The 72089-nt window shown below is 35.5% G+C and overlaps 1 long non-coding RNA gene across 1 annotated transcript; it reads left to right on the top strand.

Annotated features, from left to right (window-relative positions):
- Window positions 1-61779: 61779 nt before the first annotated feature.
- On the top strand, window positions 61780-62713 carry LOC145004853 (uncharacterized). The gene is made up of 3 exons (XR_013662459.1): window positions 61780-61917; window positions 62010-62160; window positions 62578-62713. It is a non-coding gene; the product is annotated as an uncharacterized LOC145004853 (long non-coding RNA).
- The last annotated feature ends 9376 nt before the right edge of the window (window positions 62714-72089 follow it).

Raw genomic sequence — 72089 nt, 5'->3', positions numbered from 1 at the left:
TTGTGTCTGGAAATGGTGGCCATGAGTGAGGCCATCATGTCCTTTAAATAGGGGGCTTGTACACAATTAGGGTTTCATCATGGGCCAAGTACGCTTAACGTACACACTAGTATGCCCAGCGTACTAGGCAGCCTCCGTGTCACCCGCACACATTCGAGTATGTTGAGCGTATACTCTACTACGCCCCGCGTACTCTCTTATCACATTTTCTATACGTGAGAAATTGTACAAGAACTCAATAGATCATGGATTTATAAGATACACCTAAACTTGGGATGTTACAATTCTTCCCCACTAGAATCAGACTTCGTCCCCGAACTCATGCTCCGCAAATAATTCTGGATGCTTCTCCCACATCTCCGACTCTGGCTCCCAAGTCAGCTCGGACTCCCTCCGATGTTCCCATTGGGCCTAACCAAAGGCACTTCCTTGTTCCTTAGAACCTTAACTTTTCGATCTACAATTGTGATTGGCCTCTCGATGGAATTCAGGCTCGCATCCACCTGAATGTCATCTAGTTGTACCACTGCAGCCTCATCGGCTACACACTTCCTTAACTAAGATACATGGAAGGTGTTATGGATCTATCTTAACTCTGTAGGTAGCTCCAACCGATATGCCACCCTGCCCAGTCTAGTTTTCACTTTGAAAGGATCGATATACCGGGGCCCCAACTTGCCCTGTTTCCTGAAACGAATTACCCCTTTCCCATGGGATACCTTCAGGAGTACGAAGTCTCCGACCTGAAACTCTAGCTCAGATCGTCGTCTGTCCGAATAACTCTTCTGGTGACTCTGTGCTGTCAATAATCTCTGTCTGACTTGTTGAATCTGCTCGTTCGTCTTCAAAACTATCTCAGTGCGACCCATCACTCTCTATCCCACTTCCCCCCAATAAATAGGAATTCGAAACCTTCTCCTGTAAAGAAGCTCATAGGAGGCATACCAATACTCGAATGGTGGCAATTGTTGTAGGAAAAACTTAGCCATTTGTATGTAGGTGTCCCAACTTCCTACGAAGTCCATGACACATGCACAAAACACGTCCTCGAGTGTCTGTATCGTCCGCTCACTCTGCCCGTATGTCTGTGGGTGATCCACAGTGCTGAGATTTAGACACATGCCCAACTCCTCATAAAATTTCTTCCAAAATCTGGAAGTAAATGACACGTCTCGATCTGACACTATCGAGACCAGCACTCTGTGCCATGCTACCACCTCTCTCACAAAAATCTCAGCCAACCGCTCTGCAGAAGATCTCTTACTAATAGCAAGGAAGTGAGCACTCTTCGTTAGTCAATCCACAATCATCCAGATCGCATCAACATCACACGCCATCCTCAGTAGTTTAGTGATAAGATCCATGGAAATCTGTCCCCACTTCCACTGGGGAATCTCTAACAGCTGCAAAGGACAATCCAGTCGCTAATGTTCTGCCTTTACTCGGTGGCAGGACAAGCACCTCTCGACTACCCACGCAACATCCCTCTTCATACAGGGCCACCAGTAGCCTCTCTTCAAGTCCAAGTACATCTTAGTGGCCCCGGGGTGGATCGAGAATATCGATCTGTGCGCCTCCTCCATCAGTATACCCCAAGATCCGCTCGTATAAGGCACCCAAATACGTCCTTGAAAAGTCATAAGCCCTTGACTATCCATTAAAAACTCTGAAACCTGTTCAATCACCCGCTCCCTCTTGTGGTTCTCCAGTTTACGGCCTCCGCCTGGGCCTCTGGGATGGTATCCAAAATCGTAGTCAGCATTGTCATCCTCATACACATGTGTCGAATCGGGGCACTCTCTGCCCGACGGCTCAGAGCATCGGCTACCACATTGGCCTTGCCCGAATGATACATGATCTCGCAGTCATAGTCCTTCACCACATCCAACCACCTCCTATGGCGCATATTCAGGTTGGGCTGGTCCATAAGATACTTCAGGCTCTTGTGTTCCGTGTATATGGTACTCCGAACCCCATATAAGTAGTGGCACCAAATCTTGAGGGTGAACACCACCGCCCCCAGGTGTCAATCATGGGTGGGATACCTCGTCTCATGAGGCTTCAGCTGCCTCGATGCATATGATATCATGTGCCCTCTCTGCATAAGCACCGCACCCAACCCAGATATAGATGCATCATAGTAAACCACAAAGTCGTCCATTCCATCAGGAAGGGCTACCACCAGGGTTCGCACAATTTCTGGCAAAGAGTCTCATACGAGGTCTGCTGCTCGGGACCCCAGGTAAAAGTAATGCCCTTCCGGGTTAACCTGGTGAGAGGAACGACAATTTTGTAGAAATCCCTGATAAGTCTATGATAGTAGCCGACCAATCCTAGAAAACTCCTAATCTTGGTAGGGGACCTCGGCACCTCCCATCTCATGACTGCCTCTATCTTGGCCGGGTCAACCAAAATCCCATTCTGGTTAACGAGGTGCCCCAAGAACTGAACCTCTCGTAACCAGAAATCACATTTAGTGAACTTGGCATAAAGCCTCTTCGATCTCAATACACCCATAATCTCTCTCAAATGCTCCTCCTGCTGCTCTCTGGATCTCGAATACACCAAAATATCTTCATTGAACATGATCACCGATCGATCCAACATAGGCATGCACACCCGATTCATGAGATCCATGAACGTTGCCGGTGGGTTGGTGAGCCCAAAAGGCATCACCACAAACTTGCAATGCCCGTAACGAGTCCTAAAGGACGTCTTCTGGATATCCTCCTCGCGGACCCTCATTTGATGATATCCAGACCTCAAGTCAATCTTGGAAAACCAAGACACGCCCTGCAACTTATCGAACAGATCGTCGATCCTCGGAAATGGATAAAGGTTCTTGATTGTTAGTTTGTTCAATTCTCGGTAATCAATGTACATCCGGTGTGAACCATCTAATTTTTTGACAAAAAAGATTGGTGCTCCCCTCGGCGAGATATTCGGTCGGATAAACCCTTCCCCAACATCTCCTGAAGCTGCGAGGATAACTCCTGCATCTCGGGCGGTGCAAGGAGATAAGGTGCCTTGGCAATAGGCGCCACTCCTGGAACTAAATCGATCCGGAACTCCACCTGCCTCTTGGGAGGCACACCCGGTAACACCTCGAGAAAAACATCCGAAAATTCAGTCACTATCCGAACCTCCGCAATAGAACTCGATCTCTTGGTAGTCACTCGCATATCCATCACATATGCTAAAAAACCCCTGCAACCTTGTTGAAGACTCTGACTCGCTCTGGAACCGGAACAAAATGCCGACGCAGATCTGGTACCCTCTCCATATACAATAAGCATTCCCCCACTGGAGTCTTGTATCGTCACCATCTGACGCTCGCAATCGATCATAGCTCCGAATTGACTCAACCAGTCCATGCCTACAATAACACACACATCACCCATCGTGATTGGTACCATATCTATAGGAAAATCAACTCCAAAAATCTCAAGCACACATCATCAAATCACATTAGTTGCAAACATTGCATGATCATGGGCTATGGAGACTCTCAGAGGTCGACTTAACGCCTCTCCTTGGATACTAATGTGACGACTAAATGCTAAAGATACGAAGGATCGACTCATGCCCGAATCAAAAAACACCAAGGCATTTACAGAATTCACAAGAAAAGTACCTACGTATATCAAAGTATAAGCACAAAATAACACAAATAAAATAAGTAAGAGATCACATACTAGCCACTACATCAGGTGCTACGTGGACCTCCTCCTTTGTCAGCTGAAAGGCTCTCCCGCGTGCCTTCGGTGCCTCGGCCTTCGCTGGTCAACTCTCCGTAGCACGAATAGAAGCAGGTCCAGATCCCTGCACTGACCCCTGTAACAATTGCAGGTACTCGGCCTTCTGATGGCCGGTCTAGTTACAATGAGAATAGACTATGAACCACGTGGGGTAATCCTTTGCTACATGCCCGTCCTTGCCACACTTGTAGCAAGCGCCTACTCGACAGACCCTCTCATGACCCTTCCCGTACTTCCCATAAGTGTGGCCCTTCTAGCCTCCAGATCTCGAATCAGCGGGCTTCGCTCGCTTGGCTACCGGCTGAGATTATGATGGTCACCTATCCCTCCTATCAGACTCCGCCTCCTCCCTGGCCTGAGTCTCTAGCTGAATCTCCCTCTTCCGGGGATTTTCCTGGAGCTAGCAAATATCTGGTATGTCGAGTTCGCCACAAACTCACATATATCTCTCCTCAGTATGCTCAAATATCGGCTCATACGTGCCTATTCAGAAGACACGTGCTCAGGGAAAAATAATGCCCTTTCATGAAACATCCTCGTAATCACTGTCACAGACTTTGTTCCCTGCTTAAGGGACAAGAACTCGTGGACCAACCGTTCCCTTCCATAGGAGGAACATACTCATCACGAAGCATAGAAGTAAACCTCTCCCAAGTCAGTGAAGTGAGATCCGCATAAGTGAAGATGGCTGTCACAAACTCCCACCAGTCCTTCGCCCCCAAGCGAAGCTGGTTCAACGTGAACCGCACCCTAAGCCTTCTGGAAAGGAACAAGTGTATAAACATCCCTCAATGCCAGAGATCCATATCATCACTGTAATTGGATCATGGGTCCCATCAAATACTAGTAGCTTCATGTTGTTGAACTCTTGGTACAACAACGAGTCACCCCTACGGCCTAGTAGCAACGACAGCTGCAATGGCTGCAACAGCAACTGCTTTAGTAACAGCAGCGTATCGCTCATCAAAAGCCTCATTCAGTGTGCTCTTGATAGACCCAAACATCTTTGAGATAGCCTCTCGGATAGCTGTGGCCACCTCCTCATAAATCATCCTGTGAATCTTCTCATTGCTAGCCCCACTGCTCTCAGGGTGATGGCACGTACTCACCATGATGTCTCTGAAACACAACATAAAATATTAAGAGACTTGATCAAGAATACTCACACTCTATCACTCACTCCTACTTGTTCCTTAGCACCCTAAGGATTCTTACTTGGATTGTTCACCGATCCGGTGTTTCCAGTAGTACGGGCCCAATACTACCTTCCACACCGCATCCGTGCTCATCCCAAGTCTCCCTCCTAGGATCCTATGTCACAATTACTCTATATCTCCTCAAACATCGACTACTCTCATAGTAGACCTCTCATAAGCTCATCTTTGCTACATACTCGCACTCAAACTCACTATTAGCAGTAACTCCTAGGCTAAGGCATCACAAATAAGGCCACTTTAGTCCTAAAATATGAAATTCCTATCTTATCTCTAACATGCACAATATATCTCATAATATCTCATGGATATCTCATCACACATAAATAAGGGTATTTTATGAAATCACCGTTCAGGCTCTGGCTGATTGTACACACTACTCCTTTCCTCTTTCTCTCAAAATCTCTTACTTATCATTATTATTATTATTATTATTATTATTATTATTATTATTATTATTATTATTATTATTATTGTTATTATTATTATTATTATTATTATTAGTTATTAATATTATTATTATTATTATCATTATTATTATTATTATTATTATTATTATTATTATTAAACCATTGCTTTTTAAAAACTTTTCTCAAATCCTCAAATTTGAGTCCAAACATACCCGAAGGTGTATCCGCATCCCTCAAACCGAAGCTCTGATACCAACTTGTAACGGCGTAAATTTTCAAACAAGATTTTTCATTTTAAATTACCAACAACACATATCAGATTTTTCCAAATCTCAAGTGTCAATATCACAACATATTTCAAAGTAGTTTTCAAAAATGTTTATCATAATCCAGGATCCATAAAACATATAACTCCAGCTCTGTGTGTGTGTACAATCAAGCTAGTGCCTTCCCGAGATCCTCGGAAGTACCTGAAACACATAAACACATAACACGGTAAGCACGAATGCTTAGTGAGTTCCCCAAAATACCACATACAACACGTAAGCCACTCGAGACTACAACTCAATAAGACCTTCTGGTCAATGTGTCTCAGTGGGACCTTCCGGTCCCACAACTCTAATGGACCTTCTGGTCCTAGCTCCATAGACCTTCCGTTTATAACCCTATTGACCTTCCGGTCCTAGCTTTGTAGACCTTCCAGTCCTTACCATGTTGACCTTTTCGGTCCCAACTCTGTAAGCTCAGGATATAACATTTAAAAATCACATACATAGAAACATAATATCACGTAACTCATGTAAGCACGTAAGACCTTCCGGTCACACATAGTTACCACTGTAGGTAAGGTATACTGAGAAGACTCACCTCGAAAGAGCTCGGAATAATATTGAACTCAAATCACCTGTCTTGCCTCCGCCTAACACATACAATGATTATCTCTAATTAATATTGGCTCTCTCTCTCTCTTTCTCTCGCTCTCTTGCTCTCTCTCTCTCTCTCTCTCTCTCTCTCTCGGCTAGACTAACCTTCCCTTACACTCACAGAATGGGTAAAGGACTATTTTACCCCTCCATGGGCTTAATAGACCATATGTTGACCAAACCCTAAAAGTCAACCAAAATTCAACGGTCAGCGAGTATGTTGCACGTAACAACCATCTACGCTAGGCGTACTCGTCTGCCATGCAAGCATCAGAGATGCTTGACCTCTACGCTGTGCGTACTGGGATTACATCCAACGTACATTCCATTTTCACTCTTTTCACATTTTTGGCCTTAATCCGTTAATACATAGGCTCATATCTCAGATCTGGACTCCCTAATGTCTCTGAATCCATAAAGTTAGTCACTTTAAGCCTTTGCATGGCTGATTAGGTCAAAACCACTCAAAACATCTATCCCCCTTCCTTATGAAGCTCATAACTCATGAATGGTTCATTCCTAACGTCTAATATTGTATTTTTATGACTCTACTCCACATAATACAATGAAAAAGGGTATATCAAGGTCTCTGGAGTTCATCATTGCATACAGTCTCCACTTTTTAGGACCAACACCCTAACATACTCCATATGAATGAAACTAATCAAAGAATGAGAAAGCTTGAAGCTTTATACCTTTTTGTGAAGCTTTCCTCACAGCTAAGCTCAAATCCAAACTCCTGGGGCTCTCACTTTTCTTCTCCAAACTCCTTCTCTTCTTCAAGAACACGCAATCACACTAACAAACTCCCAAATGCACTCTCTAGCTATAAAGATGAAGATTTAGGGTTAGGTGGGTATTGTGTCTGGAAATAGTGGCCAAGAGTGAGGCCATCATGTCCTTTAAATAGGAGGCTTTCACACAATTAGGGTTTCATCCTGGGCCAAGTACGTCCAGTGTACAAACTAGTACTCCCAACGTACTAGGCTGCCTTCACGTCGCCCGCATGCATTCGAGTACGCTGAGCGTACACTCTAGCATGCCCTGTGTACTCGCTTATCACATTTTCTATAATAAGGGGCAAATTTTAAATGAACTCAAAAGATCAAGGATTTATAAGATATACCAGAACTTGGGATGTTAAATGTTGGGCCTGGATTATACATTACACGCTTACTGGGCCTTAGTTGTCCTTTTGTATGCTTATTGGTCCGGGAATATACCTTACAAGCTTAGTGGGCCTTAGTGGACCTTTTACATGCTTGTTGGGTCTCATACATTCACATACATACACGTTGGCTTTGTAAACCTAAAACATACACTGAAACAATATACACTGTGCAACTCCATATTCACATAAATTCAGTTAAGGATCTTGTGAAGCACTTCGTTTGACAACTAGCGAGTATACAACCATAGCCTGTAGTTATAACCAGATACTACTGGAGGGAGAGCAGGAATTTGTGTATAGATTTATATGGGGGTGACACCCAACACCTGAGTTGTTCGCTACAGTTAGACTTGGCCAGTCTAGGGTTAAAAACCTTACCTTAGACAAGTCGGTGTCTCAAAAACATCATGACAGGAAGATCAGTCATCATCAAGGATGGTTATAACAACTCACTTAGAGAAATTAACTTCATTATAAAATTTATGGAATACAATTTCAGTTGGTAACACTGTAACATACATGCACTAGTACTCAGTCTTAGGGAGTTAAGAACACAACGTTTTATAAACAGACAATATCGGATTGTCTGGGATCCTTCACTTCATACATTTTCAAACATTAACACACATGCATTAATACAAGATCAGAAACAAATATTTCAAACCATTTTTCAGAAAATATCAAATTTTCTGGTGTTTACAAAGTAATACAAAGCATTTTAGTCAAACATGCTTATGAACTCACCAACATTATATGTGTTGATGTTTTCAATTTAACTTATATTCTCAGGAAATCGTTTAGCGGGTTGGTCAACAAGAATACCTGAAAATTATGTTATCACCATACTTTGGATATTTTGGCATGTAATTTGAATCACACCACTTGATGTAAACAATGACAGTTGCAATATTGTATGTGTGATGATGATGATGTTTTGTTTCAATTATATACACTGTGATGATACTACAAGAATGAAGTCACCCAACCCCCAAACTTTTCCACCGTTTCTCCAGTTCGCGGGTGTGATGCCGGGCCCGACCACTGACAACCTCTATTGTGCGGTTTCCCGCACATGGCACACCGGTCATGGCCCTATTGGCCCCTACCTGAAGAATCAGAGATCTTAGGCTTTTTAGCTTGACCCCCAACCGTCTGAACCTGCTACGATTTCCGCTTGGTGCGGAAGTCAACTCCATCTCCTGTTTACGGGAGTTCTCTACCATCTCATTCAGGGTTTTGCACCCTGTGAAGCTCACAAACTTCTAGATATCATCCCTTAGCATGGAATGATACCTCTTCTTCCTCGTGTCCTTATATGTAGCATACTGTGGGATCAATAATGCTCATTTCCGAAACTTGGCAGATCTCCACCACAGTCTTGGGGTTCTGATGTAGGTCATGAAACTCACTCACTAGTCATTACACCTCGAGAGGTGGTTCGAACTCCAGATCAAATTTTCGAACAAACTTGGCCCATGTCATCTCAGTCACACCGACTTCTCCCACATGGCTAGTCACCTCTCCCCACCAGTCTCAGGCTATGTCTGTTAGCATACATGAAGCAAACCCATCTTTTCCGCATCTAGGAAAGAACTCGTGCACTGGGAATTCTCTATATCCGCCACCTAGCATTGGCTGACAATGGGGTCCCTGACCCTGAAAAACTTCGGCGCCCCACATGCCTTGAACTCCCCGAAGGAAGGATTTTGAGCCCAGACCTGCCCTGTAGCAATCTCAGCTCTGAATGCCCTGAGCCTCTGCTCCATAATGTCCATCATACCCTCCTTGGACATCCCAAAGATAACTGGGGTGGCGTCAAGGATGCCCCTAGCAACCTCAGCTGTGATGAGCTCACGTAGCCTCTCGTCAATGGGCTCAGTAGTGTCACCCGACCGAGCTCCGGACCCTGATCCTGATCCAGATCCCCCTGCCCTAAACCGCGTCACCACCATACTATACTACAATACCACAAAACATAATGATCAGGATGTCAATAAAGGGAATCCACCCACACCAATCCTCCTTAGGGCTTCCAGGTCTAACATTAGTTCGGGTATAGGTCATGTGCTTTCAATTGTACGGGCCCAATACTACCTTCCACACCTACCTGTACCTTCCCCAAGGCTCTACATGATAACTCCAATTCGTCCCAAAATAATTCATATCCCACAGACTATGACATATCTCAAATCCTAGGCGACCATAAGATTTACTCTACCCACACCAATCATACCAATCATAACAGGTTACCTTTATGCTTGCAAATTATACATAGAAAAGGATCAAATAGACTTTCGAATAATAGACTCTACCCTAGAAACACAACCATACGAGGAACAGGAAAATAAGTCAGAATCAATCATTCTAAGGCTATAACTCCTAACCGTATACAATTTTTGAAGCATACACATAGAAAGATCCATACGGTTATCATAGCTCAAATATCAGTATAACATGGCTAGCATATTGAGGAACTACTTACTTGGCTCCGCTGATCATGCACATTGCACTCTCTCTTTTCCATTCTTTAAAAGTTTTAACTTTTATTTTATTTTTGAAAACCATTTTACCATTTCCTTAGTTTGAGTCCCGACACACCCGAGGGTGTGCGTGAATCCCTCAAACTAAGGCTCTGATACCAACTTGTAACGACCCAAATTTTCAAAATAAAATTTTCATTTTAATTAACCAAACATTTCAATAAAGTATGAAGTAACATTAACCACTGTTTTCAAAATTCATAACATTAACATTTTATTAAAAACATCAGAGGGTCCCATCAGAACAAATGCTAGAGAATGCAAACCGCGCCATCAAGCCTTGCCCTTCCAAGGTCTTACACCAAGTACCACATGAAACCCCCACATGGTCTTTACCAGCCGCCACTAGAACCCCCACATGGTCTTGGCTAATTGCCACAGGAACCTCCACACGGTCTTCACTAATCATGGAATTATCATACGAGCTAAACAAATATACATACTAGATATGGAAACACTCCAGGGACTTATACTAAATACCATGGGAACCTCCTCATGGTCTTAATATACTGCCTCGGGAACCCCCTAGGACTTACATACATATGTCCTAGCAACATATCACATAACCAACTATCGATCCATATAACATTAAATAGGTCGGCCTTGTTGTATTCGACCCATTAGTATGGTGAGAAGACTCACCTCTATCTGTTGAATTCAATAGTTGCTCTCCCAACAGTCTGTAACCACCTGTGTTGAACAATCATATCATTACTCAAGGTTAGGACTAAACATTATCCAATTTCAAACTCCAAACCCACGTCCTTTTGATAATAGCCCAAAGAGTCTTCGTTTGCTAATGGGCCCAAAGTCCATGTTCAAAATCATTAATGGGCCTCATGGCCCAATAAGTCCCAAATAAATATTCATGGACGAAAACAGATCAGGTGGCCTACTAACTCCAAAACATCACCATGCCCAATGACTAGTTAAGGCCCAAAAGCTTGCAAGCCCAAAATAAGTCTGAGTCCATTTGATGTGCGTACGCTTTGTGTACCACCCTAGTATGCGCGATGTACTGAGTTCCTGCGGCGTTCGCGCTGCGTACTCTAAGCTTTGCTTTCTGTACTAACAAATTAAGCACTTTATTCCATTAAGTGCTTAATACTTGATGTTCTAACGTTCAATATCAGATCTAAGCTCATTAAGATGTTCTAGGGCATAAAGTTGGCAACTTTATGCCCCTGCATGCTATATAGAACATAAAACTTTATTCTTCACATTAGGACTTAATATAAGGCTTCAAACTCATGCATGGAGTCTAGATACTCCCCAAGCTAGCACCTTTATGCATCTAGTGTGCTTACAAAGCTCAGATCTAACCATTTCAGCCTCTGGAGTTGCTCAACTCTCAAGAGGAGGTCCAAAACCAACTAAAGGGACCAAAATAGGAATCCCTAGCTAGATCTAATAAATAATATGACAAGATCAAGGCTTTATACCTCCAAAATCTCTTCAAGACGAACTAGATGCAGATTCTTGAAGCCTAATACCACTCCAAGCTTGCTTAGCAACTGCTTCTTCTTGAATGGACACTAAAATGGCCACAAATGCACTCTTTAAGCTCAAAACACACTCTCTAATGATCTTAGGGTTTTCACGAATGTTTGAAGGTGAAAGAGGTTGATTAGGGTGAAGTATGAATGAGATAAGGATGCTTATATAGGTCTCAAGTCCGGAAAATTAGGGTTTCAACATTTGTCACGTATGCCCTGCGTACTCTTAGGTACGCCCAATGTACGTGTTGGCCCTTCGCGATCATCCATGCATGGTACACTAAGCATACTCATGAAGTACGCCCAACGTACTCAAGGGACTTATTATGCAATAATTAAAATTTCAAGCGCTTGGACAGTATTACCTGATTTGGAGTGTTTCAAAATTTATATTTTAGTTGACCCTGTAATGTTATATTCAAATTAATAATTTAAGTATTTTATACAAATTGTTCCAAAATTTTATCTTTAAAATGACAATGGTTTACATCCAACAATATATTAAAACTAATAAATTAAGTGTTAAAAAAAGAATCACTTAATATTACACTTTAGGTTTGATATTTATTTAACGTTATTAACCAACTCATAATTATTATTAAAAAGAAATTGAAAAGTCATGGGAGAGTTTCAAATGAATGTGGTGAAAGGAAAAATGTTTCATTTATAATTTAGTACTAGGTGAATCACGCGCGTTGTGCGAGAATACAATTATAAAGTTAAAATAATAACTTTTACCAAATTATTATTTAATATTTCTACTTGGAAACAAAATGTTAGTAGTAAAGTAAACATATAGTTAACATATTAGTTTTGTTAAACATTATAGTTTTAATTTTTAAGTCATTGTGATATATACAATTACTTGATAATTTTATAAATCGTTTAAAATTGTGTAAATTATATATCAAACATATGATAATCTATATATAACGGGTAACAAAATGTACTAACAAAAATATAAGATACAACTTTTAGTAACATAAAAATACAAAAACATCTATTATAACTTTTGTATTAAAAAAGATATATATACAACGAATAATAAAGATTATGAAAAATAAACACAACTTTTAATAACATAAAAACACTAAACATCTATTATAACATTTATATTACCTCTTCGTATTTAAATCACAAATCTCTTTAAATACATTAATGTTTTTAATGAGCAAAAATTTAGAACCTTATAAAAGAAAATAAAATAAAAAGTTGTTAGTGATTACTAATTAGTAATCATAAGTTAAAAACTCTTGAGTTGTAACTAATAAATATACATAAATTAGAGATTTCTTCGGTTGTAGTGTGAGCTTCAAATAAGCCTGACAATCGTGTCATGTATGGGTTGGCGGGTTGGTGTGAGAAAATATACAGGTCACGGTTAGCGGGTATGGAACATAAACTCATATATGACCCATCAACGCATTTATTTATACAGGTTCACAGATTGGTGGGTTCGTGGGTCAGATTTGGGTTCGTAAGTCAGATTTCATAAATAAAATTGATAATTAAACATGAATAAATTCTTGATGTAAACATATCCAAATTTTAGAAACTTAAGTCTTAAACATCCAAATGAAATTATAAACATTCATTGAAAGATGTTCAAACTAAAACAGTAATACAAACATAAATAAATTCAATCGTAGGCATCCACGTCATTCAATAATGATTCAATCATTCATGACGTCGTTTTTGTGGGATATTTAGATTATTTGGGGCAAACACCAAATGGGTTGCAATGCAAATCAACAGATCGTTACTCACGGGTCAAATGGTTAATGATATTCGGTGTCCTATCCTAGTATAAATTATAAAATGTATAATGTATAATACTTAATACATTTAAAATATATGTAATTTTTTTAACTAAAATTCTAAACAGGTTGGCGGGTCAACCCATATATTTTTTGAGAAACCCATATATGACATGTTTAATAAACGGATTGACGGGTTAAAAAACTCAACTCAAACTCATTTATTTCGTGTTGTGTCGCGAGTCGTGTCAAGAATTGTCAAGCCTAATTTCAAATGAATGTGATACTTGGAAACGTTTATTTATTATTATTACTATTATTATTATTATTATTATTATTATTATTATTATTATTATTATTATATTCGTCTAAATAATTGGTTTCGATACATCAAAATATTTTTCTTGAGAAAGAAGAACCGGAAAGATATTCCAAACAAAACATTGATGTTTGTAGTGTCACATTCAAGATTGAGTAATACACACAAATCACATATAAAGATCAAATGAGAAATTGAATATAAAGAAAGAATAGAAAAACTTCATTTGTTTGACTAAAAAAAATCATATTACAAGTACCTTCGATGCAACATAACCCGTTTTTTCAAATCAACATATTTTGATCGTGAATGCTTCAACTATATGAAAACTTTTAAATCACAATATCTTCAACCTAATGATGAATTTTTGTAAGAAAATATACTAATATAGCTACATATATAATAATAGAATGCAAAAAATTATTGGAAATTTCTAAATATTATAAATGTTATTACTTAAGGAATATAAAAACTTATGTGGGTTTCAAATCAATATGGTTTGAGAAAACAAAATATCTCTAAACATATGATTTTGAATGATCTCATTTATACTACTGGAAAATATATATATATATATATATATATATATATATATATATATATATATATATATATATATATATATATATATATATATATATATATATATATATATATATAACCCTATCAAACTATGAGTAAAAATGATACATTCATCCACAACCTTGACTTGTAGAGCTCTTTAAGGGACTCTATCACTGCAAATACGTTCTAAAAGAATTGTGCCTATTGAAATTTTTTCTTTTCGTTTTCTTATGAGATCCTTCTAACGTGTAAGAGTTTCTATAGCATGTTTGGTGTTTAATGTTAAATCAATTACTTAGAAGACTTTTGAAAAGTAATTTGAGAATATAAAAAGATAAAGGAGTTTCAAATCAATGTGGTGCTTAGGAATATAGTCATTTGAAAATATGAAAAGAGAAAGGAGTTTCAAATCAATGTGGTGCTTAGAAAAATGCTTATGTTATGAGATATATAGATAGATATAGACTAGATGAATGCCCATGCGTTGCGCAGTGGAATAATTATGTTGTTTAATTTGGTTATATATATTATGATAAAATAAATAGTTAACATTCTTTTTAAGCATATAGTTAACGGAGAAGTTATCATTTTTAAAAAAAAAAACTAAGATGCTAACACAACACAATTAACAAAATTATTACATTATAATTGATATGGTTTAATCTATTATGAATAGGCTATTCATAAAGGTTGTATGCGATTAAATAGTATGTATATTTTTGATTTACAAATAATTTATACGAATAAATAATGCAAAATTATTACTAGTTTAAAATTTTAAATGTAATGTTTATGTACACATTAGTATCTAATGTAATTATTCAATAATTAATTAAATACATATTATCATTTGTGGTCATATACGTTTAGTTTCTTAACTAAACCCCACATGTGTTTAATCATATTTTTTGAAATTTATTGAAAAGGATTAGAGAACTTACTTATTGACTTCAATGTTTGGTAATTTAAGACATCTAATTTTGCATTTTTCATTGTAGATTTTGTAGAACTTGTGAATTTCCACCATTAAATCTCTATGCTCGAGTTTCTGATTCATATTTAATGGTTTTAAATCTTGTTTCATTCTTGGAGTTTTGGATTCTTCAAGAATTGTGGGTAAACCTATTCTCGCATTCTTTAGTATGATTGGAACAGATATAGTTCTAGAAACCTATCTGAAATGCAAAGGTTTTGATATTCTATCTTGAGACTTTAACTTCAGTACAAAATATTTCCTTCACCGACCAATATTCATAATCCGTTTAGAGTATTTGAAATTGTACAAACTAAATGAGTGGAAGCTATGAAATGAATGATAGAAAGGGAATTAATTACCATGCAGCAGGAGCAAACTAAAGGACTGGAATGTATGAAATGAATGACATAAAAGATTTAATTACCATGCAGGAGCAGGTTTTGTTTCATCATTCTTGCCAAATTTTCATTTGGGAACATATTTATAAGCACGTAGGAGCAAAATCAGTTGTTTCTTCATGTCATGCTCTAAATTCACCATCCATAGTTCCATTCATAGCTTCAAAATTTCAATTATATAAAGTGTGTGATATGTTATTAATTACTTTGAAGGTGAAAATGTGTGGGGGTTTCAAATGCATGAGGTGTTTTGAAATTTGTGTGGGGGTTTAAAATGCATGAGGTGATTGAAAAAATGCATCCTTTATAAGTATAAACTGATGATATGATGATATGGTGATTTCTATTTTCCTCTATATTAACGTTTTTACTTTTATTACTCCTAATTTTATATATCGCACAACATTTAATCTAAAATCCACTCTTTGCCAAACTAATTTACGTTTATACTTTTATATGATAATATTATAATATACAAGACATTTTATCTAGAATATATTTTAAAATTCGTATTATACCAAAAAAGAAAAAACAACGTATAACAAATATTTCATATGAAAATTACTTTGTGAAAATATTCCAAAGATCTTGCTGATATGTTCCTGATTTAAAAAATCTTGGGATGTAAGTAAGCCCAACTACTTGTGAGATACTTAGGATTGACTCGTTAAAAGCTCGACTTGCAATTGAAATCGACGAACCTGAGCCAAGCTCGAGCCTAAATATGAGGCTTGTTTGTTTAACGACCTCGAGTCAAACTTCAATCAATGAGGTTGCAAGCCTAAACAAGCTTAAATGAGTCTCTACAAATCGAATCATTAAAAGCTCGACTCGAGATCGAATACAATGAGCCTGCGCCAAGCTTGAGCCTAAATATGAGGCTCGTTTGTTAAACAACCTCAAGTCAAACTTCAATCAATAAGGTCGCGAGCCTAAACAAGCTTAAACAAGTCTATATATAATAGGGTTAATGTCATAAAAACCCTCAAGTTTTCAAGCTTTTTTAGGTTTTACCCAAAGTTGAATTTTATGTTCGTGTTATCCTTGTATTTTCAAAAAATGTTTGGTTTTACCCTTTTACATGTGATAACAGGGTTTTCACGTTACTATTATATTAACTTTGCAAAAAAAAAAAAAAAAAAAAAAAAAAAAAAAAAAAAAAAAAAAAAAAAACTCTTAAGTTTATGGTTTTTTTATGTCTTTACCCTAAGTATTTTTTTTTTTTTTTCATATTATACGTATTCATGGAAAAAAAATCATATTTATATACGAAAAAACTGTTTAATTAAATATTGTATTTACATTCTTTTTAAATGTTATATATATATTGTCACACCCCCAAACCAGAACGACGGAAACATTCGGGGGGGGGGGGGGGGGGGGGGAGGATGTCATGTATATTATCACAACAATGCATAATAGTAATCAAAGTACTACAACAACCATTGTATTTAAAAAGTTATAAGTATTACATCTGTAATCAAAACATAAAGTATATTAACTAAAAAGTATAAGTTTAAAAGACACGAGTTTATAGATCTCCGTCTTCTCAAAAGCTGTGGTTGTACCTGTATTTATGTTTCCCTGAGAATACAAGTAGTTTTTGAAAAAGTGTCAACAATTAAGTTTTTGAGTTCATAAGTATTCCTGCAACTGAAATCTGTTTTCTTATCCATTGATAATGTAAACATGATTTTCCCTAGAAAATCCTATATTTTCTAGTATGTTATTTTGTAACCGAAATGTGTCATGGTTTGTGTACTAACAACCTGGAAAATGTAGTTTAGTTCTCATCAAACCATGAAAAGTATGTTTTCTCTGAATTGAAATAGTATTCGATGTTTCAACTTGTAACATACTGTATTATAGTTTTATAATTAAATAAAACTATGTGAAGTGTTACTTATTCATACAATAATCATTTTGTTCAATACCAAATTTTGAGTTATCATAACCATGCTTGATGACCGATGATCGCCTGAATATGACATTCTTCAGGCGTCAGAATTGGTATGACATTTGTCACCCCAGGCATGCCTACCTAACTGTAGCTAGCAATTTAGGTGTGAGATTGTCAGTCCCATATAGATCTATATACAAGTGTCACGTTCTCCCCGAAGGAGACTCTGGTTATAATTTCAGGACTTGGTTGGTACTTAGAAAAGTACATAAAGGTAGTCTCACAAGTGCTATATTGATGATTACATGTAGAATAATGAAAAGTTTCTTTGTAATAACTACACTGAAAGTAAGTTTCATAAACTATATAAAATATAGTTTTATATGTTTGTTTTTCAGTAAAGTATTCTGTTTGTTTTCTGATAATGTTCTCTGCTTGTTTTCCATCATGTACTCTGTTTGTTTTCTGTCATGTACTTTAAACCATGAAACCAATGAATGAGTCTTCTAAACTATACCGATTGTAGTTTAACTATTTGTTGTACTGTAAGAATCTGTAATACTATTATTTCATGAAATTCTTTGTTTGTACTCAAGTAGTACCAAATAGTTTGAAAATCAATTTATATTTATATAAATGTAATATTTATATAAATGTGATTAATTAGACCTTCGATTAAGTAATTCTACCCCAAGCCCACAACCAAAGAAGGAAAAGGAAATGGGGTCAAATCACATATTCTAAATCTTCTGAATCCAAATTATATAATTTTGCACATATATAAATATGTAATTTTTAACAATTATAACAATTTAAAAGTACTAAAAACATTTAAAAACTTTTGAGATATTAAGACAATTTTATTGTGTTTCACTTGTGTTCCCCCCTTAAAATTGTTAAAAATCATAAAAATGTAGGGGTATGAACTCACCTTTTGTGAGTGATTCAATTGGAGATTTGATTTAGGATGTTATTTCCACGAGTTAGATTCCGAGTCCTATAAGCATTTCATGCAATATATGTATATTTTTAGTGAATATACTCATACATATGATAAGAAATCGAACTAATTTGCAAGTTTAACTTACAAACACGAGTGTTAAAAGCAAAGTTTGAAAGTTGTTAGTTGTTCACGGCCCAAAAACACTTGATGCTCTTGAGTTCACGACCATAAAGTGAGGATGTTCTTGGGTCTTCGACTAATGCTCTTGATGTATTGAAGAACAATTGCAGATTCAAGTGTTTTTGGCACAAGGATATGAAGATTGGTAGGTGATTGTTTGATAAAGATGAAGAATACTTGATGTTCTTGAGGAGAAAGGAGGTTTTCGGCCCTTGATACTTGAGAGAGAATGAAAGTGTTTGTCGTTAGAGTGTATGCAATGAGGGAAAAATCAGTAACATTTGTATATATACTTGCGAGTCTTCGGCAATAAACATATCCCGAGAAGATAAGATCCTCGGGTTCACGGCCGAGAAGGGTTCACTACCATGTGAAGTTTGCAGCCAGCGAAGGGTTCATGGCCTGAAGCATGATCACGGCCCGAAGGCAGTTTGTGGCCGAGAACAAGGCCCAAAATGATAATATACGAGATTATGGATGTACACCCTTCCCAAGGAGATACAATCCAAAGGTTTGAGGTCCGAGGTTGTTTATGGCCTATAGGTCGTTTGCAGGCCGAAGAGGTTTGTGGTCCGAGGCTAAGAATGAAGAAAAATGAATAATGAAGGCTTACAACTAAGAGGGTCATTGGATTTTTGATGCTTTTACTTCTTAAATTATACAACACTATTACCAAGTGGTTTTACTAAAATTATTTTAACTTTTGACAAATAATAAATCTCAAAGTTTAACTTTTATTTGACAATAATTGACTTGAGTTGACTTTTACAATACAGAAATAACGGGATGTTACATATATATATATATATATATATATATATATATATATATATATATATATATATATATATATATATATGTATGTATAGGGCTACGTTATAATGTGCATGAATAGCTATTACGCAGACTTGTGGACAATACTATTCTATGAGAATTACTAATAGAATAAGTTGTTTAGTGAAAACGTTCAACCTCACATAATTATGGTCATTTTCATGCATTCTCACTAATTCTTATTCATTTTTATTCTCACCCAACGTTTTCACTTATTTTCATTCTTACAGAATAAGACTCAATAAGTATTCTGACAACATTCTGATAGAATGAGAATAATAATAAAATGTCTATAACAACCTTATAGATGATTTAGCTAATGAAAATGTGTGATGATGACAATAGTTATGTAAGATTGAACGTATTCATATTATCAACCAACATATTTTCTTTATCATTCTCACAAAATAACAATGTCCACATGTCTTCACAGTAAATGTCAATCCACATATATATATATATATATATATATATATATATATATATATGTGTGTGTGTGTGTGTGTATGTGTGTGTGTGTGTTTTAGAAGTACAAATGTAATTTTAAGAAATTATTATATGTATTTTAGAAGTAAAAATAATTATTTTTATGTTTTTATAAGAATATACATATATCTTTAGAGGTATGGATACATATTAATATTTCTAAAAAATGTAAAAATATGTATTTATAGTTCTAAAAAAAGTATATCTATAAAATATTTATTCATAATTCTAAAAATATTTTTATACGTTTTAAATTGTATAACCACACAAAAAAGCATATATATATATATATATATATATATATATATATATATATATATATATATATATATATATATATATATATATATATACATTCAAAAAAATCATAGATACATTATTTAATTTAACATTTTTTCGTTTATTAATACGATTTTTCTGCATGAATATGTATAATATGAAAAAGAAAATCTAGGGTAAAACCGTAAAAAAATTTATAAACTTAAGGGTAAAAACATAGAAAAACTATAAACCTAAGGGTTTTTTTTGCAAAGTTAGTATAATGGTAACTTGGAAAACCTGTTATCACTGTAAAAGGGTAAAATCAAACGTTTTTGGAATATGAAGATAAAAATGGATATAAAATTCAATTTTGGGTAAACCCAACAAAAACCCGAAAAGTTGAGGGTTTTTATGACATTAATCCTATATAATATACATTATTGTTAGAATCGAGCCAAGCTCGATCCCCTCATAACTTAAACAAGCCCGAGCCTAGCCTTGCCAACTCATGCTTGGCTCGACTCGTTTACACCCTTATCCAGATCTACTATTATCTTAGAAGATTCAATACATACAATTCAATGATTTGATTTAAATGAAGATTTGGTGTATCTACATAATTCTTATCTCCTAGGTTTAGACTAGTATTTATACCAGCATCTCTTTATACTTGAGAGTTGCTTGGAAGGAGATTCGGATGACAAATGAAGTTCAAGCGAATGATCAGGATTGTTGGAGGTTATCAAAGAGAGTTGGATTAAATATTGTATTGGATTAGGTGTCTAAGCTAATAACTAAATTAGTATAAGATTAAATTATTATAAAACTCTTTTTCGGTTGCCCTCAAACCTAGTAATTGACTAGATTGCTTTTAGGAGAGAGATAGAGAGAGAGAGAGAGGGAGAGAGAGAGAGAGAGAGATTGATTTACTAACTTATTATATGGATGATAAATTAATTAGAAATCAAAATAAATAGTTTATTAATATATTGTGAGAATAATATATTAATTATAAATAGTATTATTTCAATAAAAATTAATCATAAATTAATTGGAGTTAAGTTTAAGACTAATTGGATTAATTAAAAGTAGAATGACTAAAGCTGACAATGTTCAGAAGTTGAGCATTGACCGATTCTAGAATCCCCCCCCCCCTCCCCCATAAGGGGGACGGTTCTAGAGGGTTTCTAGAGCTATTCTTGGGGCCTAAGGAAGCTTGGGGTGCCTTAGGGAAGAAGTAATGAGAAAAAGGGTTATCTAAAAGCAAACTTGCCAATTCTAGAACCTCCTATATAAACCCCCTTGGAGTGCCTTAGGGAAGAAGTAATGAGAAAAAGGGTTATCTAAAAGAAAACTTGCCAATTCTAAAACCTCCTATATAAACCCCCTTGGGTTATGATTTTCGAAATTCACCTTATCCCAAAAAGAATTTTGAAAATTCTCTTCCTACTCCTATCTCCTCTTTAGCCTCCAATTTGCTAGGGTTTAGGTGTGAAACATTAGAGGGACGGGACTTATGGTGCTTGCTCTCTGAAAACCTAAAAGGAAGGATCATTAGTTATTTGCAATAATAAACTAAGGTAATTATTTTCTAATAACTCTTTAGTGATTTCGAAGATAGAAATGTACTTTTACGGTTCTTGATATTCAATAGTTTTTTCCAAATCATAGTGAGAACAAAGATCCTTTAGGGTGAATGCGACTTTAGGTATTATGTTTTTTTTGCCAAAAATAGTTTTTTGAACATTTAAAACTTATTGGTGGTATCATAGCCATTGTTCTCATTGATCTTACACAATGTTAAATAGATATAAATTAGGGTTTATAAAAACTAAACCTTAAGGAGGTATTTTCGAAAATTCCATAGGATAATGATATAAAGTAATTAACTATTTTTAGAATCTCACTATTAGTTTCTTTAGGAAAAATATGAAAAGTATGTTAATCCATGAAAACACACATCATGTTTTGTATGTCGTTAGTTGAGCATGTGTAGTTAACCAGATACTAATAGGGACTATAAAGGGATATGATGGACATCTCAACAATTATCTTTATTGATGGAGCATGTGTGGTTAACTGACACATTAATCTGAGATGGTAAATGACATCAAGGTTGTCATGCGGGTTTGCATTGTTATTCACACCTCGTTTGTGATCCTCGGCTTCCCAGTCACAAAAATGAGAGCATAATCTGAGATTAAACATGCCATTCATAAGAAGCAATGAATCTTAAAAGATCTAGGAGATTCATAAGATTGGAATTGGTAAATGCCTTACGTAGCTAAAATAGATTTGAATTTGATTACGACATCCCTCTTTAAAGTTCGAATCGAAAATATGGATCCTAGCTTTAATTTAACATTATCGGTTAATAATTAAGGATTAAAATCAACTAACTTGAATTCTCGTTTTTTTCCCCATTTTAAAAATATCTTATAAAAATGGACTTCCGTATTCTCAAGGAAATAGTTTTCCTCAATATTCTAGAGATGGTCTTCCAATTTTGAGTCAAGTTGAATTTTTTTCCCTTCCTTAGGAAATGATGGAACTAGACATCATCTTTCTTCCACCTCCTCCTCATGTGACTCTCCTAACGTCAGTTTTTACTCAAGTTGAAAGATACAAGGCTACTAAATCCCTATTGGCATACAAACATCAAGATAAAAACTTTGTGTGTACACATGTTCCGAAAGGAAATCATACATTGACAAGTTGGATAGAATGGGTGTCACTTTCCCAAGGAAGCAAGCCATTGTTTTGGTTCTTTTTTCACATCCAAAATCATATGATCCGTTCATTGAAAACTTTTATATGAGGAATATCAACATGACCCTAATTGATATGAACCAAACGTTGATTGTTGTTGAAGCAGAAATGCTTAAGATCGCAACTAAAGCAGAGATGCTTATAGGGTCTAATTCTAAAGTTTCTATGGACATTAACAGTGGTGACAATGGTGGTCCATAAAAGATTTTTCTTCCCAATAGAAAGGTGTCGTCCAAGATCAAACTGTTTGATCACATGGTAAAGAGAAATGGCTAGTTATGGCATTGTTTTGTATGTTGAACCCAAAGAGTCCATTTGTTTTTACTACCAATTTAAGGGATATTGGAAACAAAGCTTCCCAAAATACCTGAAAGACCTTAGAGATAATAAAGTAAAGTTGTATGACTCTACTTCACGTACACCCATTATTTATCTCCATTTTTTTGTAAGTTCTTATTCATAAATTCTTAATACATGATGTGATGATCATATTTGATGATACTAAACGAGCTAAGAGAAATAAGAAATCTTGAGCACAGTGAGCTAAATATAATCATGAGAAATGGACTTTGGTCACATGCTATGATGATCAGAATTTGGAGCTACTACAAAGGACTTGGGATAATTTAATAGATTGCTATTACATGGTTTTCATTTTATGCGTTGTAAGAACAAGTTCCAAATTTTGTTTATTTTCAATAAAGTAAAATTTTGGTTTATCTGGTTTCGTTATTTATATTTCCTTGCATTGGAATTTATGAAAGTGTTGGTTACATTTATAATATTAACAATATTAGTTATTCATTTGATTCTTATGATATCATTAGTCGTATTAATATAATTGACCAAGTGAAAAGAAATCTCATCACCAACTGAACATATACTTGGTGTTGTACAAGTTGTATTGTATAGTATATGAGAATCTTGTTCATTGGAAAATTATGATTAGTTCATTGATCACATGTTTTTGTGAGTCAAGTGAAAGACTAATGGATCTAGTACATGTTGATATGAACTCTTCAGAACCACCACATAGGAGGATAACTCTATTCATTATGATTTACTAATGTTTTAGTAAATAAGGTTGTGTTTATAAGATTAAGCATAATTCTGATACTTTGAAAAGATTCAAATAGTAGTAGAATGAATAAGAAGAATCTATTAGGCAGAAAGATAAAAGTTTCTTCAATCTGAAAGGAAATGTGATTACTTTAGTTTCGCCAAGAGGCACCATTCTCATAATTGGGATACATCAAAGATAACCGAAGTTATCATTCCTAATTCACTTCCCTGATAACCTTAAGCAATCACCTAGCACCTTTCCTAAATATATTCAAAGAAAGCAGACCCATGATATCTTCTCAAGGCAATCAAACCACAAGCATCCTCTTATGTATTCCCACACTGCCATAAAAGCTACAAAAAACCGCAACTACCTAGCACTGTTTTGGGTGTACCCCCAACTCTCAATATCATATGTCTACTTTGTCCTTCCTTCGAGCACAACAAGCTAAAAGAACATAACTCCTCCTTAGATAGAGACATTCCAATCCATTTGTCAACCGCTCAGCTTCTAGTTGCAATCCTCGAGCTGATCATAGAAATTACTTCCTTCTTGAGTGCGCAAAATAACTGGCACAACCTCGAGTAAGGCCCTCATGACCTCAAAACCAACTAACTTGACCAATGAGGCCCAAACAATCACCGGACACATTCTCTAGCCTGAACAACCATAACCAAAGACCGACATGTATGGAAACACATGCCACGAGTTATGGTATCAACCATGCTATCTTCCCCAGTAGTCATCTTAGCAATCCTTTCCCCCTTCACAGTTTGCAAAGCTGAAGTTTGCTCCTTGAACTTGGAAATTACGCTGCCAGTGATATGATCCACGACACTAGACAATTCTTTCAGTAATATTTGTGAAGCCTCAATGGTAATCATCTCCCGCATCTGATCAATAATCAACCCTGGCCTATCCTAGCCCTTAACTCCATATCGTAAATCAGATCCCCTTATGAGCTCCATGCTAAGCCGAACCGAAGTGCATCAGAATGCCACAATACATATTACTACAACCACAATAATCAACCTGTATTTGTTTCAAGGATCATTACTGTGACATCCCCAAAATCACGGCCAGAAAAGACCGGTTTTGTTTATACTTTATTTCAAAATCAGAGTTATCTTTTAATAAAAGGGTTGCGGAATTTGTCCCAAAACAATAATATGATAAAGATTTATCAAAAGCATTTCCATAGAAATGTATTTCATTAAAAGACTCGGGATGTCATGTTCGTACAGATCAAAAGTATAAATAGTACAATATAAGCCTTACTACATTATTTCATATCTACAAGCCTATATCCGTAATCCCTCGTCCAAAACATCACACCTATGCTCATGCGCCACTACCTGTAATGCATAAAACTGAGTGGGTCAGGCTTGGGAGCCTGGTGAGCACATAGGGTTTTCAACCCACAATAAATAAGTTTATTAATTTCATCAATCAACAATAACCCGATTACCCGTTCCCGTTATCCTCACTTTACGTCCCTAAACACCTATCATAAGGGACCTAGCCTAAGGATCATCATCGGAACGAACACTACTGCTAAGGGGATTCCTCAGCAATAAATGTCCTAATAGGCAACCATGTGGGGGATGGAGTACACCGGTGAACACATCGTTCACAACACCTACAGGTTGCGAGCCTGCTAGTGTTCCACTGGACTGTCTAGAAGAGTCTGTGGTCGTCATCTATACTCCGCTAGATGACTGGATCAACAATAACAACATCGAGGCCTCTCATCATTTTATCACACATCACCTATTACATCTACCCATGTTTTACCCCAACATTTTCGTAGATATAAAATACATATACAGTTTAAATCATTGAAAACATGTATAACAACGTTCATCTAATGTAGATAGCAAGTATTCAGATAATATGCACACATATCACGTAATTTATATAAAATACTTCATATTTATGTGTAAGCTGAAAGTAACTATGCACTCACCGGAAAAGGTGGTGATTCCGAACTCAGACAGCGCTTCGCTTCTTAAAAAGAATTTTTCTTCGATGAAACCTAGTATTATTACCACTAGAGTTTAGTTTATTATTCGTCGAGACTAACTAATAGTCTAGCTATTATTATTATTATTATATAAGCGTCAAAAAAAAATACTTATATAACCCATAATAATAGCCCAAGTATTTTTTATAAGTTCCTAATAACGTTACTATAATTAAATAAAAGTTATATTAAAAATAGCGTAGGCGTAGCTCACTTACAGCGGGTTTTATAGAAAACCGGGCTTTGCTTGGAGCAGCATTCCCGAGCCGAAAAGCTCTTCTTCTCAGAGCCTTCGAGCACTCCGGGGCTTCCGCCTCGTGCTAGGGAGGTTCCCTAGGCTTTTCGGGGGATTTCGGGGCTAGAGAGAGGTTCTAGAGAGAGAGAGAGAGTAAAGAGAAGAAAGAATGGGAAAGGTGTGAAGAAAATGAGGGTGGGAGAGGTGGTATTTATAGGGTGAAATGTGGCTGAACTTGGTGCCACATGTCACCATCTGGTGGCAAGCCTTGGGGAGAAAGCAATGGCCAAGATTGTGCCACATCACCCATTTTCGCACAGCACACTTCCGACTTCTAAAATCCGTAACTTTCACATACGACCTCCGTTTTTGACGTTCTTTATATCCACGCGTAGGTAATAATAAGATCTACAACTTTCATTTTGACACCGTCAGCTAATTCTCGACCGATTTTAAATTTAACAGTACAAGGAGATTATACTGTTAAACGTTTGTGTAAAATTAATAACTTCTACATACGGACTCTGTTTTTGTCTGTCTTTTTACCGTTGATTTTCTATTAATGAGATCTTCAACTCTCATTTACGTTGCGTAAGCCAAAAACCGCTCGAACTAAAATTCGAGTTTCAGGCCGTGCACTGCTAAGCCGAATCTTAGAAAAATCATAACTTCTTCATACGAAGTCAGATTTGGGCGTTCTTTTTATCGATGTTCTTAGTTTAACATATTCTACGACTTTTGTTTAGATTGCTAAGGCTAAAAAGTCTTCTATCGTAAATTCACTATTTACGTCTCCCAGTGTCGTGCCGGTTTTGCCGTAAAACTTCGGCGGGCCATAACTCCTTCGTTATAGCTCGGATTTCGGCATTCTTTATATGTACGGAAACCTTGAGACATATTCTACAACTTTATGTAGAGATATCGGGATTATCTCAAACTTTAATTTTTGACGCTCATTTTTATTCTTTATTAATTATACATTTATAATTAAATAATAAACACATAAACACACATAATTCACATAATACTCAAATATTTCATATTTATTACTTCAAAAAGAGTTACAATAGTTGACCTAGACTATTACATTGAAAAAAATGCGTAGCCCTGAAAACCCGGGCGTTACAATTACAACCACCCAAATTCAATACAACAACTAGGATACACATACATCCTATCCTCACTATCTTGATAGTGGCTAATCACGCCTCATATGGCCAACGGCTTACATACCTACTCACTCATGGAACTTCCAACACTTCTAAAATCGCATCACGAGTACTACATACTCCCTAGGCTACCTAGGATCCACACCTCACCCTGCCATCAATTGACAACCGGCCCCCATTGGTTCCAGTTAGCTACTTCATGAGTAAAATCACATGCAACATAACTTAAATAATATTAGGTTAAGGGATTTAACCATACAACGGTTGGACTTAGACAAGAGCTACGTAATAGTACCAAATCCTTTACTCTAAATTTATTTAACCCATGAAACATACTTAACATATTAAATTAATACTTAATTCACACGTGAAAGAGTCCTACAACAATAAGAAAGAAAACTCTATAGGAAATAAGGCATCATGTATCAACCAGTTCTATCATGCAATTCTTGAAGATCCCTATCCTACAACTAGCATGTTGTTCTACTATGTCATAACAAATAATAGTGTGGATAACTTGGGGTATACTTTCATGCTCTAACTGATCGTACACATCACATCCTTCCTTGGTTACTTTTGAAAATCATTTAAAACTTTTTGCAATTGCTTAGTTTGAGTCTAGATTCACACGAATGTTCATCCAATGCTTTCAAACCAAGACTCTGATATCAACTTGTAACACTCCAAAAATCACAATAAATTTAAAATTTTCAAATCAACCATTAATCAACATTGTTTACAAAAAGAGTCATTGCTTAAAAAATATTATTTCAAATCAGAATTTTCCTAAGACCTAGTGACACAAAATAGGAAGATGTGCACGATGACGCCTTCACCTTTCCGCAATCATCTAAATCACCTGAAACCATAAACTAAAAATGTAAGCTAAAGCTTAGTGAGTTCCCCTAAAGTACCAACACATACATAGATATAATAGCAAATATCGGGTCCACATCCTATGCTAGAATACCCCTACAAGGCAGTATAAGTCTGCATTACCCCCAAGCCCTTAGTACGAGTCTGGCATCCCATTCGGGCCTCCAGCTCATATCTGGAATGCTTCCGAGCCTGCATCCTATGTCTAGAATATCCCTACAAGGTCCTCAACATAGGTCTGGATTGCTCCAGGTTTGTTCGCTACCACACAAAGCAGTACAACCTCAACCCAACATAATATGTCGACGTATGTAATAGATAAACATAACACATAACCAAAAAATATAGATAATCATGCGTATCTACTAATCAGCTACAAGCTAGCATAATATTATCCTAACCAGGATAAATAATCTAGTGGGTCGGGATTGATGTCTTCAACCCACCGGTATAGTGAGGAAAACTCACCTTTCAGTCTGACGAATTGTTGAACACCACACTGCTTATAATACCAGCTCTATATATTACCTATTCAAACAGATAGAGAACAAGGCTTAACTATAGCTCGAAATACCTAAAATACCCTTAAGTCACACTTTTTCAATGTTGTTCAAAGTCATAGTCTACGTTCAAGGTCCAAAAGTCAAAAACCCTTCCCAGTGGTGTATGCCTTGTGTACCAAGAGAGTATGTCCAATGTACTCTGATGTTCACCAAGAACATGGCGTTGACCATTTCCGCACAACGTAGCACCAAGTATGACCAACATATGCCACTCAGTCCCAAAACTCCATTAAGAGCTTATTCCATTAAACCCTTACATCCAAAACATAGATCCAAGCTGAAAATGATGTCCTAAGTCATAAAGTTTCCAACTTTATGACTTTCCATGGCTATAAAGTGCTTAATATCCAAAACCGTAAGTTCTTAACCCAATAAGACCATCTAAATCTAACACATGAATGGGTTACATATAACACTCAAGATCATATTTTTATGCATCACAACACTATGAAATGTCTATAAGGATGACTCAAATGCCTTAGAGTAACCCATACTCATAATGCCTAGCTAGTGGGACCAAAATGTTTACAACTTCAAGGCTAACAAGATCTTAATCAAATCATCATCAAGTTCCGAGGTTTTTACCTTAAAATTATGCCAAATGGTTATGATATTCTAGATCTAAGGTGCCTTGTACTTTTAAGGTGGTCCTATCTTCTCCCTTCCTTCCTCCTTAAGCACCAAAAGTACACACAAATTTTCAACATAACTCTCATGGAGGATTAGGGTTCTAGATGGACGAAATGGCAGTGGAGGCTAAAGAGTGAATGAGAAATGAGGATTTAATGATTTTTATATATGGACCAAACCCTAAAAAAGGGTTTGAGGGTCTACTACATACGCCTTACGTACTATGGTCCACCCAACTATACCCAACATACATAACTTGTTCCCAGCGTACCAAGCCTTTGGCTAAAATCATCAAAATGCCACTAAGGGCCAAAATGAAGACAATTCTCATACTAAAGGGTTAAAAGGTAAATACTTGAAAATCTAGATGTTACACACACATACACACACACACACACACACACACACATATATATATATATATATATATATATATATATATATATATATATATATATAAACACTTCAGAATGCTTACATACTAATTCATGTACAGATGTTGTTTCATAACATGCATAAACACCTTATTCTTAAAATTTTATATTATGAAAAGGAATGAAAGATAATTTAAAGAGAATTTAATTAGTCTTTTTTTGGACTGGAAGGAAAAGAAAAGAAAAATATTGTTTTATGCCTAATCAACCCAAAATTGAACAACACATGATTTTGAAGGGAGAAAACATATGTTTAGCATTCTCTTCGTTTCTTTTTCTTCCTTTAAAGCTTAGTAGAGGTTTTACCCATTTAATAACTATTAATTTGCTCATTTTTTCTATTTTTTTTATTAAAAAAGAAAAAGAAAAAAACTCAAGAGCAAGGTGAAAATGACTTCCATACACATAGAAAGAATTGTTCACTTGAAAAAAAAAAAGCAAAAAGATCACAATGAATGTTTGTTTCATTCTCGATTTGTAATGAATATAATAGAAAAATCAATGTGTCGTGGGCATGTAAGTTTTTGTCTATGTATTGTTATTTTTTAATTTTCTTGACATTATAGAGAAAATGTTAACTCATAGGCTCCTTTAAGATGTAAGTTTAGTTTTGTATCTATAGATTTTAATACCAAAATGAATGTTGTTGACTTTTTAAATTAAGCCATCATTAATTTTTGTATTTGCAACAAATTGTTTGAAGATATTTGAATGTATAACCTAAGCCTTATAGGTTATCCATGTCTCAAATATATATATATATATATATATATATATATATATATATATATATATATCATAGAACGAAGGAGGAGTTGATCACTTATCTAAGGGTTGAATCCTAATTAAATCATATTTCGATAGTTACATTGGATAACTAACTCTCTGTTGATTATTGGTGAAGTATTGGACATTCTATAGTTGATGACTTGTCTAAGTGGGAGACTCCAAGGTCATTAACCATTGATAATATCTCTAATAATATCATGGTCCTTTTATGTTTCCCTCAAGGCCTAAGTTGAGTAGAATAAATAAAGGAGAAATTAGTTATTGGCTATTATGGTTTAATAGTTAATCAAATACTAATTGGAAAAATATTTGGGGAATTAATTAAACAGTTTAATTAATTAAAAGTTTGAATAGTCACTAATAGTTGATTAATCAAGAATGTTCCATAACCCTTATTGGATTAATTTTTAGACGAAATTCCTCTTGGATTAGAGGGAATTTCAAAATTTACATCCCATACCACATGGAAAGGAGTACAAAACCTATGAAGCAATCCAAGGCTATAAATAGGTCCTTAGGGAACTCCTTCTTCCTTACACATTGGCTTGATATTTTTCCCAACCCTTCACTCCCCTCTCCATAGGGAAGATTTCTAACCCTTTTAGAGTTTGTTAAATTGACCATTCTCTTAGTTTGTAACATCCGTTTTCCACGTATGATTCTTTCAACTTTGAATAATTTAAACTATTTTTTGTAAGATTTTGGGTTGGTCACAACATGGTAGTGGAGGGACCAAGACATGGCATTTCCAATTTAATAGCCGCGCATTCACGTGACACGACAATATGGTGAGCTTCTTGCCACGACGTGGTGGCAGTTAGGGTTTAAAAACTTATATATCAGGATTAGTGCCATATTTAAAGGAACTAACTCCTAGGGTTGACTTATTTGGCAGCCTCCACCCTATGAGATCGTATCCCAACCAAACCTTAGCGTCCTTGTATTTGTTTTGAGTGTGTGAGCCTATTTTATGAAGGTTAAGGAAGAAGGAGCATTTCTTCTTTCTTTTATGTTTTGCTCCAACTTAGATCTAATATCTTCATCACCTTTTTAACCATTTGGAGGTATAAAGTTGTTATCTTGCTCATTACTTCTCTAGATCTATTGTTATGTCATTTTATGAGATTTTCATCTAAATCTCCTTGTTCTTGGAGTTTAAGTGAACTATAGGACCATTGAGTACATTATATGGCTTCTGGACCATGGTGGTGGTTAAAAAGAAGGATTGAATAACTTAGTTAGGTGTTCATGCTTTTGGTGCATCCATTAAGAACTTACGTTTAAAGATTTTAACTTACTGGGATGACTTAATGGATGAAGTTAGAAACTTTATCCCTCAAGACCTTTAGAAGGATCATATCTAGGCTTATGACCTATAGAGATCTAAGGTTAAGAGCTTAATCTATCAAGTAGTTGGAACCATTTCCCACGACGTGACGAGTTACTTGCCATGATGTAGTGGCCAGTGTCATCTCAACTGTTTTGACGTGTAGCCACCACAACATGGCCATAGTGTTGACCATGGTGTGATGACTCGATCGTTAACGTTTTGACCAAGTTGAATTTTTTGGTCAAACAAGCAGGTTCCAGGATGTAGACTGAGGATTCGCCTCCAATTGATGCATATGTGGTTCGTAGTGCCAGTATTTACTTCTGCATGAGCCGCGGTTTTGTGTACTCGTCTGTGATGTGAGTTTTCTCAGTTTGTTATGATTGGTAGATCTGTTATGATTACCCGTATTTTCTTGTTATGGTATTTGCAAATATTGACATATTGTGGTTGGGTTGAGGCGGTCCTACTTTGTGTTGTAGGCCAACATACTTGGGCCGTCCAGTTATTACTGTAGACCCAAAGAGAGCGATCCAGCTACATGATATAGGCTCAGGAGAGTGGTCCAGTTGATATTGTAGGCTTAGAAGAGTGAGGTCCAGCCATAGGTTGTAGGCTCAGGAGACGGTCCAACCATGTATTGTAGGCGTGGTGTGCATGTATAGTATATGTATTGTTGGGTGGGGTATTTTGGAGAACTCGCTAAGCTTTGACCGACAATTGTGGATTTAAACGTTTTAGGTACTTTTGAGGATCGGTTCATGGCGAATCATGACAATACGCATCCTCCAGTGTTTGTTATGTTTCGAGATATACTATGATTTTGATACTCTGATTTTATGATATGATTGTGGAACAATGTTTTTGGTGACTTTTGTTTTATGCAAAAATGGTTTATTCTGCTTTAAAAAAATAGAAATTTTTTACTATGATTTTGGGGATGTTGCATAATTATTTTATCCCACTTTTTGGTGTCATTAGGTGTGATACCATTAGAGAGATTCTGGTTTGGGTCTTCTCATCCAAGAAACTTCGAGGAGGAAAAGACCTCAAGCATAGAGATCAAGGGCTACATAAGAGGTATATTATATTCTTCCTTATGTTTTATGTTTTCATAGGGTAGCACTATTAGTATGAAATTTAGATCCTAGCATGAATGTACACTAAGATAAATCTTTGATTGTTTCCTTTATCTAGATAGATTGTATTGATGCATAGAAAACCCAACAATTGTAGTCCTGAATCCTGATGTGGCATTGTTAGGCCAAATCATGAAAAGTATTTGTTTCAAGTTGGTTAAAAGATGTCAAAACCCAATATAGCTATTTCTGACAAAGATATATAACAATGTGAATGATTGCAAAAGATGTTTGATCAAAATAATTTTTTTAATTTGCACATAAACTATTGCACAACACCTGTGATTAAAAGAAATTTCTATGTAAACAATACAATGTCAAATTTATATGTCAACATTCATGATGTCTATGATATATAACTCATTTATATGGTCATATATTTAATGTGTTTCAATCATTAAAGTTATATCACTACATTGAATATAGGTTGCAACAATAAAACAATCATATGCCACATAAAGGATAAAACATTAGTTCGTTTATGCACAAATACATATATAAATAAGATTCAAGTTGCATAAATCAAAAACTTCATATTAATCATTAAATTTTGTTTTTCCACTCGATATTTGTATTTTGACATTATTTGGATACAATTTTATTAAATTGCATATGCGGGGGTACAGACTTTTTTCCAACCCTACCTATACAAACACAATGATGACGGAGGCAAAAAGGAGTCCCAAATATTCCACAATCATGATGAATGCAATCGAAGAAACTATTACATTCTGGAACCGCATCTTGTGAATAGGAAGTCACATCATTCAAACCTGTAACACAAATTCAAAAAAAGATAAATCTTAAGTCTCTCTATCAAATACACACACACACACACATATATATATATATATATATATACACACACACACACACACACACATATATATATATATATATATATATATATGTATATGTATGTATGTATATATATATATATATATATATAAACACTTCAAATTGTTTGCATACTAATTCATGTACAAGTGTTGTTTCATGACATTCATAAACATATTTGAATTTTAAATTTACGAAAAGGGAAAGGAAGAGAAGGTAAAAAGAAATTAATTAGTCTTTTGCAGTTTGGAATGAAAAGAGAAGACAAGAAACTGATTTTTTTTCTAGACGTGATTTTTAGGGTAGAAAACATATGTTTAGATTCCCTTTTTTTTCATTCCTTTAAAAGCTTAGTACGTGTTTTCTCCCATTTAATCACTCTTACTTCTCTCATTTTTCTATTAAAAACAAACAAACAAACAAACAAACAAACTCAAGAGAAAGGTGAAGGTGACCTAAAACAAAAAGCAGAAAGATCATAATGAATGTTTGTTTCATTCTCGAGTATGATGAATTGGATGAAAAAATCAATGTGTTGTGGGTGTGTAATTGTTTGTCTATATATTGTTAGTTTTTCATTTTCTTGATGTTATATAGACAATGTTAATTCATAGGATCCTATAACATTTAAGAATAATTTCATTTCTATAGATTTTAATGCAATAATAAATGTTGTTGACTTTTTAAATTAGGTCATCATTAATTTTTATAATTGCAACAAATTAATTAAAGATATTCGAATTTACAACCTCAGCCTTATATATTTATGATTTAATTAATATCATTAAAACAATTAGAATTAATTAATTCTTTTCTCTCTAGTTGGTATAAAAGAAATTTTGATTTAAGCTTTTACAAATATTATAAATTATTATACATTTAACTAAAATTGTAAAATAATTTTCAAAAACTATGTCATTACAAAAATCTCATCAAGTTTGTCATAATGTGACCAAATATTGTATATGATATACATTTTATATGTATTACTTTTATCCTTATGTATGAGTGTTGTAATTAATAATTCTCTTTGAATACTTAAAACGAAAAAGATAAATTAGAATACAAGAAGCCTAAATTTTAAAAAATAACAAATTTAATATTTTTACTTGTTAATCATAAGATTCGTCAACATTAATGATAAATAAATATACCGAATAAGTAAAATAGTGTATTTAATGTTTATTATATTACTGATAATTAAATAGAAAATAAGTAAAATAGTGTATTTAATGTTTAGTTCATTTCAAAAATATCAAAGATATATTTGTAATTATATGTTTTATGTAATCTGATATTTTATTAAATGTTTACTAACTATCAATAAATAGAAATTTAATGTGGATATATGATACTCTAAATACTTTATAAGGAAAAAGTATAATATCTATTGCCATTTCAAGCGGAAAATAATTATTTATTTAAAATTTTGATTCATCAATGTGGCTAGACACGTTCTTTCTTAGTACCTATTCTCCAACTTTGAAGTTTTTGGCCTGGACTTGGTGAATCAAAATTTTAAATAAATAATACATATTCTCGTTGAGCATGCCTAGGTTTGGGCGTCTCCCTTCTTTGTTGGCCACCTCCTCAATGTTGGATTAGGTGTCTAAGTCCATAACTATATTTGGTATGTACTTGACCGGCTGTAGCATTTTCCTTTTGGGTCCCTCCACTGAAGCAACTTGAATGGATGAACAATGGAGAAAGAGGTTATTGTGGTTTATTAATATATTGAGTAAATTAAAGAAATTGTCCCTATGGTTTGGTCAAAATTGCACGTTTGGTCCCTAACTTATTTTTTGCACTCAGAGTGTTCCTATGGTTTGATTTTGTTGTATTTTTTGTCCTTTACATACATAAAGTTAGGGACCAAATGTGCAATTTTAACCAAATTATAGGGGCGAAAAACACAACAAAATCAAACTGAGTGCAAAAAAAAAGTTAGGGACCAAACGTGAAATTTTGACCAAACCATAGGGACGATTTTATTAATTTATTCTAATATATTATATGAATAATATATTAAAAGAGAAATCATATTGGTTAATTAATATTAGTCAATAATTAATTAAGAAATTAATTTTGTGATCAAAAGATATTTTTTGAACCTAGGTGACTAGAATTGTAATTATAAGATAATTGGATTTTAGGCTGAGGATCCCTTAGAAAGGGGTGGACGAAATCAACGACGGAAGCCCACCTTGAATTCGTCCAAGGCCTTGTTCTGGATGGTTCCTTTGGACTACTTAAGGCCTAAGAAATCTAATTAGGGTTTTGACTGAAAACCTAGCATCTCACCTATATAAAGGACCCCAGGGATTCATAAATCGACTACACCTTGAACAGTAGAGATATAGAGCCGATTTTGCGCCTCCTTCCCTTCTCTCCAAAGATCATCCAACTTGCCTTGGTGTTTGTGATCGATTAGAGGTATTACACTTGTTATACTAAAGCTCTTAATGGTTGAAGATTCTTTCTACAATTGAAAGGTAATCATCTAAACTTGTTTTAGTTATTGATTTCGTTTTTGTATGCTACTATTAGGCTTACAAGCTTGGGATGATTTGCATGTACAATTAGACAAACCTAGATCCAAAGCTTTAGGGTTTTCATGTGCACCATAGGATTGATGTAATGCTCAAAACCCATCAGTGGTATCAGAGCCTAGGATGTTTTCTATTTTATTTGATGCTTTGTTTGATCATTCATTGCTTGCAAAATTGAACTTTTTGGCCTCCGACAGCTGAACTCTTCGAGTCACCAAATGAACTCGACGAGTAAGATGAACTCGACAAGTCCAGTCAGTGACTCGGCGAGTTGGAGAGTTGTAGAGCAAATCTTTCAGGATTTTGGCCTATTTTGGACTTGGATAATTACCAAAAAATGTTTTTGATATGATTATCCTTATCAAAATAGAAGATAATTGTCAATTGATTTGATAATTAATGCCTTATATGATCAATTTAATTATTTGAATTATTTGATTGAATTATCTTGTCATGAAATTGAATTAGGTCAATATTTAGATAATCACCAATTAATTATTTAATTAAATTATTTGTAATTTGATCTAGAAAGTTTTGGAATTTAAATTTTTGATTAAAAGCTTAATTTTGAAATATCTAAATTCTAAACCCTATAATTTTATAAGTTTAAAATTCAGCCCTTATACTATTATAATATTATAAGATTAATAATATATATGTATAAGATTAAGCTTGCCTTACAGTTAGTAGGCCTCATTCATGAAGCGGATCTATAAGGAGGTATAAGGCTGCTGCCTGTAAAATGACAGTTTAATGGGTGTCCACTCTCACCCACTGCTTCCTTTATTGGAGGAGGGTCGTTAGCTGAACGGGTAGGATATGGCAACTAATTACTCATTAAGAAGTATAATGATTATAAAAAGTAACTAAATTTTTTAAAAAATTCTCAATCTTAGTTACTTTAGGAAAAATGTGAAATGATGCTATTCTGTGAAGTTACACTTTACAACCTTGACAAGTCATTAGTGGAGCATGTGTGGTTAACCGGCACACTAATTTGGGACTACCAAAGGTAGCAAAGGGTAGCTTGATGTTTATATTAGATCAATGGAGCGTGTGTAGCTAACTGGCACATTGACTAGGTGATTTGCAACATCGAGAGTACCATGTACATTTGCATGGTTATTCACACCTTGTTCGTGATCCTCGGTATCCCAGTCACAAACTTGAAGGGCATATCGAGATTTAAACATGCCATTGAAAAGTTCAATGAATCTCAAAAGAATCTAGGAATTTAAATTCATTTAAAACTTAAAACGTTTTGTTTTTATGGTGGAAATTAGTGAATCGTCATTTACTTACCTTCAAATTATTTGCATTTTAGATTACAGCAGCCCTCTTCTAAATTGTGAATAATTGTGTTGGGTCCTAGTCCTAATTTCTCATTTGGGTGTTTTATTGGGGATTCTTATCTAATCAAACTTTGACTTTTTTTTCTTTTCATATGTCTGATTCAAAAACCAACGCTTCTAGTTCAACCCCTGTTGGCTCATTCTCACTAATGAATTTGTGTGGGAGGGTGATTTTTGACGGGACCAACTTCAATGATTGGATCTAAAACATACGAATGGTCACTCGCTACAAGAACAAGGAGTATGTTCTCTACAAGGAGCTAAAGGAGGTTGACACTAACATTGCTACTCCCAAAGATATTTTTGTGTTCGAAGCTCATGGGTGAGATGCTACGAAAATTCATTGCATTTTGCTTGCGACAATAACTGTTGAACTCCAAAAGTGCTATGAGGACTATTACCCCTACGAGATGCATCAAGATTTGATGGATCGGTACCATCAAAGCGCAACGTAGGAAAGGTACGAGATGATCACTTCGATGATCACTACGAAAATGAGGGATGGAGAGTCCATCACGAACCACCTTTAGAAAATACAAAGATGCGTGGACCACTTGCTGAAGTTAAATGTTATCTTCGATGAGGAGTCGACCATAGATATTATTCTACACTCCTTACCTCCTCGATACAACTAGTTTCATATGACCTACCACATGAACAAGGAGGAGGTCACTCTAAGGAAACTCCAAGGCCTGCTAAGGACTGATGAGAGTAGTCTGAAAGGAAAATTTGTTGCATCTACTCCTGCTGTTACCCCGTCTTGGCTATTGGGCAAGGAAATGGTAAGAAGAGAAAGGCTCCTCTAAGAGCCACCATACGGGAAATTCCCATGATGGTACCTCTTCAAGTGAAACAAAGTTTGGTCCCACTACAGCCTCCTCCAACCTGAAGGGTGCAGAGTGCTACTACTGCCACGAGAAAGGGCATTGGAAACGAAGCTGGCCAAAGTACTTGCAAGATATCAAGGATGGGAAGATAAAGTTGTCCATCGCAGGTATTTATACTATCCATTCTAACAAATCATCACGTGCAATTTCTTGGGTCCTTGATACAGGATGTGGTTTTCACATTTGTTCTGATTTGCAGGGTCTAAGAAGAGGTAGGGATGTGGTGCATAGGAAGATAAACTTGAATATAGGGAATAGGAAAGTGTCGGTTGTCACCAAGATTAGTGTTTACTCTTTAGTGCTTAGTAGTGGGTTAGGTCTAGATTTGAATAACTTTAGTTACTCGTCAGAAATGACACAAAACATTATTTTCTTTGATGGTTTGTATAAACAAGGTTTTAGATTTTCATTTGATAATGAAAAAGGTTATATTAATGCTTTCTTTAATGGTTCTTTCTATTTTAAAGCATTATCTTGTAATGGTATATATGTAACCGTGATGGTTGTAGACAACTTTGGAAGTGATGTGTTACTTATTAATTCTTCCAATAGTTTGGAAAAATCATGCTTGTGGCATTGTCGTCTTGGACATGTCAACAAGAAGCGCATAGCCGAACTCCAAAAGGATGGAGTGTTGGATTCATTCGACCTTAGGGACGATGACATGTGTGAGTCTTGTTTACTTGGAAAGATGACCAATTCACCCTTCACCAACACTTTCAAAAGGGGTGAGGTTTTATTGGATCACATACATACCGATGTATGTAGGCCTTTTGGATCCACCACAAGGGATGCAAGCCGCTTGTATGTGAATTTTACCGACGATTGTAGCATATATGGGTATATCCACTTAATCAAGCACAAGTCAGAAACCTTTGGAAAGTTCAAAGAGTTTAAAAAAGCAGTGGAGAATCAGTCGGACAAGAAAATTAAGATGCCCCGATCTGATCGAGGTGGTGAGTACCTTAGTCTTGAATTCCACGATTACCTCAAGGAATGTGGAATTCTTTTGCAATTGACACCACCTAGGACATCGCAGTTGAATGGTGTGGCTGAGAGGCGCAATCGAACCTTGTTGGACATGGTTCATTCCATGATGAGTCATGCTTCGTTACTTATCTCATTTTGGGGGTATGCCTTAGAGATTGCTACCCATATCCTTAATCTAGTCCTGACAAAGAAGGCTGCCAAAACACCTCACGAGACATGGAGATGGAAAGCTCCCTCATTGGCATATATCAAGGTTTGGGGTTGCGAGGATTTCATAAGATGAGAGACTCATGACAAGCTTGAACCTCGTAGTGAGCGGCGTATTTTCATCAGCTATCTGCAGAAGTCCTTTGGATACCTCTTCTATAGATCGAGTGACAATGTTGTCTTCGTTTCGAGGAGCTGGGTGTCACAACTAGTATATTAAGGCTAGGAATTTATTTCCATGTGTAATTACTTTTGATGTATCTTGTAACCTTAAGTATGATGTTATACATGTTATTCATTCAACAACAACAATTCATATCAAAACTCACACGTAAATCCCTAAACCTAATTCAATTCAATACATTCACTATACTTAGCATTTGCAACCCTAACATCCTGGGGCTAGTCATACTTGTTATGGATGTGGAAGAACTGGCCATTTTAGGTGAAACTACCCCAAAACCAACACTCAGGGTGTAGGAGGATCTGGCACGATCCTAACTTTGGGAGAAGGGGAGGAAGTTCAAGACTCGACGGTTGTTACTTGTACGTTTCCCCACAAAAACAATTACGCATTCATTTTATTCAATAGTGGGGCTGAGCGGGGTTTCGTGAGTAATAAATTCAAACACCTACTAAATAATCACTCGTTTCAAATCAATTTGATGCCAATAGATATTAGACGTTCATATGTGATTATAGGCATGGATTGGTTAACCCCCTACCATACCGATATTATGTGCCACGAGAGGGTCGTTCGCCTTCACCTCCCTAACCATGAAACTCTTATAATCTACGGTGATAAACCTAGCACAAATCTTCATCTTATCTCGTGCATCAAGGCAAAAAAAATGTCTGCACAATAAAAATTATGCCTTCCTCGCCCATGTTGTGGATAAAACAAAAGTGGAAATAAACATTAAAGATATCCCAGTGGCATGTGACTTTCCGGATGTATTTCCCGAAGACCTTCCAAGAATACCCTAGAATTTCAAATCAACCTAATATCGGGAGTCACATCAATTAACCTAATACCAAGACCCACATCAATTGCCAAATCACCCGATAGGTTAGCTCCCGCCAAAATGCAAGAGTTATCTAGTCAATTGAGCGAACTCTTAGACAAAGGATTCACCAGGCCGAGCTTCTCACCCTGGGGAGCTTCTTTCTTGTTTGTCAAGAATAAGGACGGATCCTTCAGAATGTGCATCGACTATCAGGAGTTGAACAAGCTCACTATCAAGAACCAATATCCACTCCCTCATATTGATGATCTATTCGACCAAATCCAAGGAGCCAGTTATTTTTATAAAATAGATCTAAGGTTTGGTTATCATCAGCTATGAGTTCGGGAAAAAGATATTCCTAAAATTGCTTTCTAAACCCGATATCGGGACCATGAATTCGTTGTTATGCCCTTCGGTCTGACAAATGCTCCTGCAACATTTATGGACCTCATTAATCGAGTATGTTGCCCATTCCTCGACAATTTTGTAATCGTTTTCATTGATGAGATACTCATATACTCTTGAAGTAAGGAGGAGCATGGTTAGCATCTACGTCAGATCTTGAAAACTCTTAGAGCTAAAAAGCTATATGAGAAACTCTCCAAATGCGAGTTTAGGATTCGCAGTGTGAACTTCTTGGGTCATGTAGTCAATGAGGAAGGAATTCATGTGGATCCTTCCAAGACCAAACCTATTGACAGCTGGACGATTCCGAAAACGCCAATAGAAATCAGACAATTCTTGTGCCTTGGAGGCTACTACCGAAGGTTTATTCCGAACTTCTCCAAGATTTCCAAGCCCCTCATCACTCTAACCCAAAAAGTTGTACCCTTCAACTAGATTGACAAACAAGAAGCTGCTTTTCGAACCCTGAAGTGAGCCCTCTATATTGCTCCGGTACTATCCTTCATAAAGGGAACTAAAGATTTTGTAATGTATTGTGACGCTTCGAATAAAGGGTTAGGTTATGTTCTTATGTAGCATGGAAAATTAATAGATTAAGTGTCCAGACAATTGAAAACCCACGAAGTAAACTATACTACCCATGATCTCGAGCTGGGATCAGTGGTCTTCGCCCTAAAAATTTAGAGGCACTACCTTTATAGTACTAAGTGCACCATTTTCACAAACCATCAAAGCCTCCAACTTATTCTGAACCAAAAAGAGCTGAACATGAGGCTCCAGCGATGGGTCGAGTTACTGAATGACTATAAACGCAAGATCAAGTACCATCCAGGAAAGGCTAATGTGGTGTACGATGCCCTAATCAGGAAGGAATATGCGAGTCGACGAACGAAAACCCTAACATTGACCGTCCAACCCCACTTATCCACGAAAATTAGGGATGCTCAATTTGGAGGCCATGAAACCAAAAAACGTTACGACCAAAGCATTATGTGGGATGGAAAAGAATCTTGAACTTAGGAAGACTGAAATTATTACCTCATGAACCAAATCCAGATCCCAAAGTTTGGAGGATCCAGAGACGTGGTCATGAATGAAGCGCACAAAACAAGATATTCAGTCCATCCTGGTGTTGATAAAATGTACTTAGATTTGAAGCAACAATATTGGTGGCCAAACACGAAAACGGAAATTGCTACTTGCGTGAGCAAGTGCCTCACTTGCGCCAAGGTTAAAGTGGAATATCAGAAGCCCTCGATATTGTTACAACTTCCAGAAATACCCGATTGGAAATAAGAAAAGGATTACCATTGATTTCATAACCAAATTACCTAAGACAACAGACGGATTGGACGCTATCTGGGTGATTGTCGATCGGTTAACCAAATCCGCCCATTTCCTACCAATAAAGGAGTCATTCAAGATGTAAAGGTTAACATAAATCTACATAAAAGAAGTGGTAAGGATGCATGGCGTGCCGATATCCATTATCTCTGATCGAGATAGTAGATTCACCTCTCGATTTTGGCAGTCGCTTCAGAAAGCATTCAGAATTCAACTCAATATGAGTACTTCCTACCACCCCCAGAACGACGGCCAAATCGAGCGAATCATTCAACGTTAGAAGATATGCTTTGAGCTCGTGTAATAGATTTTGGCAAGGCATGGGATACCCACTTGTCCCTAATCGAGCTCTCGTACAACAACAATTATCATACATGTATTAAGGTGGCTCATTTGGAAGCTTTGTATGGCTGGAAATACATATCACCTCTTTGCTGGGCTGAGGTGGGAGACACTCAGTTGGCAAGAGGAAAAACACCAAATCGTATTCTTACAGGACCTGAGATCATTCGGGAAACAACGGAGAAAATAGTTCAAATCAGGGCACGACTCCAAGCATCGCAAGACCGACAAAAGAGCTATGCTGATAAACAGCAAAAGCCTCAGGAATTTCAACTCGGAGATCGAGTATTATTGAAGGTCTCTCCCTAGAAAGAGATGATTTGATTTGGGAAGTGGGGAAAACTAAACCCACAATACATCGGGCCATTCAAGGTCCTCGTTAGGACTGGTCCGGTAGCCTACAGACTACAACTACCCTCAGAACTTAACAACGTACACCCAGTATTCCATGTGTCAAATCTAAAAAAGCGCCTATCAGACGAAACCCTCATTGTCCCCTGGATGAGATCAAGGTGAACGAGAATCTCCTGTTCATCGAAGAGCTGGTGGAAATCATGGACAGAGAGGTAAAGCGTACGAAACAAAGTCGTGTTCCTATTTTGAAGGTTTGATGGAATGCTACGCAAACCAGAATTCACATGGGAACGCGAAGATCAAATTATGCAAAAGTACCCCCACCTTTTCTCTAGCTCTTAAGATCAACTTTTAAAAGAATTTTGCCACGAAATTCCATGTAACGGGGGGATGATGTGACGACTAGTATTTTAAGGATAGGAAATTATGCCCATGTGTATTACTTTTGATGTATCTTGTAACCTTAAGTATGATAGTATACATGTTATTCATTCAACAACAAATTTTCGAATCAAAACTCACACGTAAAGCCCTAAACCTAATTTAATGCACTACATTCACTCAACTTAGGGCTTGCAACCCTAACTTACCGGGTCAAACTCTTATTGGTATAACATCCTCTTATTGGGCCTAATGGACCAATAAACCCTCAATTTGATTCTTTTGGGCTAAGTTACATCATTTGAGCCCTAGTAGACCCATATTTAGTAAGCAATAGTATTTTGGACCCTAACACTCTTCATGGGCCTTGTTAGGCCGAAAACCATTCAATTGTTTTTCATGGGCAGAGAACCCACATCTTTTACTCATTTGGGCCGAAAATGGGTATGAGAGCCCCATGGGCCGAAAATTTTATTTTTGGTCTACACAAATTAGGGTGATAATCAAATATGATCCCAACATCCAAATTTCTTTCCTTTCCTCAACTCATTCTCGATTTCAATAAAAAAATTGAATTAATTTGAAATTAGTGACATCTCCTTATTGCATGGAGGATATCCATGCAATTAACCTCCCATATGTTTAGAAAATCATATACTTCTATGCAAGTTCTCCTCTCTCTCTTATCTCTTCTTAATCTCGATTGAGAACACCCACCATCACCCTTATTTTTCCACTTTAAACTCACAAAAATCCTCTCATATATCTCTCAAGAACACAAAGCAATCTTTCCCTTTTCCTCTTCTAAGACCGTGGGTGTGTGGGTTAGCTCAAATATATCACTTCAAGCTTCACATTCTGGTAAAAAAAATATAAGGGACTAAGACACTTAAGCTTCGATACAAAATGACCTTATAATAAACAAACATACAGATATACTTCGGCACCAAGAAAGACCTAGAAAAACATCAACACCTCACAACATCTTTCGACCCCAACACAGACCCCTGATCCCATCTCAAATCAACCATGTTGCAAAAACTCTTTTGTGTATTCTTACATTGCAATACCCATCGACAAGAAAGCCACAATCTTCTAGACTCATGTAGGCACTACACCCTAACCTTGAAAATCATATGACCACTCTTTTTATCCTCCGATTGTGGAAAGTTGGAAGTATATAACCGTTGTTGATGATAGTGCCATTCCAATCCATCTGCCAATCATATAATCTTCAGCTTCAATCGTCGAGCCGTTCATCACACTCGCTTCCTTCTTCATACCCGCAACTCAACTGTGACTACTTGAGCAATGCCCTCTAGACCTTGGAATCAACTACCTTCCATGTTTCTATATCGTTAAACCCCAACAAACATGGCCACTAAGGCCCAAACAATCATCTGACCCATCCTTAACCTAGACGATCATACCCGATAAACCGATAAAGGCGTAAACACACCACAATGAATCATTGTGCCAAACCATGCCACATTTCCTTAACCAGATCCTTACAATCCCCTAAATTTTCCTCAAGTCAAGTATGGATCCTGTGCTTCCAGTAGTATGGGCCCAATACTAACCTGCACACCTATCCATACTTTCCTCAAGAATCATCTCAGGTCCTCTAAGTAACCACTCATGTCCGCATCTATCATGTCCATTCTTATACACCCATTCTCAAATAAATACTCATCGCTAAACAACATAGGCCAATCCACTACAGCACATCCTAGGCTCTCATAGGTTCCCGACCTCACCCTACCAGCAGCTACTGAAGAACTCCTAATAATGACAGTTAACTACTTCATGAATATAATCACATGCATCAAAGCTTAGATAATCCTTTGAGTGAAAGACTCATCCCTACAATGGTTAGACTCAAATGAGAGTTGTGTAATAGGGTCAAATCCATCACTCTGAGATTATTTAACCTATGCCACATGTGACTTAACATATTCACTTAAAAGTTAACTCACATCATCATGAGTACTATAAAGCACAAAGCAAGAAACATTCATTCAACAACAATCCAAGTCACAGCCAAACAGAGGACATCTCAATCTCACTTCCTAATGAGAAGTATTTCAAATCTTGCATAACATCCAATTCCTCTTAGGCTAAAAGGCATCATATATTAGGCCAATATCCACTAAACATTTCCGCAACTAAGAGAAATGAAACATGCTATGGATCTAACTAAACAACTCGAGAGATCCAAGCGATAAGCAACTCGACCCACCTAGGCCAAAACCCTGAAAAAAACCGATGTACCTGGGACAACCACCACACTACTCCCCGTCATCAGTTGCATAAGGAACTCGCCCTAACATCCTATAAATAGCTCATGAATACAATTACATATCGCCGACACTGGATAATTCTTCGAATGAAAGGTCTCTTACTACAACGATTAGAATCAAAGAAGAGTTGCACAATAGAGTTAAAACCTAACCTTCTACAATTATCTAGTATCAACAATATGTAACTTAATATACTTTCTTACTAGTTAGCTGAGGTTAATGGAAACTCCTAAAAGCACAAAACAAGCAACATTCGAGCATCGAGTAATCGGAACAAGCATAACCTAAACAGGTCATCCTATCACTAAATGATCGGTACTAGCATACAAGTCTACAAGCTCATATAAAATCATATAAAGGCATATATCCTAGCATTCTATCATGAAAATACTAAGCAGATCTTTAACCATATCTAGCATGCGATTCATAGATTCAAAAATCAAATCATATCATAAAACATGCTTGGGTATTTTGGGAAAACTTACTTAAGTTCGGCTAATTGCATGCATCACAACCCCTTTTCTTTATAAAACCTTTTTAGAAAAAAAAAATATATTTTTAGAAATTTTATCAAATCCTCAGTTTGAGTTCAGGAACACCCAAGAGTATACCCGAATCGCTCAAACCGAGGCTTTGATACCAACTTGTAACGTCCCAACATTTAAGACTAAAAATTTCAATTTTTGAATTAATAAACCAATTATCCAAAACAACATCATCAAATCCATAGTAAATCAAAGTGTATCAGTAACATCCAAATATATCAGAGTAATATAAAATTTGTAGCGATGTGGTGTATGCACCGCAATCATCTCGTGCTCTTCCCCTTCGAAAAAGAAGTACCTTAAACATAAACTGAAAATTGTAAGCACAAAGATTATTGAGTTCCCCAAAGTACCATACACCAGACAAACATATAGCCAAACATATTTGGGTGCTTCCAATCCCCCATCAGACTATTTCAACCATATACAATCAAGTATATATGGGAACTTACAATCCCCTTCGATCTATTTCAACTGGTTACTGTCAAGCATATATGGGTGCTTGCAGTCCCCTTCGGTTTATTTTAATCGGATACCGAGTCTATTTCAGCTCGTACCACTACTAAATAATATCATAACAAAGAATCACAGAGTCATCAAGCAAATACAGGTATAACTGATAGTTGTCACAAAGATAATCAACATGTTATATCATGAACTAGGGAGCTGGCATTGGTGCCTTCGACCCACATATACAGTGAAGGAAACTCACATTACCGACAAAATCCACAGCTAACAACTCACAGCCAACGACGGGTGCCATACACCTCCTAACAAACCATACAAGGTATGGCCTTAGTCCACCTTCTAAAACTAGCAATTTGACAAAAAGTCAACTCCACCAAAATTCAACACTCAAAGTCAACGCTCAAAGTCAACATTTCCATCAGTTGACACTCACGTCGTGACTAGTCCATGGTCACGTCGTGAGAATGCACTCAGCCAAATTCCAACTCAAATCGCTTCAAATCAGTCAACTCGGTCTCGCATAACTCAATCAGCAGACCTCACGACGTGAACCTTCCTTGGTCATATAGTCAGCTCAGACAATCGACACGATCATGTAAAAACCACTCTCACATCGTTACACTCCCTATTTTATACTTAATCATAATGTTTTGACTCCTTAATCCATTAAGTCGTCCATTCTAACTTTCTATAGGTCTTTCATACACCAAAAGCAACATAAAAATCTTTGCTTTATGGACACGCATGTCTTGAACTTGATTAGGTCAAAATGGTGAAAATTAGATCCAAATCTCATGTGTAGGATCAAAAATCAATCAAACTATAGATCTAGCACACCAAACCTCAAAAGGACCTCATGGATCCATAAAGTTGCCACCTTTATGGAATCCAACCACTCAATACACCTCCAACATGAAGAAAAAGGCATAAAAGTGTAGATCTAGAAGAATAACACATAAAGGTTGGAACTTAAGGACTAATCCTGGTCCAATTTATCATATTTAAGGTGGTGAGGGGACTTGCTTATTGGATCTAAGTAGCAAGAATATCTTTTTCTTCTTCGAATCACCAAAATCTTCAGAAATGGATGGAATAGGACAAGGGAGACTCAAAATGGTGAAAGTTATATTAGGGTTTCTCTCAATGTGATCTAGATATGATGGAGGCTCATAAAATTCCCTAAAAACACGGAACTAACCCTTATATAAGTTGAAAATCCTAAAACTCGTGGCCTTGGGCTGGACAGTTCTCCTGGTGTGAGCTCCTAATGCTCTCGTCATGAGCACAGTTTAAATCAACATTTATGTTTAATTACTTCTCACATCATGAGCTTCAACTACTCACCTTGTGAGCTCAGTTTTCCCCAAAATCCTTTCCAACTTCAAACAGTCATAACTTCTTCGTTTCAACTCCGAATTCAATGTTCTTTATATCAACGAAAAGTTCTTGAAGAGCTCTACACTTATATATAAATAATGTTTTTCTCACCACATGTGCAAATTAAAACCCTAACCCTCACAAGCGGCCTAACACATAACTTTCCACAATCCATCCTCAGTTCCAAACACACGATTCATAGGCCTTGATCCCATTAACAACAATAACATCTTTCAATAAAGCCCAAACCTTGCTCCCTTTAAAGGCCCAAATCCTACAAATCATAGAATTTCAATCAAGGATCCTGAATCACAGAACAATTCCAAACAGGGCATTACATATGCCTTCCAGGATAAAAGAGAAAACTGATCTATTAGTCCAGTTCATCTACACCTTGTCGAAGAAAACTGTTGTAAAGAACTCCCAACAGAGCTCTTTGTAGATCACCTCTGGAATACTGACAACCCAAAGCCATCCATGAAAAAATTTTAGAATTATGTTTAAGTCAATCGATTAAATAAAGAAAGTAAGAACACATAAACCTAAATAAGCAAAATGTTTCAAAAATAAGAGTTTGTGTACCTCTCAATATCATCTATGCAAAAAAAATGAACTTCTTTAGATTTCCCCTTATATTCGTTCATTGGAAAACAACACCAAAGGATTGATGAACTATTTCCTCATCTTCAAATTTCTCAATGTTTAGCTTCCCCTTCAACTGATCTTTCGGTACCATTGAAGATTTTTGATTGTCATCACAAGATTGAAATTTGTTTCAACCAAATACAAATAGTAGAAATCAATGAAATCCTTGGTATGGGCATATCTAATAACAAATGAATTGTGATTTTCCTCAACAACTTGTGAAGAATCAACACCACAGAAAATATTTAAAATTGTGATGAGATCATTGGGATTCATCAATGGAAATTTTGCGATTGTAAAATTGAATGCCACATTGTTAGATGGAACAATCAGTTATCAAAAATTCTACATTAACCCCTCGAAAAGAACATCAGGGACAATCGATATAACCTGTATAATTTTCACTATTGACCAAAACTCCTCTTCGCTTTTTCCAAGAGCTACATGAAAACGAATTTTCAACTTCTGGAACTCATCTTTATCTTTGAAACTTTTAGCAACCTTGAGTTGACTTTAGGCAAACATCAAATGATTTATTGGAAATTCTAGTTGATTAAAGTTGAGTTTTCTATACCATAACTCTTTTTCTTCCTCTTCATGAATTCATCGACTTTATTAAGCACAACTATTTTAATGGTTTCGTAACACCAAGCTTTGTTCAGATCACCTTTGTTTAAACGTGGAGGATCATTTAATCTTTGAGTCATTATGCTATATATTTATCTCAGTTTCTCCATTTCTATTTCTTGTAACTTCTTCTTCTCCTCCTTTGACAATTCAACTGATATACTCTTCACTTTGTCTTTGGAAGCAAATGTTGTTTCTAGTTTAGTCACATCTTTACTTAAACCTCCTTCACCGATAATTGTCCCTTTCTTTTGCAACATTGACAAATCAACAATAAATTGAAGAGCATTTGATGTTGTCGTATTGGTTGTTGCTATTGACACAATTGGTTTCATCGGAATCGATGTAGGAATTTGATTGGACATAACACTTCCCACAACTACACCTTTATCTTTAGTGGTTCGTATGGAACAACCACCCACCTCCTTTCTCCCCCATGTGAGATGTGTGTAAGACGTGGAGAATTTTGTTGGTAGGTGAAGAGCCAAATCAAGTATTAGAGCCAATTCAGTTTTGAAACCTGACTCAACAGACGAAATCATGGAAGAAATAGATTCTTGAGAAATCGAAGATTATGAAGAAAGACCAAATTTTGACCAAGTGTCTTGAAAGCCAGAAAGATACATTTTTAATCTGCTCAAATATTTTCCCATATGCTCCAGAATTCAACTTCAAATCACCATAATAGTCTTTATTGAATGAAGTGAGATCCTCCACCAATCGATTTGTTGCTCCTACCTATAGATCAACCTTTTTTATAAATGAAACACAAAACATATGATGCTTCTTAACCTCCTTTGAAAATAACTCATTGAACAATTTGATCTTCAATTAATTGGATGCTTTAGAATCAATCTCCATCTTCCTAAAATTCCCATGGCGCTCATGACCAATATCTTGTAATTTCGTAAGTTCGTAATCGAAAGTACGAGAATGAGTAGCCATATTTTCATCTATTCACTTTTCAACATCTTCAATAATAGTATATGTGTGAAAATCTCAAGCTTTTAATAGATATTCGACCTCAACACTAATAACAAATGACTTCCCAACATTATCATTTAAAAATTGTAAAATCGAATTCATCTTGGAGTTGAGAATTTTGAATTGTTTGTCTGAAATAATTGCATTATCAGACACATCATCTTCCTCTAGGTCTTGCATCACTACGTTAACAGTTGGAGAGACCCTACAAGTGGAAGTAGGAAGAATCGTAGAAGTAACAGGAGGTGATGAAGGTGTTAGTGGTGGTCGAACAGAAGTGGTTTCCATGGTTGTAGTACCATTGGTTGGAGTTTCGATTATTTTTCTCCCATAACTCATATTAACATTTTTGTCATTATTAGATAAGTTCACATAGATGTTTGAAGTTTATTCATCCTCTATATTGGACTCAAAATGTGAAACCTTGGATGGTATGACTTTCGTTTTCTCAGGGAGTGAGGTATTTGGTTGTTCACCATAATTGATGTTTGCGTCCATATCAGATATGTTCGCCTTTACATCAGGAGTACTTTTCTCCTTGAAAGTCAATTTGGACAGAGGTATCCTTTGTAGGTGAAATACGAAATGAACCATCTATATCATCTTTTGTTTCTTCATTAACATCATTTATTTCAACTGTAACTTTCTCCAATTGTGTATCCTTAAAAGAAGGTTTAAAATTTTTTTCAACATTTGAACTACTTCTAATGCTTTTCGCTTCTTTGAGCCTGGAGAATCAGGAGCCAAAACTTCTTTAAACATAACCACTCGTTTAGTCACCTTCAACTATAGTTTCTTAGATTTATTTGAAACAACCTTTTTAGTAGTAATTTCACCTTCTTGCATGGTGGTTTCATCAACACGAGTAGGAATCTTCTCATTAACTTTCTTAGTGTGTGTCTCCAGTTGCTTCTCAAATTGTTTTGTAGGTTGTGATTATGTGTGCTTCTATAATTTCTTTTTAGGAACATTTTTCTTTCTCTTCTTGAGCACTCCCTTTCCAGACTTTGTAGGCACATTTTGTTTGATCACTTCCTCCTCAACTGCTTTACAATTTGCAGCCTGCTTCTTCTTTTTTGTACCTTTAGCTTCTTTAGAAGATCCCTCTGCTCCTTCAAAAATAAATTTCTTTGGAAGAATCCTTGTTGGAGTGGAATCCATTGAATCCTTATATTTGATTAACAACTCATTTTTGTGAGACACGAAATTGAGCATCGAATCAGAAATTCGACAAGTCACAGGAAATTCAATAGGATCATCAATACGAGACATAGGAACTGCCATTGGATCAAATGTAGCAACTTTATCATCAGAAGGTAAAGGAATACCTTCTTGAGTATCAACTACATTGAAAATAAAGCTCCAAAACCTAGCACTCAAAACTGCTATTGTCATCTTTGAATCGGAAATCAAATTACCAAAGTCAACCCATGGTTATGATGCATAATCAACATTCACACCATAATACAGACCAACCATAATCGAATAAAACTTAAGCTTCACTTTATCCAAACAAGAACTCCTGCCTGTTAAACATCATAGAGTAACTCCAAAGAAAAAAATAAATATTCCACGCAAATTCAATTTCTTGAAATGACTAATAATTGAAAGAGTAGGTTGATCCCTCAGCTCATTAAGCATACGAGTCACCTATTCACTTGTAACTTCATCAAACTCACCTGCAGATGGTCATTTCAAAATTTGGGCAAACTGCTTCTTCGTGAATCGTTTGGTCTTGTTCGAGGTCAACTTAAACGTAACTAGTTCAGTCATTTTGTTGAAAACACCAGTAGAAGAAGCCAATGATAACCACTTCATAGGAATGGAAAACAAATTTGTTAACCTATGAGTAAGAACCGAATCATTTAACACTTAAGCAAGAATCTTTAGTTCATCGGTATAATCCTTGATCAATGGGTTGAACCAAAGATTATTGTGTCGATTCTTCATTGTTGGTTGAGAAATTTCCTCATCATTGGTGTTGAATTGATCAAATTCATTGTTTCCAGAAGCCATTATGAACAATCGAGAGAGAATTTGAGAGTGAATTGAAAATAAAACTTACGTTCTTTGCGTAAATTTTGGGAACGTAAAAAGGAAACGGGATGATCACTTATCCCTTAAATAAACGACGTCAAATTGAAATTCAAACAATGTTCCAATCAGAGAAAGCCACATATAAAGTGGGTTAGTTAACCATCACCACCCTCAAGTGCCTCGTGTAATAATGATGACCACTTATTGTCTTGATCCACAAGAAAATATTGAATCGTCTTATATAACGTATATTTTTTCCTTCTTAGAAAATGGAATCGTTATTCATTTCGACAGGAAACAAGAACCATTTGTCGATGAGGAGGCAAGGCCCATTCACTTTTGGGAATGGTAAGGGAAATCATTTTTCAGACATGCGAAATCTAGGTCTCATTTGGTTATACCTATGACCTCGAGGAGTTTAGTTCTTATGTGTGCCAAAAGAATATATAGAATCAATTTGCACATAGTGATATCAAATAAACTTTGATATAAAAGCAAATAGATCATGTGCAAAGATACTCTTCATTCGTCACCAAGAGAGATGTCAAATTGCTTGTTTGTTTCCTATGATTTATAATCATATACTCATTGTCATTGAGTAGAAACGAAGGGCCTCTTTTCACAAGTTTCATAGGTGGCTTTATTTGCATACGAATTTGCATCTTGGCATTAGTGCAAATCCTTGTATGTAAATACTTGTATGAACAGTGTAGTCAAGATGAAGTAAGCTTTGGAAAATTTTTAAATAACAAAAGATTTAGACTAATGTTCATACGGAAATCACATTTCATTGAAAAAAGTTTGATATATTAGGACGAAATGAATTGGGATAAGAATATTCCTTCAAGAACACACAAAGGAAATGAAAATGAGATTTTGGACATCAAAAATGGTACAATGTAACAAAAAATTTCATTAGAATCTTGAGCATAAAATGTTCGCTGTCGGTTCATAAAGTTGTGATTTTTTGGGTCTCACCTTCATCACAGAAAAATGATTTAGGATTATAAACACAAAATTGTGACATACCTATATCCTATTTGTCTTTTACTAGAGATGTCTTGGGCATGTGTCATCGTGTGCGCATGTGTGAGAAATTTTGGGAAAAAAGATTGGATACAAAAATAATTGTACCTCTGCGAATAATTGGACCTTGCAGTAATCTCTTTACTCAACATGAGAATAGAAAGGTAGCTCTATGATTATTGTGAATATAGCCTAATTGGGAAGAAAAATTCGTAGGAAAGATTTCATTATGGCTTCGTACACAACGAGTCTATGAGGCTTGTGGACAACATGATGTAGCAAGCTTCAAGGGACACTTAACTTGTACAAAAGGTTCATATCATACCACTTCCATATCAAGTTTTGCTTTTGGCATGCATGAGAACAACACATTATCATAACGATCTTCCCCAATCTAAAAAATAAGGAAAACATTTTTGTGTTTTTGATTTTGCAAAAATAAATTTCAAACATAATGAAAATATTTTGGATATTTTATTTTGATAGGGAAAAAATAAAGAAAATCTTTTTGGTTTTTTAAATTTTATAACGAAAAATAAAAAAATGAATTTTTGATTTTTATAAAAAAAATAATAAATAAATAAATAATAAAAGGATATCAACAACATTGGTTATTTGTTGTTGAGAACAAATATGTCGCATGCGAACTAATGTTGTCCCATAGACTGGATTTTCTCGTTCGCTTGGTGTTAATATGTGCTAAACTAATCAGAGACAAAGTCGAATGCGAAGTTAGTCGAACGTTGAACTGGAACGGTTACCTCTGAACAAAAATGTTGACAACAAGTGAAAGTTAGCCCAAAATTTTCGCATTCAAGAAAGATTAGGCATAATTAGGATAATAACAAGCTTCCATAAATCCCAACCTATTTGAAATTCTTATCAATGGTTTTTCATCTAGTGATTTTGTAAAAGTATCATCTAGTTGATGATCCAGTAGTATTGAAGGTCAATACGCTTAGTTTTTGAATGTTGAACTGGATTATGACATATACGAATTCCACTTTGTAACTCACAATAAAGTATAATTTTCTTCATCTTAATCGCATAGTCACATAGTTGACTTTAGATCTAGATCACTTGAGAGGTACAAGCCGCAACGGTAATGTATTCAACCTCAACTATCAAAATCGATACACATGTCTGCGTTTTCGACTGCCAACTCACAAGTTTCCCATCTAAGAATTGACATTTGCATGTTGTTCTTTTCTGTTCTAATTGGCAACCTCCTAGATCAGCTTCTAAACCATCTTGAATAAAGAATCACATATTCGATGGATACCACAATCCAAGAGTCGTTGTGTCATGAAGGTAATGAAAGATATTCTTCACCGATGTAAGATGAGGCTCTCTGGGATTCTCTTGATACCTGGTACAATTACATACAAAAAACATAATATCAGGTCTACTTGTAATTAAATACAATAGTGAACCAAACATGCTCCTAAATGTCTTGAGATCAAAAATTAGCTTATCCAATGAAGGACTTAAGCGAGTGTCAATTACCATGGGGACTTTAGCTTTCGAGGAATTCGTCATTCCAAAACATTCTAGCAAGTCTCATGTATATATTTCTTGATTGATAAAGATTCCTTCCATGTTTTAACGGATATTTAATCCCAAGAAATGATTGATCTTTCCTGTCACGCTCATTTCAAATTGACTCTTCATAAGATCCTCAAAAGAATATGACAACGAAGGATCAGCAAAACTAAATATTATGTCATCAACATAAACTTGAACAAGAATTAGGTGATTCCCCATTTTCTTTCGAAATAGAGTGCGATTAACTGGTCCTTTCTTAAATTTAGTGATTTTCAAAAAATTGGTTAGTATCACATACCAAGAACGAGGTGCTTGTTTTAACCCATAAACTGCATTGTCAAGAATATAATAGTGATCCGGATACTTATTGTTTATGAATCCAGGTGATTGTTCGACATATACCACCTCTTCAAGAACATTATTGAGAAATGCGCACTTAACATCCATTTGATAGATGTATAAGCCAGAAAAAATGCATATAGCCTCAAGTCTTGCGACAGGGGCAAATGTTTCTTCATAATTAATTCCTTCATATTTAAAATAACCTTTTACGACTATTATATCTTTGTTTCGTACACCATTACCCTCTTTTTCCATTTTATTTTTCAATTTAGGACCAAAATTTAAGACCATGTGTGTTTATTGTCTTTTCTTCAAAAATTGAACCGAAAACAATCAAGAATGCATTAGAACATCTTGATTGGGTTGTGGTGATGCAATATGAGTTGGTTGAATTTGAACGAAACATATCTTGGAGGTTAATTCCCAATCAAGATGTTCGAATCAGAAAAAATGCATGTAGCCTCCAAGATTTGTTTCGTTCGAATTCAGCCAACTCATATTGCATCTCAACAACCCAATCAAGATATTCTAATGCATTCTTGATTGTTTTTGGTTCAATTTTTGAAGTAAAGACAATTAACACACATACTTCCTTATAAACATTTAAAACCTCATTACTGGCTCGAATATGTGCTCGTGTTAAAACACCCGAACTAGGATTACCAAGATTTGGTCTTTGGGATGATCTCTCGTTCATTTCTCCATGGGAGGAAATGTAGGATCAAACTCCAAATATGCATCCTCAAATGTCTCTTCAGCTTCAGACTGTAAAATCCCAAATTTCAGAAGTGTGATTGAAGGGTCTAAAGTGTACGTTGAGGGAGCTACTCGACAAGTAAGTGCGGTTACTCGTCGAGTCGGAGCGGGATTTGGATGCGAGTTAAGTGACCAACTCGCTGAGTCGGCAGCTGGACTTGATGAGTTGGTTATGGGAAAAGAAAACCCTAATCTTAGGTTTTGCACCCTATTTAAAGGACTTTATGTCCTCCCCTCAGACTCCATATTTCCCTTGAGAGCCAGTGAACCCTAAAATTGAGTGTAAACCCTTGGAGTGAGCTTGAAAGCTTTGGAAGGAGGTTCTAGCAAAGGAGACTTGTAGATCAAGTGTAAAGCATCAATAGATTCGTTGAGATCTTGAATCTACTCCATCTTGGGCACATTTCTAAGGTAACAAGTTGTTACCTTGAGCTCTTCCCTTCTAGATCTATTCTTGGATGATGATTTGGGGCCTTTTAGCATGTTTGGAATCCATTTCGGGTTTAGGGACTAGGTTTGAGGTTGCAACTTCAAAGCTAGGCTTGTTTTGGTCCATATAGTCGGAAAGTATCAGGCCTTGGAATGCTTGTGAGAATTATTGTATTAAAACCTTAGCCCTAGATTGATTTGGGCCTTTAGCTCTTTATTTTCACGTAAAGTTTGCAACTTTACGTGAGAGTTCTACCCTAGAAGAATGGATCTAGAGTTTGGAGCCCTTGCATGGCTCGAAAAGACTCTGTATGGATGAAGGACTAAAGAGACTCGATGAATCGCATGGGTGGACTCGGCGAGTCACAAGATGATAAGCTTGGACTCGGCAAGTTAGAAGAACAACTCGGCGAGTCTAATGAAGATTGTCATGGACCCGAAGAGACATAGCGCAAACCCCCTAACCTCTTCTGGTTAAGACTCAGATCAGTGAGTTGAGTGGTGATACAGTGAGTTGGATAGGATAGGAATCGAAGATTGTTGAACTCGACGAGTCATTGGGTGACTCGGCGATTCGAGTCATGATATGAGAGTTTCCTGAGTTTAGGAACACGGTGAGTCAATGGGTTGACTCGGCGAGTAGGGTCAATCAGGAAGGTTGCCTTTGACCAGTTTCACCTTTGGGGGGTATTATGGTAATTCGGATATTTATGTCAATGGTTCTTTGATAACTTTGACCAGTTTGACCAAGGTCGGCCCTTTATCGGATGGGAATCCAGGTATTTGTTTAATATGTTATTGAGTTGCTATATCTGCATCTTGGTATTAGGATGGTATTATGTTAGTGACCTGGTTAAGGTCGTTATCCTGGTATATAGGGTAATGTTATGTTAGTGACCGGTTAGGTCGGTATCCTTGTTAGGATGTTGTTATGTTGTATGATCTGATTGAACCGTTTGTTTCGCTGAGGATTGTTATGTGATTAACTGTTTTATGTGCACATGGTTGTTGACTGGGGTTGGGTTGAGGCAGGTCCTACTTTGTGTGCTGTAGGCCAACATACCCAGGGCAGACCGGATAGACCGTAAGCCCAGCGAGCGGTCTGGATAGGCTGAAGGCCCCAAGAGGGCGGTCCAAATGTACCGAGGCTCGAAGAGTGGACCAGACCGACTGAAGGCCCAGTATGGGTGGACCAGTCATACTATAGACTCAGAGAGTGGACCAGGTAGATTGAAGACTCGGTGCTGGCGGACCAAACACCCTGTAGACTCGATATGCATGGCTGATCTGTATTGCGACATGTTATGAGTATGGTTATATGTGGTTCGTATTCTGGGGTAACTCACTAAGCTTTCGGGCTTATAGTTTTAGTTTTTTTTTTCAGGTACTTCAGGAGATCATGGCAAGGAGAACGCGTCACTATTAGAAAACAACCCTTTAATGACACGCAAACAATGACACTCGCTGATAGAGGACGCGCATTTGTTCACGCCCTAAATAATAATGTCAGTTTTGCAAAATTTGAAAGATAGAAGACACGCATTTGTGCGTGCCCTAAAAACAGTGTCCAACACAAAAAAATTAAAAATACGGAAGGCACTTATCATAAAAAAGCGACGGTTTTAGAGAACGCGAGTTCATAAAAAAAATATAAAGCGACAGTTTTAGATCCAAAAAAATAAAAAGCCCCGCCTTCACCTTGATACTCTCGTCCTTCTTCTTCTTCGTACGTAAAATCCCTTCAATCAAAAGAAACCCTAAAAGCATTGTTTGTAAAACATCGATAATTTCATACTTGAAGTTCCTAAAATCTACATCGATCAGAACAAACCCTAAAACCCCGCCTGATACCCACCTCAACTACCTCCAACCCGCACCAACTTTCCCGATGTTTTTCTTCATAATCATCCCCTTCTTAGGTATGGCTTCATGTTCGGCAGAGAAATAGGCCTCTATAACTATCCGAACCAATCTCATCGAACCCAGATGTTGTTCTGGTTTGTTTTCAAGGTCTGAGTGGGTTACCAGTTCTGAATCACAATACTTGACCACCTATGCTTCTTGGATCTGGTCCCGGTCCCGCTCCTTCAGCTCTTGGTTCTTCCAATTCCGTTCATGGAACTAATATTCCCTCTGCTTCTTCCCTTCTTAATCCAGATGTTAGGTAATTATGTAAATAACTTTCTTTCAATGACTTATTTTTTGTTTCAAATTATGATGTATTTATTTTAATGCGTCTAAAGGGAGGGAAGATACGGCATCCCTAGAGTGGGGTCGTTATCGGTACTATCAAATGTTGTCTGCAAGAAACGTAAATCAGTCGAGTTTGCCTCCAAAACCCCCCATCTTTGACCCTTTGGATTCATCGTCTACTCTATTTCTGGCTTCTTTCTTCCCCACTACATTCCCACACCTTCTGGTATGTTACATCCTTCTTCCACCTGTTCTAATTCTTCGCAAATCAGTCCTTCTTCCACCTGTTTGTTGCATTGAATTAAACCTAATAACTTTTGGGTTTATTATAAAATATAAATTAAAATAAAGGGCCTAGTTTTGTATTTGTGAAGCCACCGGAGGGATGGACAGGTGGCTTTGGGTTTGTATCAAAAGAAATGATCCAAGACCATTTACCTGCACCTTCATCTAATATCAAGATATCTTATTCTAATTCTACTCCTTTCATTCAAACATGTTTTCGAATATTTATTCAACAGTGGCAAAAAAAGGCTAAAATACATATTATGTGTTTGGTTTTATCAAAGAAATTAGAAAATCTGAAGCTATTACAAATAGCATCTATTGGTGATATAATTTTTAAAATTGATCCCCATTTGGTCCTCTAAAGTTTTCTCTTGCAGTTTTGGCCATCCTTTGAGGTTCTTATAACTTTTTGGGTCCTTGTTCCAAGTAATACCTGATTGTTTTCAACTTTGGCCCCAAAAATATAATCATTTTCTTGAAACAAATACCAAAAACCTCAAATAAGGACCAAATTTTCAAAAATCAGGGGACCAAAAATGTAATTAACTATTGTTTGTTTAGTTATTAAAAGTGATGAAATGTTTTTGTTGATTATTATTGTGAAGGTGATTGCCCTTGTTTGCAACCTCCGGAGTTGCTTCCTAAGTCAAAGAACAATGTTAATGCACAGAAACCTTCATACTCGATAAACGTATAGTTGTATAAGACTACATTGTTGCAGCCGTCTTCTTACTGATATGGTTTATGAAATATGAAGCACCAAATTGAGGCTACCTTGATCTGGTCAAATTGATGCCCTGTTGTCTAATATACCCTTGGCTTGTCAATTGATATATTTCTGTTTTTAATTTGTGATTAGGCTGATCAAAAGAGACAAAGAATCTCTTTAGGAATGAAGGGATCATATTTTGATATGGAAACACAAGAAATTCATAATTCTGATGCATCTGAAGATGAAGATTTTGTTCCTCCTCTTGAAGTTACTTTAGATGAAGAAGCAGATGAGTCACCTATCCAGGAAGAACAAGCTCCAAGTCCAGATCCCCTTGATAACAACAAATTTGAAAAGATGAGAACAAAAGTAAGTGAATATATATATATATATATATATATATATATATATATATATATATATATATATATATATATATATATATATATATATATATATTCACTTTTCATTGTCTCCACTTTTCAACATGGTTAGTGCTCGATCCCATCCCTTCAAAACAAATATATATATATATATATATATATATATATATATATATATATATATATATATATATATATATATATATATATATATATATATATATTAAAAAAGAATTTTTTTAGCATCCTACTTTCATTTAAACAATAAGACAATATGAGCATAATCAAAAGCTTTGTGATAAGGGTAGATTAAAGGAAAATGGGGATTTGGTTACTATTAAGGTACAAAGACCTTCCACAAGTAAGTTTTTACCCTTTAATCGAATGCATTTTGTGTCTTTTTGAAGGATACATAATCACATATTAATAAGTTATCATTTTAAAATAAATGTTATCTATCATATCAAGTATGTGAAAGATAAAGGGGTAGTGTGTGTGTGAGAGAGACATAAGAGTTGGGAGCAGCGGCTGTTTCTTAGATGTAAGTTAATTTATATAATTTAGTTTTAAGTTATCATACAACTTTGTTGCAGATCTTTCAGTTGGCTTGTCAACGGTAATAATATTAATTAATATTTTTAGCAGAATTTGAGGTAGTGTTTTGTTATGTTATAACTTATAAATGATATTTATCATGGGAGTTTGTGTGTGAAACATGGTCAGATTAAAACTGGAGCTCCTTGTTGTTCAGAATGACTGATGGAATATTACTTCGAGAATTAAAGGTTTCCTACCCTTCCTCAACAAAAAAACAAATAAAAAAAGCCAAAGTCTCTATTTAATTTGTTGACATAATCTTTTATGTTGTAGAATGATTTTTTGTTGAAGCGATACTCAACCATAATATTGGATGAGGCTCATGAGAGGAGTCTAAATACAGACACACTTATTGGGATGCTATCTCGCATCATAGTCGAACGCCTAGCAACTATTTTCTCTTTCTTTATATCATTTATTTTACTTTTTTACTAACATGCTTTGCTTTGCTTTTATAAGTTAAATAATTGCTCATGAATTTTTTGCTACGTTTGATTACTTATACTCCTTTATGTCATCATCCTTTTAACTAAAATCGTCAAACATCTTTTTGCTTGTTAGTCTAAACTTGTATGTGCGATCGTGTGCTACTTTTACAAACTTGTATATTAAGTAGTGTTAAAACCTGCAAATTGATATAATGCTTCTCATCTTTCGTATATATTTGTATTTCTTAATTTGCTTATGAGTCATGATGTTGTGTTTAATGGCAGAAAATACATGAACAACAAAAAGCATATGAGGTTTCTGTTAATTACAGGTCTAGCATAAGCAACTGTGGTATTGGAATGATGTGCAATGTATACCCTGAAACCCTAACAAGAATGCTTGTTGCTTTATGCCCTAACATCACATCAAGTAATTTATTCACTTACTTAATATTCTAATAATCATTTTCTCCACTTGCCACCAATTAACATTTGATTTTGATTTTAATTGTGTATAATCAGGTGGCATCCAGTTTGCCACAACCAAGTTGCCATTTTTGGAACTGATGAATCACAACTGCCCAATCTATTTGCCCCAATTGCGAACCCAACACCCATGACTATATAATGAATTTACCTTTCTAAGGAATATCGGAAAGGACGTCAATGGAAGGTAACTGCTTTCTTACCCATATTTTCATATTCCTTCATCTTTGTTTGATTAATACATGAGTATTGTTGGTTCAGCCCCCCTCTCCAACTAGTGTAGCTACAATAAGAATGTGAAACTATAATAAAACTGAACATAAACAAATATGTAAAACTCCATCTAGTTGAACACTCCTTGTTTATTTTTTTGAACCTCAAACCAAAAAATTCACAATGCCTGGAAAAAGACCTGATGTGACTAAAATGCCCATAAAGGCATCTGCATTTGAAACCTTCACCATGCCCAAAAAAGACCCGATGTGACCAAAATGCCCATAAAGACACCTGAAGCTGTAACCTTCACCATGCCTAAAAAGATCCCCCATGTGACCAAACTTAATGTCCATAATAGCATGTTAAGTTACTGATTTGCCCTGTGCAGGTTCTGACAGCTCTAGCAATCCATGCCCTGCTGCCTCACAAAGTTCTTGCATTCAAGTTATTCTCTTAGAAAGAAAATTGTCAAAGGAGATTTTCAAAGGAGAATTTAGTCACGGGTTTCTTTAAATGATGTACATGTTTTGTTTTCAATAATTAATATTATGCAATATTAGCAATGTGTTATGTTTACTTACTATTAGAATGATTATTTGTATTTGACATATTAATGCAATGAATTATCTTTATTGTTTATGGTATTTTATTTTTTGTTATGAGACTTTTAAATTGTTATTTAATTTGAAAATTAGCAAATCTATCAAAAATATATAACTTTAAAAACATTTAAAGTTATGACATGCAAAAATGTGTGTCGTCTTCCTTTATGACAGTGGCTTCCTTGATACACATTGCGTGTCATAAACACACGCATCGTAAGGCTACGACACGCAAATGCGTGTCGTATTCCCTTATGATAGGGCCTTTCTTGATACGCATTGTGTGTCATAATTGTGCGTCGTAAATGCGTGCCATAAATGCGCGTCGTAAAATGCTGTTTTTCTCGTAGTGCGTGATTGTACCGCTCCTCATTTTTACAATGATGTTTCTGGGATGCTCTGATAATAAACAAACTGAAAACCTTTTTGTAATAATTAATGGATTTGGGTTGTTTTTTTGAAAAGTTTAAATTGGTTGGAAAATCATGGTTGTTACACAGACAATTCGAAGAACATTCCTAATATTCTCTTCCAGTACATATTCTTCAAAATGCACTTCTCTTCATCATGTGGGAACCCCACACTTACTCAAAAAAACATGGTTTTCAATTATGATTTTCAAAACTAGCATGAGTTTTCAACCATTAAGCTCTTTCACCGTGTCAAGTATCTTTCATTCTCGCTACAAAATAAATGTAGAAGACTAGAGAAACACATGATTAAGTGGTTAAGCTAAAAGTGAAAAATAAAACGAAAATAAAGCTAAAAGAGAAAAAGGAAATCAAAATTAAAAGAAATTTCAAACTCTAAAAATCAGGTTACCTCCCTAAAAGTGCTTGTTTTTTAGGAGTCGTGACCCAGACTCCTTCCTACTATACATTTTTGCGGTTGGGAGTGGGATCTCCCTTTTCTCCTTTTCCTCCTTCAAATTTCTCATGTAAGCTTGAACTCTTCTCTTGTACACGTTCTTTAAATTCTGCTTTTTCTTTTTATTGGCATTTTCCTCATGTTTACGCTTTATCCCTTTTCATTGCTTCTTTGCCTTGTTTACCTTCTTGTTATCTTCCTTAGTTCCTTCCTTGTCTACCTCCATTTGGACCATAGTTGGCTCCTCTATGTCCCTACCCTTGTCTTTATTAGTTATCTCCACTTCTTCCTATAAATTCTCTTCCACTTCATCGATTTCTTCTTTCTAAAGAACCTTAGGTGTAGTAAAAGAGATCACCTCAAATGTCATAGGAATTGAGGCTCTTGGTTTCGAATGTTTTACTTTTTCAAAAATAAGCTCCTCCCAAATCTTCAACTCTTCTTACATCATCTTCTCTATTTCAACAAGCTCATCAAGATCTTCTTCCATATCATCTACCTTTGACACTTAATCTTTTGGTTTTTCATTATTCACTTTTGGACTCATCTCAATGGTAATAGCTTCATCTTCCACACAAAGTGTGAGCTTAGAATCCGGGATGTCAACTTATGCTCTGGCGGTACTCAAAAATGGTCTTCTTAAAATACTTGGATGTTCTTCATATTCCTTCATGTCAAGAACCATAAAGTCGACCGGAAAAAAATTTCCCACTTTCACTAGTAAGTCTTCAATGATTCCTCATGGGCATGTAGTCGAGTGACCCATCATTTGAATGGTTGTCCTTATGTCTTGGAGCTTTGGAAATCTGAGTTATTGGTAGAAAGAGTATGGCATGAGGCTAATGCTTGCCCCCGAATCGGCTAAAGCATTAACAAAAATACAGTTGCCAAGTTCACAAGGCAAGGTGAGTTGACCTGGATCTCCCATCTTGATCGGTAATCCTTTGATAATCGCAATTGAACACAACTCATTAAGAACTATTGTTGCACCTCTTTCCAACTCCTTTCTATTTGTCATAACATCTGTTGAAAACTTTGGAATTTTATCCATTGATTTGAGGAATAGGGCATTAATCGAGATTGAGAGCACTTGTTCCATAAATTTCCTTTGTTCGAGTTCCATAGAGTGTTTGATTACTTGAGATGGGAATGGAAAAGGAGGATTAAATGAATTAAGAAGAAAAAAATCATTCTCTTGATACCACGGCATGGTGAAGCATCAGAGTGCACTTCACTTTTTAATCCTTTTGCTTCGGGATTCTCTTGTTCCAAACACGACTTAGGTTGTATTGTAGTTGCTTCATGGGTCATAATTGGCTCAGAATGAACCTCTTCTTCAGTGTATATCGCCATGACATGAGGTTGTAACTTAGGGTCTTGATTTTTAGGTGGTAATCTTTCATTGACATGTGTGGTAAGTTGACCTAGTTGAGTCTCTATATTCTTGATGGAATCTTGATGATTTCTCACATTGACATCAGTAGTATCATGTATTTTTTCATATGTTTCCATATATCTATGAAGTACCGGCTCAAAATCCTTCTTCTTTCCGGGTGGTGGTTGCTCTTTTTGATAGAATCATCTACCAGTTTGTCTATACTTCTCATCCTTTAGCTTCTTGTACTCTTCATATGGAAACCACTCCTTCTTGGGCTTCCTCCAATCTTCATCATACTTCTCACAACTTGAGTAGAACACTTGTGCCTTTTTATTCCTATTTTCATCCAAGTCACAATCCTTAGTCAAATGTAGACCACTACAATTATCACACCCAAATCTTATCACATGGATTGATTGACCCAATTTTGCCATGCGCATATCCATAGTATCTAGTTTAGCTATGATTGCAACCAAAATCCCATTCCCTCCATCTCCTTTTCTTCTAGTGACATCATCTCGTGAGTTGTGGTACTCACGTGAGTGCTTTGCAAATTCTTCAATTAATTCTTTTATAGTTGTCGGCTCCTTCTTCATCATTGTCCTTTGCGAGTGAAGAAGTTTTATAGTAGTTACATTGAGTTTGTCATAGAAAATAGAAACTTCTTGTTGAACATTAACATCCTATTGAGGAAACTTCTAAACAATCCGTTGTATTTTTCCTATGCTTCATACAATGATTCTTCAACCACTTGTTGAAAGTTAGCAATCTTCCCTTTTAAGCTTTGAAATCTTGGAAGGTGGAATAAATTTCTAAATAAAAGCATCACGAAGAGTTTCCCATGTAGTAATGGATCCGAGTGCAAGAGACTTCAACCAAACCTTGGCTTCACCGGTAAAAGTCACAGGAAACATCCTTAGTAACATAGATTCTCTTGGCACATTAGGAACATGAAAGTAGTGTCTAATGTCTTTGACCTCATGAATTTGCTTAAAAGCATCTTCATACTCTTTCCCGACATAAGCTATGACCTTCAGTTTGGATAAAATGTGCCCTTTGAGCTCAAAACTTCTATCGGCTTGTATCTCGGGTGGAACTAGACCCAATCCATGTTCTTCACGTATCCTCTTCTTGTAATCGCCCATCATCATTCTTGTAATGCCTTCCATCTCTTCAACCTCGCTCTTTACCTCATACTCTTCTGAAATCTCTTCGGTAGATGTTTCTGGCTCGTATCATATACTTTTTTTTATCAGGTGTCCTCTTGAAAAGTTCGAATTTTTCGGATTTGAAAGTATTGCTCGATTCGCCCTTCTTATCTTTCTTGTTGTGGAAAGTGGATTCCAGATCTTCTAGTGGAGGAACAATTGTAGTTTTAGATCCTCAAGTCATAAATCACTGAAACAAAACAAAACCAAAAACAAAAACGTGTAAAAGGAATAAAAATCACTAAACTAATATATTAACTAAAGCGAGACCACGAGGTGGTTGCATCTTAGAGAAAAAAAACTAAAATTAAATGATGCAACCAAAGTAACTTTTTGCAGTTTTTACCCCACAAAAAGGATCAAATAATTAAAAGCAATTAAATTATACACCAAATAAGTCGTTCCCCGGCAACGGCACCAAAAACTTTGATGTGCACAAAAGTACCTACTAGTTTAAAATTTATAACTTAACGAACACTTATTAACTATGCACCTATAGGCAATGTACCTAGTCAGATTATAGTATAGGTCAGGTAAGTCCGGTGTCGATGACAGGAACAGAATTCAATTAAATAAATTTACTACCACTAATTACACTATGAAACAGACTATGATTTGGGGGGTTTTTACTAATTTTTCAAGACCATAATAGCTTATATTTCTAAGAAGTAAGCAAGCAACAAAAACAAAGTAACTTCAAGAATTAAAAGAATACTCCTACCTAGATCCGATTTCACTTTCTCCTATGGTTGATTTCTAATGGATAGATTATAGTGATTACCAATTATCTAGCTATTATGATCAAATATAGGCCTATCAATTTATGGTTGACAAATCAATGATCATGCACAAGTTAAACACCAAATTGATAATAGCACAATTGGACTATGAATGATATTAGTTACTCTTCTATGATCAAATTAAGCAACAAAGCACTAATTAACATTAATTATGCTCTCTGACACAGTCAAAGTCACTAGCTTTAATTATTTAAACTAACATGTGATTAATCCTATCTCTAACTATTTAATAATCATAAAAAATTAGGAGATAGATTCATGCAATTAATATGATCAATTAAAACACAAAATCTTATTTATAAGCAATATAAACTAGAACTAAACATGGAAGTTTATAAGCAATATAAACTAGAACTAAACATGATAGGGTTTATAAATATCAAACAAAAATAAAATCAAATATATTCATTGAATATCGAAATCAACACATATGGATCAAGTTCATCTTCACCAAAACAGAAGTAAAAGGTGTTTAGCCTCTCATTGTAGCATAAAAACACATTAAATTTAAGTAACATAAGCTAGACATTAGTATAATAAGCAAACCGGATCGATGTTGAATTCTTTTAAATCTTCTTCAATCTTTGAGCTTAAATTGAATTTTGATATTCTTCTGGGTTTCTAAAGGTTGTTAATCGTAATTAACCTCAGAAAACCAAATGCCTCTCTTAATTCCGACATAATATATGGGTTTTATAATTAAAGAAATCTGACCACTACGTCGTCATTGACCGCCACTACAACGTGGTCTACGCGTTTTTCTCGTGTCTGCCAAGTCAGCGTTAAGGGTCACGAATATTCCATTCGCCACGTCGTGATCATATCACCACGACGTGGTCTTCAGTCATCTTTTCTTCTTCTTTTACTTTTGCTCTCGTTTCATGCTTCTAGCTCCTTGTATGCTCCCTTTTTGTCCCGAGCAAGTCCTCGCAGCTACAAAATATGTTTTAAACATAATAAGTATCTTTTGTTCCATATTAAGCATAGTTATAACTAAAAGTATTAGAAATATGCATTAAATATGTAGTTAATTATACACATTTCAATAGATATGTATGGGGCTGACATCTCCACCTACGATTTCTAGCTACATTCCCGACATGATAACTTTATTTATTATATACAAGTATTATTTGATGTCCGATGAAGCGTCATGCAGGGGAAATATTAGTCTACAACGTTAATTATGAGGGCTCATGGTAATGCAACCTGGAAACCTTAAGGAACCAACTACCTAGAAGGACGCCTTCAAGTAGTTAATATTATCATATATTAAGATTAATAAAATATCCTATGATGATATTATAACAAATTAGGATTAGTAAAATATCCTATAAAGTATTTAATTTTAGGATTGGTAGAATATCCTAGACATATATTGATAAGTTAGGACTGATAAAATATCCAAAAAGTAGAAGAAGAAATATAGAGACTGATAAAATATCCAAAAAGTAAAAGAAGAAATATAGAGAATATAGAATTGACTATACATCCTAAGGGATATGAAAGAAAAGGATTTCGAATCTATGAAATGGAAAACCTAGGAATCGATAAATGAAAAATACACTTGAACAAAAATCCTAAAAAGTTTTCAGAAAGAGTTTTATAGATATTTATCTAAACTTGCGAACTCACCAACATCAAGTTGACGTTTTCAAAACCGCATGTGTTCCTAGGATATAGTAAGGATCAACGCAAGGAAGGACAAGCAACTCGAAAATAGATAGGTTTTACTTATCCCATGTAATAGACATCAATTGTTAATAAAAATGTAATTATAGTTTGTGCTCTATGATTTAGGTAAGCTATGTACTGTCATTACCCCTCGACGCTTTTGCCGTCGGAAAGGGGAGGTGTGACACAATTAGAGAAAACATAGATCCTTATAGGTTGCATGTGAACTTAAGTATTAAGATTTTCTACTTTACATGTTTTTGATAACCTATAAAAACTCATCAGTTTTATGGATATCTATGTTAAATGATATACCACTGGTAATAGTTGGTTTTGTAGATTTAATAATTATGAGTTATTATCATTAGAATATTTTGTGATTGGAAACCCTATGTTTCTTACCAGGTTTTTCCAAACCTGGCCCACTCAATATACATGCATCACAGGTAGCGGTATTAACAGGTTTTCCCAAACCTGACCCACTCAATATACATGCATCACAGATAGCCGTGTTAAGGCTGGTATAGAGTTTAAGACCTTTAAGTCTCTACGCTCCAATTTATGGATTGTATTCATTATGACATCCTTAGGGTTTTGTATTTTTGAAACATCTTTTTACTCAAGATATTTTAATAAAACAGGTTAGTTTCCACAAAATGTTTTATTAATTTGAGTTTTTCCTCAAACAAATATAATATGATTTTTAAAGTGTAAAGAAAAGTTTTTTTTTTTTCTAAAAAATAGGGGATGTCACATATCCTCTCCTTTGTGTCTATCTATCTCTCTAAAGTTTATTATTCTCTTATGCATCATCAAAATTTCATCTATAAAATGGGTCGTGGCCATCATGCAACTTACCCTTTGCCAAGAGGATCAAATATGGGTTGTCAAATGTATGGTAGTCCTTGAATTGCTAAACAATTTAAGAGTTTTTTTTTTCTCTATTCTATGTAAAACTTGGGTAGATCCCTGCACATCTTATCTAGATCGGAAGACAACCCGACCATTTAGTGTGTTGATTAATTCGATAAACGCCTCATTTTCAACAAACTTAATGATAGTTGCCGACCACAAAAGGTTTAATAATGTTTTTCTTTATCCTAGACTCATCATGTTTCCATATGGTTACACTAGCATCCCTATTTGAGTCATTATTTAGATTCAACTTTGTTTGACTTTTATCTTCTATGTTAGCCATGTTTATTGACACCTTTTTTTTTGCATATTTGGTTAAACTAGAAGTCCCATTTTGGTTTGGATAAGCTTTTAGTAACCTTTCACACTCTAGTATATTAACTTCATCAAACGATTTCCAACAAAGGGTCGTTTCTTTTGCAAACTGTGTTTTGTTCTTTTGTATGCTTTAGCACGTATTCTCATTTCAAATCGTTAACTTGTAATGTAGCACCAACAAATTCATCTTCGCTACGCTAAAAACTAATAAAAAATTCAAAAAAAAATTAACTAAACATATGTACTTTATAACATTCAACAAAATTCAACTAACAATAGTAACATTCTATATAACAGTCAACAAATCCTGCCAACTTTATAACAACTAATTTTTGTATTACAAATTAACTAACAATATCAATTTCATATAAACACACCCTACTTTATATCATCCAACTAATTTCTTCATAACAATCAAACTAACAACCTACTTTATATCATTCAAGTAATTTCTTCCTAACATACGAATTTCAACTAATTACTTGAGTTTCATTAACATCTTCAATCCAATTAGCATCCTTTTTTATTTCATTGCTTTTGATTATTCAATTTATTAATATTATTAATGTTCCCTGATTTACCTCCTACATAGGCCTTAGGACGGATTGACATAGATCTTTTAGATGGTACAGCTTGCCATTTTTTCAAATTATTGATCAACAAATAGGGAATTTAATGTAAAGATGATTGCTCACTTCAAGTTTTTTTTCACTCGATGTGGCCTCCACAGTGTGTCGGTTTTATTTTTTTAGTCGAAATCGATGAATGGATCTGGAAGTCATGGATTGTAAAGCGATTAGAAGGAGAGAACCGGATTTTTAGAAATGATATCATGTGGATTAGGCAATAAGATTTGAAAAATATTAGGACTCCTTAATTTCTATTCCAAACCGGTTTTTTACCAAGAAATGATATCATGTGGATTAGCCAACTAACTGCTCACCTGAGTTTAAGGTTACTTGAACTTACCCAATGTTTACAATTTGGTACAAGTGATCATCATCGCTTGACTTTTAGTCGAGCATCTCTTCATGTGTCAACCTTTTGGCATGTCGGAAATGAATATCCAGCTTTATTATAATGATAATGATGTGAATTTTCCTTTTTTTTTTTTGTGTGTTTTGATATTATATAATCCAAACATTTAAATTTTAAATTATATTTTTATACTAAATAAGCTATAAAGATTTTAAAGAAAAAACATAAATGGCTTTAAGTATCCCAAAACATCCGCTAAATATTAAAAATAAAAAAACCCTATTTCCAGTCAACAAATCGTGTGTTTATATTATTATTTTTTTTTTTCTAGATTCTCTTCTCCGAATCAACAAAAATATAGGCGATCAGATATTTATACCATCTACTAACTAAAAAAATATTATCTTTCTTTATGCTTTTCCAAGCCATTACTATAATGTTTCTTAAAGTAATAATATCAAAATCGCTTTCACATTTTAATTAAGTAAAAACTATTATTATATTAAGCGTGTTTTATGACACGTCCACCCTTCATCTTTGCTTTCAAATTTCATCATTGGCACCATGCAACCGACAACAAGCATGCCATAACTGACCTTCCAAGCTTCTATCCATGGCTTTGTTCACATAAATCATATTAAGCATTCGGGGTATTTTGGTAATATTACAGATATATGACATGATTTTTGTAAGAATCGACATATGTACTAACAAAAAATTATTAAGGTTTATCAATAATTTGCGTACATAGGATTACCCAGTTATACGTTATCTTTATAGTAATTAGGCCATAGATTGAAAATATCTAAGACACTATTTCGCCATTATTTATTTTTCTAATCAATAATTATTTTCAGAATTTATGCGAAAGTTATGAAGCAAACGAAGATTTATTTAATAAAATAAAATTGGCTTCTTTAACTAGAAGTTTATCTATATACTTCTAAATGTTAGTTTTAAATATACAATTTATGAGATAATATTTTATCAGAAGTGTATTTTTAACTACAATTGTCATTTTAAACAAATAAAACATTTTTTTTTTATTCTTAGGTTTGAAGCCAGTGGAAATCAACTCATCTGGAGAGCAATAATCTTAGATTTTTTTAAACGAGACATGACAGTATATAGATATATAGTAATTACATCCACCTAGAGAA

This window comes from Lactuca saligna, chromosome 7 (assembly GCF_052625555.1).
Source record: "Lactuca saligna cultivar CGN05327 chromosome 7, ASM5262555v1, whole genome shotgun sequence".
NCBI classification, from domain to species: Eukaryota; Viridiplantae; Streptophyta; class Magnoliopsida; order Asterales; family Asteraceae; genus Lactuca; species Lactuca saligna.
This window is presented reverse-complemented; position numbering and strand designations above follow the sequence as displayed.